We start from the raw sequence: 72,089 nt of genomic DNA, 5'->3' as shown, positions 1-72,089 counted from the left end.
GATTATTTAATTTGCATACTCTTGTGTGAATTGATAAACTAGAATCAATTCCAATTGACTATCGAAAGAGGCTTTTGGATGAATTAGAGATTTGCTAATAGACAAAAGAGGTTTAAGTTAAATTAGCTGGATGAGAAAAGTATAGTGAAGAATTATGGTGAAATCGATTTCCTAGAAGTTTTCTTCCCTATTGAATTTGATCTTCAAACATCAGTTTTACTTTCTTTGCTTATTTCTCTTGAGTTGATCTAGTTTTATTTGCTACTACAAAAACCTTAGCGATTCCTCTAGATAGAATTGAGATTAGCATAATTTTGGTATTTGGCAAGAGTAAGGTACCAATCCCTGAGGACGATACTCTTCTTATTACTTTACTATAAAACTACGATACTGTGCACTTGCAGTTTTGCACCGGTCACATCCCCTAGCCCCGCTCCCGTCATCGCTCTCGACAACTCAGGGGACATCACTCAGTTTATTCCGCTCCCGAGTGACCAGAGGAGCTCCACCGAGATAATAACCCATCCCGGCTTGGGCTCTTGATACACACGCACCCGCAATACACTTACGCCAATACACAGGCTTTTCACATAAATCCACAAACATACGTGCATGCACCATGTAATGCCATAACAATGCATAATAAAATAATCCAACAATCATAAATCAAATAAACAGGCAACTCCGTCCTCCATCCATCCGACCCCCGAAACTCCTCGGACTCAGTCCGGAATCAACAACCAACAACAATAAATAATTGAATGAGCAATATATATTAAAATCTGAAAATAGGGTTTGGAAAAATACTTACAGCGCTATATGGCAATTTTAGAAAACAAGCGGCGTTGCAAACGGCGGAAAAACAGCAACGTCACAGTGAAAATTCACTGTGGCCGTGGGTTTGAAAAACCCACTTTTGAACGGGGACAAACTAGGACATGAGATTGATAGGGTATGGTCTAGGGATGGTTGTGAAGCTATTGAAAGTGATGAACGGCCGTGGGTGGCGGCGGAATCGCCGGAAAATGGCCGAAAAACCCAAATCGGAAACTAAGCTCGTAGGAGCTGTTCCGGTGGTGGTTGGAGGCTGGAAATGGGTGGGTTAGGACGGCAAGGGACCGGTGATGAAGTGGTGAAGAAATGGTGGCCGGAGGTGGAGCGACGGCGGCGGATCGGAGCCAAAACCGTGCGCCCTTTTTGGAGCTTTTCCGGCCAAACGGCCGGCCGGTTGGGGGTGGCCTTCAGAGGGGTGGTGCGCCGGAGGGAGGGGAAGAAAATGGGACCGGTGGGGGGCCGAGTGGTGGCCGGACGGCGGTGGGCCGGTAGAGAGAAGGTGTTCGGCCGTGAGGGAGAGGGAGGAGAGAGAGAGAGAGAGAGCTCGGGGGGGGGGAATCGATCGGGGAGAGAGAAGAGAGAAAAAAGAAAAAGAAGAAAAAAAGAAAAAGAAAGGAAAAAGAAAAGAAGAAGGAAAAAGAAAGAGGAAAAAGAAAAAGAAAGGAAAAAAAAAGAAAAGAGATGTAGGGAAAAGAGGAGATCTAATTCTCATCCGGAAAACAAAACTAAACCGCCAAAAAGAGATTAAAAACCACAAAACAACTAAAAGAAATAAAACACAACATCAAATAAATTAAAACTAAATTTAAAACGCAAATAAATTAAAAACCAATTTAAAACACATTAATTTAAAATAAATAAACTAATATATTAATTAAAATAAAAACAACACTTCAGTGAAAATACACTCAAAAGCGGGTCATCACAAGAATATTCTAGGTAATGATACTTTCTTTCTTAACCATTAAGACATGATCGCTTAGTATTCTTGTTTTGAGAGATTGATTTTTTTTTTCTGTTTCTCAGGCAGATCTTCTATTGTCATATGGATATGAAGATGACATAAAAGCTTTTACAGCTCACATCCCTAGGCGTTGTCAATGCCTTCTTATGTCTGCCACATCAAGGTCTGTTTCTACTGTGTACTTGTGCCACTTCACTTATTTTAGCTAATTTAGGTGTTTTATGAAAATTAGACCACATTGTTCTTGCTAATAACTCCCTCCCAGACCACGATGGTGTTCCAATAAGGTCACTTTAGGATTTTGCTTATATGTTCTTTTACCTCTTTCTCATACTTGGGCTGATGCTTATGACCTGATAAAGATACAACAATAGGCCTCAAAATTCCCTTCTACTAGCTGTTGACATTGCAGGAAATCTTTGTGGCGTTGATGTTCAGTACGTTTGTTGTTAATGTCATCTCTTTTGGTATTCATTTATTTGCAGTGGTGATGTTGAGAAACTGAAGAAGCTGGATTTACACAACCCCTTCATCTTGACTTTGCCAGAAGTGGGAAATATTAAGGATGAGATTATCCCCAAGAATGTTCAGCAATTTTGGGTAAGATTGATATGCTCATTTTGGTAATTAGGAAAAATATCTTGCCTTTCGACTAATTTTTCTTTGGCCATGTACCTAAGTTCTTCTGCATGGGAATCATATTATTTTGTATGAGTAATGGACACTCCTAAGATAATCATAAGGGCCTGGTAAGGGCCAAACCCCTAGGGGTCAGCTCAAGTGGTAGGAATCCCGGGATTAGTTGGGAGTTTGTTCCTGGACACCATGGTGCCAATAAAAAAAATTGTAACTTTTTATTGCACTGTTGGTAATATTGGCATAGATGCATGTTGAAATCATCTCCACTTGTTTCTCGCCATTTTCAACATATTTCATGATTTCTCTCCTCTTTCTTGCAAAGACGGGATGTTTTAATATCTCTAGATATACAGTTTTTTCAAGCAAAATAAAACTGACTGCAGGCAACTTTAGTCAGCCACGTCCTGCTATTTCTGCATTTCTATCTCCATCTTTAGTTCGATGATGAAAACAAGTTCATATGTTTTTATATAATGTGTTTGGGTTACTTTTGTTATTGCACCTCATTTTGTGAAAGTTAAGGTGAATTGTCTGTCTAATTTTTTTTTTTGATAAGTAAGAAGAAATATATTAGAAAAAGAAGGGGCAAGGCCCAAGTACACAGGGGGTATACAAAGAGCCTTGCTATAGGCTAAGAGCTGCGAAGAGCAGCGTAAAGTTTAGCAAAAGAAGTGCCATTCAATACAATAGAGGATGCCCATAAGACTAAAGTATGATAAAAGAAATCCCTAAAGCCTTCCGGAGATCGCTCCTTATCCTCGAAACAGCGATTGTTCCTCTCAGTCCATGTGCACTACATTAGGCAAAGTGGCACCATTTTCCAAATATCCGCAATCTGCCCCTTGCCCCGGATTCCCCTCCAACAAGCCAAAAGATCAACCACCTTTCTAGGCATTACCCATGCCAAGCCTAGTCTTGTAAAGATGTCATCCCACAATGCCTTGACAGCTTCACAATGAAGAAGTAGATGATCCGCTGTCTCACTATTGTGTTTGCACATAAAGCACCAATCCGTTAGGTAGATGCCACGTCTTCTCAGTTTATCGATAGTCAGTATACTCTCATGGGATGCTAGCCATACGAAGAAGGCCACTTTTGAAGGCGCCTTAGTCCTCCAAATGCTCTTCCAAGGGAATGCAGTGGAGGGGTATGCCAAGAGTACCTTGTAAAAGGAACGTACTGAGAAACGCTTGTTTCCTGTGGGTGACCAAATGAGATGATCTTCTCCATCAGCATGTAGATTCGACGCTTGTAACATGCTGTAAAAATCAGCAATGTCTCCCAATTCCCAATCTTGTGCCGCTCGGGTGAATCTTATTGACCAATGCGTGAAGGTAGAGGAGCTATCGGAATTATCAGCAACTGTGGCCTCCTTATCAGATGCAATCCTGTATAGGGAAGGAAAAGCGATCTTCAAAGCAATCTCGCCACACCAATTGTCGTGCCAAAAGCTAACGTGATTGCCCCTTCCCACCACCAATCTGCAATTAGCAAAAAAGACTTCCCAACCGTTGCGTATGAATTTCCACACACCTATGCCATAAGCCCCTCTTACTGCATTGGAACACCAACCTCCACTCAAGCTCCCATATTTGCTGTCAATGATTTCTCTCCAAAGGGCGTCTCGTTCCCTATGGTATCTCCATAGCCATTTACCAAGTAGTGCCTTGTTGAGGATTCTCAAGCTGCGGAGCCCCAATCCGCCATTTGCCATTGGTGTGCATACTTTTTCCCACTTGATCAAGTGGAATTTTTTCACGTCCTCCAAACTACCCCATAGGAAATCACGAAAGATCTTCTCCAGTCTATGCGCCACACCTGCAGGCAAGGGGAAAAGGGAGAGAAAGTATGTGGGGAGATTAGATAGAGTGCTCTTAATAAGAGTGACTCTGCCACCTTTGGATAGGTAAAGTCGCTTCCAACCCGCAAGTTTACGTTCAATTTTCTCGACCACCCCATCCCACATGGACTTGGATTTGTGAGAGGCCCCCAAAGGGAGACCCAGATATTTCATAGGCAAGGTTGACACCTTGCAGCCCAGAAAATCAGCCAATTCACTTAGATTATCAACCACCCCGACCTGAACCATCTCGGATTTTGCAAGATTAACCTTGAATCCGGATACGGCTTCGAAACAGAGCAATAGGGCCCTTAGGGAGCGGATCTGATCAGGGTCTGGCTTGCAAAAGATCAACGTGTCATCTGCAAAGAGAAGATGGGAAACTGAGAGATTACCATGGGTGGAGCCGCCCACTGAGAAACCTAAGATGTGACCGCCCTCCACCATTCTGTGCAACATTCTGCTTAGGACATCCATTACTAGGATGAAAAGAAGAGGTGATAAAGGATCTCTTTGCCGCAGGCCCCGAGAGCTATTGAAGAAGCCTTCAGGAGTGCCATTCACCAAAACAGAAAATCTAACAGTTGTTATACAATGTTTCATCCATTGGCACCACCTTTCCCCGAACCCGTACCTGCCTATAATGTGTATCAAAAAGTCCCAGTTTACATGATCAAAAGCTTTCTCCATATCCAGCTTGCATAAGATACCCGGAATGTCAGTTTTGACCTGACTTTCCAGACATTCGTTGGCAATAAGAACGGAGTCAAGAATTTGCCTCCCTTTCACAAAGGCATTCTGGGACTTCGATATGATCTTTTCCATAACGGTGCTCATCCGCTGGACTAACACCTTGGAAATAATTTTGTAAACCCCACTCACCAAGCTAATAGGGCGAAAATCCTGTACCTCCACCGAGCTTGCCCTTTTCGGAATAAGGGCGATAAAGGAGGCGTTGAGACTTTTTTCGAATTTCAAGAAAGAGTGAAATTCGAAAAATACCTTCATAATGTCCTCTTTGACGATATCCCAGCTAGCTTGAAAGAAAGCCATAGTGAAACCATCAGGGCCTGGGGCCTTGTCTTTCTCCATGCCTTTTAGAACTTTAAGTACTTCCTCCTCTTCAAATTGCCTTTCTAGCCACGCTGCACTTGTTGCATCAATAGAGTCAAAAATCAACCCATCTACCTTAGGCCGCCAGGAATGTTGCTCTTTAAGTAGCTGATCGTAGAAGTGCACAATGTGTTCCTTGATAGCTGCCCTGTTGGTGATAATCCTCCCATCGGAGTGCAGAACCTCAATGGCGTTGGTTCGTCTATGAGAGTTGGCGACACGGTGGAAGAATTTAGTGCACCTGTCCCCTTCTTTCAACCAAATGGCTCGTGATTTTTGTCTCCAGGATATCTCCTCCAAAAGTGTGATTTTTTCCAGTTCGGCTATCACCGCTGTTTTCCTTTCCTTCTCCTCAGCAGTGAGGGCCAAAATCGCTTCTTTGTCCTCGAAGCGCTGCAGTTCCTGAAAAAAAGTGTGTCTTTGGTTATTTAGATTCCCAAAGGTTTCCAAATTCCATGTTCTCAAATCATTTTTCAGGTTTTTAAGTTTTCCAGCTAAAACAAAACTGGGGGTGCCCGAAATCTGATAAGAGGACCACCAAGATCTGATTTTGTCTATAAATCCCTCCACCTTCAGCCACATATTTTCGAATTTGAAGTATCTTCGCCCCTCTTGAATACCACCACAGTCCAACATAAGTGGAAAATGATCTGAGCAAAGCCTAGGGAGGCGCTTCTGACAAAGAGTGGGGAAGTGTGTCTCCCAGGAAGGAGAGACAATAAATCTGTCCAGACGAGACCATGCCCTCCCGTTCGACCAAGTGTAGTCACCCCCCCTAGGGGAAGATCAATCAAGTCCAGTTCAAAAATTAAGGTTGAGAAATCAGCCATGGCTGATCCCGAGTTGGAGTCCCCCGACCTTTCACTCGAGAACCGAGTGGTGTTGAAATCACCTCCAATGCACCAAGGACCCTCCCACCAACTACACAATCCGGCAATCTCATCCCAGAGAAGCTTCCTGCTATTATCATTATTCGGGCCATAAACGCCTGCAAAGCCCCACACGAACCCGTCTTCCAAAGACTTAAAAGAACATGCAACCACGAACTCACCAACGGATTCTTCCACTAAAACAACAACTCTCTTATCCCACATCACAATAATGCCCCCTGATGCGCCCTTGGAAGGCAAGCTAGTCCATCCCGCGTAGGTGCAATTCCATAGACTTCTAATAATATTCCTGTCTACGTACTTCAATTTGGTCTCCTGTAAACAAAGGATGTCCGCCTTCCAATCCCGGATTAGGTTCTTCACTCTAAGGCGTTTGTTCGGGTTGTTTAAACCCCGAACATTCCATGATATGATCTTGGGCTTCATGGATCACCTAAGATCACCTTATCAGTAACTCTTTCCCTGTTAGCGCTACCTTCTCGGTCATAATTTACAGAGCATGAGAGTCTCTTTAATTCCCTCTCCCTTTTGCTGGCGGAACGAAGATGGTGAGACTGCTCCGCTGCAATGGCTGTGAACAGTGCCCTTAGCTGCAATGGCTGTGAACAGTGCCGTTAGTCTGTCTAATTTTCTCAAGTAATTTTGGGTTCATTGACCTGTATGGATTTGTTTTATGTTCATTAATCCCCCATGCATTCACACTTGTCTTTTAATCTGTTTGGACAATGAGGATCATTTTAGTAATGAGTTTAATGTCACGTTTCTTTTGTTTTCAGATTTCATGCGGTGGTCGTGATAAATTACTCCACATCCTTGCCCTCTTGAAGTTGGAGTTGGTTCAAAAGAAAGTTCTGATTTTTACTAATACCATAGACATGGGATATAGATCAAAACTGTTTCTGGAAAAGGTATGCAAACTCATTTAGGCATACGTGTTCTCCCTTTCTTTAATAGTCTACGAAATACTTGCTTATACTAAATATGGTCTTTCTGAAACTAAATATGGTCTTTAAGAGTGGAACATCTGACTTGTAATGCATAAAATAAAGTCTTGGACCCTTGGTCAATGATGGTTTTAGACTATTTCGAATGTGATACCCATATTGAGTGATGAATATAGGTGACGTTTGGGATCCCACATTCCTTGGGAGGGAGAAGTTCTTGATCTTGATAATGATTCCAATGGGGCTCCAATTGTATGACTGGTCCTTTTGGAGTATAGGCCCAAAAGTGGCTTAAGCCTTCCATTGGGGCGTTATGTCTTGTCTGTCTAGAAGGATTCTGTTCTCTTCATCTTTTCTGCATGAAAAAAGTAAATATGTATGTATATTAGAAGAAACTTATATTTCTTGTCCTTCAAGTAGTACTACTAATTATACAAGATTTGTGTTGGCTAACATTGTATCAAACATCATAGTTTTATATATTTTTGTGTTTCGCGTCCTTCCTTGTGTGACTGACTGCAATAATTCTTTTTGCTGCAGTTTGGAATTAAGTCTGCTGTTTTAAATTCTGAGTTGCCACAGAATTCTCGTCTTCATATTCTTGAGGTCTGCTTTAATACCGATTTATTCTGAAACCTTGTAATGATTTTCTTTTCTAAATTTGATTTTGGTAGATTTGCTGCTAGCATTTCATTTTGAGAATGATAGTTCATATTGTTATCACTGATCAGTGATGGGTTTTACAACTTTATAACTACTAACAAGTACTCTTTAATGTCACTGGCTTGTCATCAGGAATTCAATGCTGGGCTTTTTGATTATTTGATTGCAACTGATGACAGTGAAACAAAAGAGAAGGAAGAAGTCAATGGGGAAAGTAATGCTGAAACAAGAAAGTCTAGAAAGCATGCCAAGCAAAAACTAGACTCTGAATTTGGAGTAGTGAGGGGTATTGACTTTAAAAATGTACACACGGTAGGTGATTGCTAGTTTGCTTGTGGCATGTTGTGCCTGGAAGTTTTGTTGCTGTTGTTTATGGTTATACTTTGTTATTTGAATTAGAACTAGTAGTTTTTGGGATTTCAAACATGTGAACTTAAGGTTCTATTGCCACTCAAAAGCCAATTTTTTTTTTTTTTTTTTGAAAAGAGATGTATGATATAACATTAAACACTAGAACAAAGTTTGTCATCAGATATGAGAGAAGAAACCACAGCCGGTCCTTCCTCAATCCAAACAGTTTCTGTTACAACAGAATAAGCTAATCTAGCTAGTTCATGAGCCACTTTGTTGTTCCCTCTGCTTGTAAAGGACAGCTTCCAACTCGGGTGTATTGCCAGCTCATTCTTGAGATCCTCAACAAGCTGTCCATGCCATGCTAAATCTGGACTGGAATTTTTCACAGCTTCTATAACCAGCCTTGCGTCCCCTTCAAAAACAACACTCCCCACTCCCATTTCATCACAAAGGGTAAAGGCTCTCCATAAAGCATACGCTTCAGCCATGAAAGCTGAGGATACGAAGTGTTTTTGTGCAGTCAACATAAAATGTGGCTCACCATTTGAGTCTCGGGCTATTACCCATCACCGAATCTGACATATTAAAACTTGCATCAAAGTTAACTTTTAGCCAAGAAGATGGGGGAGGGTGCCAAAAAGAAGCAGCAGTTTGATGTGTCAAAGGACTTTGTCTCACCAAGCTTTCACTTTGTGCCAAAGAACAGGTCTCCAAGTCAGAAACCGCAGAAGATAAAACAGCTTTTGGACCAATGAAAATATTTCTAAAAACAAGGTCATTTCTTCTAAGCCAAATTCTATAACAGACTACAGCTACCAAAAACAGGTTCTTAGCTTCGAGTCTGTCACAGAATTCAGTCCACAAAGATGCAAAACAATCAAAAGAGCTGACCCACTTAGCCACTGGTGATTCCTGATCCCCCCAAACATCTCTAGCTGCCGGGCATTCCCATAAACCATGCAGAGTAGTTTCTATCCCCCTATCACACACCGGGCAAAGAGGGCTATCCAAAATCTTCTTCTTGAACAGATTTTCCTTAGTGGGAAGGAGATTTGAGACTGATTTCCAGAGGAAATGCTTGACTTTCCCTGTAACTTCCAAGTTCCAAATGTCATTCCATCGGTGCACAAACTGATTACATCCTGAAGGTTCCCCATACTTCTGATGTTTTGTATCCAGATCAACAAAATACGCACTTCTAACCGTGAAAATACCTTTCTTTGTATAGCCCCAAATAGATGAATCCGCAGCACCTCTGAGACTAACTGGTAGACTGCAAATAAGCTGCGCTTCTTCTGGTTTAAAAATAGATTTGACCAACTCAGTGTTCCACTTCATAAGAGCCGAGTCAATGAGGCAGGAGACTTTAGAATCTGCTGGAATCGTATTGGGGCAGGTCTGTACTTCAAAAGTTTTTTCTTTTGGGAGCCATTTGTCCTTCCATATTCTTATTGAGTTACCATTGCCGACTCGCCAAACTGAACCCTTCCTGACTAGATCCAGTACTGAACATAGACCTTGCCAAATATAAGAGGAGCCAGCCTTTGTTTTTGTTTCCAAGACTTGGGAATTCTTAAAATATTTTTCTTTGTAGAGCTGAGACACTAGAGAGGCAGGATGCTTGTGAATTCTCCAAACTTGTTTTGCCAATAGCGCACTGTTGAAACACTGCATATCGCGAAATCCCAAGCCTCCATCTTGTTTTGACTTTCCCATCTTCTCCCATTTACGCCAATGTACTCCTCTTCCTTCCTTCTTGTGGTTCCACCAAAAATTTGAGAACATCATTTCTATTTCTCTAACCAACCTTACCGGAAGTTTGAAAATGCTCATAGTGTACGTCGGAATGGCTTGTAGAACACTTTTGATTAAGATTTCTTTCCCAGCTGTTGAGAGAAACGAATTTTTCCAGCTATTCATCCGCTTCCAGATTTTTTCTTTTAGACCACGAAAAGTGTTGTATTTTGTTCTCCCAACAAGAGTAGGAAGCCCCAAGTATTTATTATAGTCATCACAAGAAATCCCTGCAGCTCCTTGAAGGATAAAGGTTTTTGTTTCTTCTTTGGTATTAGAGCTGAAGAAGATGGAAGTTTTCTGCTTATTGAGAACTTGGCCTGATGCTCTTTCATAGATTACTAGAAGATGCATAATTCTAGTCCATTCCTCCATTTTTGCTCTACTAAATATAACACAATCGTCGGCGAAAAGGAGATGATTGATCTTGAGGCCCCTTTTGGAAGCAGAAACTCCCTGTATGCTACCATTACGTTCTGCTGTTTGGAGAAGCGAAGTTAGACCTTCAGCACACATAATAAAAAGGTATGGGGATAGAGGATCTCCTTGCCGTAGCCCTCTTGTGGGAGTAAAGGTCTCACCGGGGGTCCCATTGACTAATACTGAGTAACTCACTGATCTAACACACCCCATTAGTAAGCTGGTCCAGTTCTCTGAGAATCCTAGCCTTAGAAGAACTGCTTCCAAGAAATCCCACTCGACCCTATCATAAGCTTTGGACATGTCAAGTTTAATGGCCATGCTCCCCATTTTACCTTTATGTCTTGAATTCATAGAATGTAGTAACTCATAAGCCACCATAACATTGTCGGAAATCAGTCTATCAGGGATAAAAGCGCTTTGGTTCCATGATATTATATTTGACAGCACCCCTTTGATTCTGTTTGCTAGGACTTTGGAAATTAATTTGTAAAGAACGTTGCACAGGCTGATCGGTCTAAAATGTAGCATGGCAGAAGGGGTATTTATTTTCGGAATCAAGGCTATAAGGGTATGGTTGAGCCCCTGAACCATATTTCCTGTGTTAAGGTAGTCCAAAACAGCTGCAGTTATGTCGTTTCCCACAATATCCCAATGGTCCTTATAAAAACCAGCACTGAACCCATCTGGCCCGGGGGATTTAAAAGGCGACATTTGTTTTAGAGCCCTTTCTATTTCGTTTCTCTGAAAAGGTAGATCTAATTTTGATTGCATTTCTGATGAAATTCTCGGTTGAATCCCCCTTAGACACCTTTCAATGCAGCTGTGATTAGGATTAGAACTTGTAAAGACCTGCAGAAAATAATTACCGAATCCCCTTGCTAAATCTTCTCTTCCCGTAATCACTCTGCCACTTTCATCCTCTATCGACTTTATCCTATTCTTTTTTCTCCTTTGGTTTACACACGCATGATAGAACTTGGAATTTCTATTACCTTGTGTTAACCAATGAATTTTTGCACGCTGCTTCCATCGAAGGTCCTCCTGTTCCAGTAGAGAGTTTAGACGAGCTTGGAGTGTCTTGAGCTGTCTCATATTATTAGGATTCTCATTCTGTTGGATTCTTTTGACTTCTTCCATTTTAGCACGTATTTCCTGATTTCTGTGGTAGATTAGGCTCTTACTCCACTGTTTCAACTTCAGGCTGCAGTCCTCTAATTTATGTTGTGCATTCTGGATTTTACCCCTTTCCCCTGTCACTTTCTGCCATTGAGTTGCTATTAGGTCCTTACAGCCCTCCTCCTTGCTCCAATTTATCTCATACTTGAACTGAAAGGGAAACCGACCCTCCCTTGCCCTGCTATGGTTAAAGGAGAGTAATAACGGGCAGTGGTCAGAACATATAGCTGGGAGGACATCCACACTTGATTCAGGATAAACTGATTTCCATGTGCTATTAGCAAACGCTCTATCAATTCTTTCTTTGGTAAAAGTAGAGTCTTCGTGACGATTACTCCACGTGTACTTTAAGCCCCTCCACCCAATATCAAAAAGCTGTCCCTCTTCAATAACTTCCCTAAACAGACTCATCTGGGTCTCCCCTCTATCTCTACCGCTCACCTTATCTCCTGAAGTCAGAATTTCATTAAAGTCTCCGATGACGCACCATCCCAGAGAAAAAGGTTTGAAGGACTTCAACAATTGCCATGATACTCTCCTATTACTAGTCACGGGATCCCCGTAGAAACAGGTCAGCAACCACTTTGAATTTGTTTCTTCACTATGCACAAACCCATTTATATGCCGATTGGAGTAATTGAACAATTCGTATTCCACACCATTCTTCCACAAAAGCATTAAACCCCCACTCCTCCCAATCGCATCCACCACAACACAACAATCATATTTAAATCTTCTAGCAATATTTTTTGCTCTAGAACCAACTAGCTTTGTTTCAATTAGGAAAATAAAATCGGGTCCTTTTTCCTTGATTAAGAAACCAAGGGTTTGAACTGTTCGGGGGTTCCCAAGCCCCCGACAGTTCCAGCTTAGAAGCTTCATGGTAACCGGCGGGGCTGACAAGTAGCCACCGCCAGATCTTTGAGTAAAACATCAGAGAGAGGAGAAGACCTCTTCGGTCTTTTCGTCCCCCCTCCCTGGGACTGGTTCTCAACCAGAGGAGATAACTTCCTCTTAGAAACCGAAGGTACCAAAGAGGGTAGAAGAGGGGTACCTTTTACCCGTGCACGGCGCTTCCATAGCCCAGCATTCTTGGTCCTCCCACCTGACTGTTGCGGCTCTACAGCATCCCCCTTTGCCCCTTTCCTCATCTGGGTCTCGGTCGCCCTTTGAAGAGAGCCCTCGGAACTGGTTTTTTCCTCAACAGGTGAACAAGCTTTTTGTTTTGGATTAGAGGAAGGCTGAATCACGCTTTGGGTTTTAGGGGCCGCCTGAGTGCAGCGTTCTGTTTCGTCCATGGGCTTGGGCCCAGTAGAAGCCCAATCGCAAACTGGCTGGTCCATATTTCTCGGGTCCGATTGACCTGGGTTGGCGGGAAGAGCTTCAGCTCCCTGTTTCGCCTCACGTTCTCCGTGTGCCAGGTTCCCCTTTTCACCTGCCTCGGTAGCCCTTAGCCAGTTTGATACTGACGTCGGTCTAGCCTCACACTGTCCAATGGAGTTTCTGGAACCACTGAAGGCATCATTCCGTTGTACAGTATTCTTGCAGAAGTTGCTGTGGTCGGAGTTGCTTTCGGTACCCTCCCCTGCTTCCTCTCTCCCCTGTTTGGCCGGGAGCACTGGTTTTCGTCTAGGAGGTTCGTCTGCCCGAAGCCAAGAGCCGAACTGTGCCGATACTGAATTTTTTAACAAAGTATTACTCGGTTCCTTGGTGCACCCCTGTTTTCCATGTGTTAACCATTCGCACGAGACACAGAAATGGGGAAGTTTTTCGTATGTAAAAGGGATCCAGACTTTGGTTCCATCTGCATCAATGAACCTCCCCCTTGCAAGAGCTTTTTGCAGTTTAATTTCCACTCGGACCCTCAAGAAGTTTCCCCATCCGACTCCATCTTCCTCCGTGTCTACATAGAGAACCCTCCCAATCGATGCCCCGATCTGTGTACCCCAAGCTTTCGTCATAGCACCGAATGGCATGTTGTGCATGCGGACCCAAAACATCTCTGACTGAAACAACAAATAACCCGGTTGCATCGTTCCTTCATAGGGCTGTACAACAAATAGCATGTTGTCAAACAGCCACGGTTTTCCTTCTAAGATACGATTCCTGTCCGCATGGTTTGCGAAGGTTATAATGAATACATTTCGTTCCACTGATTGGAAAATCGCTCGTTTACTAATGCGCCAGATTTTTTCCATGGTTCTGGAAACAATTTCCTTCCCTATTGTCCGGTCACAGCATATTCTGCCTATGAGGCTTAAGCCCCCTTTCCTAATCACTTCCTCATCGCACCCCGTGGGATTGACTATTACCTCTTCCTCCTCCTCTGTTAGATTGAGGTGTCCCCATCGGTCTTCAAGTTCTTCCATACTCTCGCCTAAATCAAGACTGAAAAACACTTCTCCTCTTTGTTCTCTAAGGAGCCCTAGAGAGCATAGAGAGAAGACTATGCCACTCAAAAGCCAATTGAAACTATGTTTTGGCCTCTGAATGTATCACGTATTAATTCTTGTGGCAAGATGTACTTCTTAAGAAAAGAATTGTTCTGGTGATTCAAGTTTTCAGTCTGACGGGCAGGTGAGATGTATGTATGTTTGCTATTGTGTGGCGAATTTTGAGGATTCTCTTCATTATTAATTTTGAAGAATTGCTTAATTTGTTTGAGCACATTCTTTCATCGTCAATTCATTGTAAGTTTCAATATGTAGTGAGCCAAGGAAAGTCCAAACCACATCTGAGCTTATACTCCAAAAGAACTAGTCAAGGTCACAACTGGAGTTTTTGGAATCATTATAAACAGCAAGAAACTGATATGTAATGACACACAGAATGCGCTAGTCACACTACAAATTGACTAGCTCCTTTGGGTTTATAGCCTAGATGTGGCTAGCACTTTCTCTGGATCGTTGCTCAATATTTCACGAGTTATCTGTATTACATCTTGTATACTTGGGCTTTGCCTATTCTTATTAATACTAATGTTTACTTATAAAAAAAAAAAATATTTCACGAGTTATCTTTTCCTTTGGAGTGATGAAACTGTATATTTCTTCAGTTGGAGTTCCAATATTTTGAAATATTAGCATCCTATTAAACATCAAGAAACGCCCATTGCTTTTCAATACTAACTTTGGTTGTTAATCACTACAAATTGAAAAGTGAATATTCACAAAATACACAATCAAACAGAAGGACGGACGGAGACTTACCTGTGTGACGAAGGCTGCTACCAGCGACGGCGAGGGACTGCAGCGATACAAGGGGAGAGAGAGAGAGAGAGACGCCCAGGGGCGGGGCAAAGGGGGCTTTAAACTCTAGGGATTACGCTTTTCGCTAGTTGCCGTTGCTGATTGTGATCTTTTTGCCGCGATTTAGTGTTGCCGCAAATACTTAAATCCTTGTTGCAAACAACTAATTTTACTGTCCAAATTAATTGCAGCAGTTGTTTCTCGCCGTGAAACAATAATAAACGGAAAATGATATATTGTTTGCAGCGGTTTTATTTATTACTTTCCGACCATTCAGGAGGTCCTGTTAAGGCGACTTTTTGCCGCCGTAAAAACACATAATTACGCCATTTTCTCCTCGTTGCTACAAAGAAACCCCATCTACAGTAAAATTCACTTTTTGTGATGAAATTTCCATAGCTGAAAATGAATTTAGCCAAAAATACACTACAAACGTCACAAAAGATCAAAATATCACCGCAAAAAATTTGAAAACTGTTCACAACAAAATAAAAATCAAATTTGCTATGGCGACTTTGCTTGGCTCCAATAAAGTACTATTAGCAACTATTTTTTTTACGGCAAATATAATAGATCACTGGAAAAAGCCATTTTTTCTTATAGTTAAAGTTTACTTTTTTGGTGTATTGAAAGATCTGTAAGAATAGGAAAGGAAAACAATGGAGGTTGCGAAAATTGCTCCTTTCTAGAATTTTTTTCCCACTATATTTGGAGTTGTGTTGCTGTTTTTTAACTACATTTTTTTACAGGAATATTGAACTACATTAGATGCTATTAAATTCATTAAAAAGTAATGGCTAAGTTAGGCAGTATCAAATTGTTGTATTGAACTACATTAGATAACTTTCTTGGTGCTTTCTTTTTATATGAAGTACCTAAGTATGAGGAAAGAAAATCAAAAGGAATGAAGTGAAAAGAAAGGGCTACTGTGATATTGCCGAAGATTATTTTATTATGGGTGACGGCTAGATCAAAGTTAATTTATTTTCTCCATTTTGGAAGAAGTTGACCTAAGTAAATATATATAAAGACAGTGTGTGCAAAAGCAGACTATGGAGGTGAAGGAGGGCATGCCATGATCTAATATGAGGTATATTTATCATCTTAGTTGGCTTAATCGATAGATGGGTCAAGATGTACAAATGTTGCTTGCTTTCAAATCGAAATTGACTGAGCAAACATAAATCCTTTTCGTTTTAGAGTTATAGTCGATGGTAGAGTTTCCTATGCATTACTTAGATTCTCACTTGTCTTGTTTGGTGTCTTTCTTTTGTACTTCATGTCTTTCTAGATCTTGAATTCTTGGATAGCTTTTCACAAAAAAAGCCTCCCACTCTATGTTTCCACTTCTAGTACTTTCTTTAAATATGTTGAATAGATTTTTAGGATTAGATTATACGTGCAACAAAAAGGCACCCTTGTCAATTCTTCCAAATTATCAATGAACAATTTGTCGTTGCATTCTTCCTGCATCAAAAATAAATTTACCAATGAAGTAGGTTTCAAGCAAATTTTCCATCTTTTCAAATATTCCATTTGTTATTGAAACTGGAAATAAGCCCATATTCCAACTAAACTTTTTTTTAGTAAGTAAAAATACTAGAGAGCCCCTAATGACCGAAAAAGCCAGTGAAAAACTATCCAAAATACACCATTCCCGAATTGAAATGGGACACAGCTCCCCAACCCCAACCCTAACCCCTTGTTTCCCGTAAACACTAATACTCTACCCAGAACTCCCTCTACAAGAGTGTCTTCACAATGCCCTCCTATTAGTCTTCCCTCGACTTGAGCTATTACCCTTAGCGTCGTAGTTGATTGTCCAAGAAAAACGCTTTAACTCCTTACTTTTCTTGAAACTTGATTTGGTTTCAAGCACGTGGCTAGCCTCAATCAAAGTGATTAGTGCTTTAAATTGGTCTTCATATCTCCTTGTGAAATCCCCAAGATGTGTTGAATCTCTTTAACTTTAGGCAGAACTTAATCCAATGGTAAACCTACAATATTGTTTATCGGTGGAAGAGAAACCAGGAAACAACATTGTCCCCAGACACAATACCTAACTGCACTCCCGACTCTAGACATTCCTCCACACAAGGCACTAAAGAAAAACCCATATTCAAATCCCATACCTCCTTAGCAACTCTATTGGTTCTCTCCAATGGTAAGGTCATGGACACCATTGGATATTCTGGGTTGGCAGCAAGCCCCTTCACCTCTGGCGACCCTTTATGTGCGACTTCTACGGATCCTACACCATTTTCCTTCAGCTGCGATGTGGGAGCCACAGTTTCTTCGGGGAGAACACTGACCATGGGTGTAACATTGACTTTCGTTCTTTCATGTGTTACCTGTGGTGAAGGGCATTCCATTACGGATGTCTCAATGCCGATACTTGATGTAGAACCCACTTCAAATAACCCAGATTTCCTTTTAATCCGCCACTCTTTCCTGGATCTAGTTATAGTGACAAGGCTGAATCCGATTTTCCATTTTCCTTTATCTGATTTTAAAGGATTTAGGCCTATTTTAAACTTGCTTCTTATGACTCTATCCCGCCCAAATCACTAGATCTGTGCCTACAAAAAAACAGAACAAAAAACCCGATCGCCGAAGGAGGATTGACGTCGGAGCCCCTTAATCGAGTCGTCGGAGTTCGTCGGTCTAGTCTGTGGTGGTGGCGGAGGCAGAGAGACAGGTTTGATAGTCGCAATACCCTAAACTGCACTGGAGGGAAAAAAAAAAAAAAAAAAGAACAAACTCCCAATCTTCGAAGGAGGACCGACGTCGAAGGCCCCTCGATGGAGTCACCAGAGTATGTTGGTCAAGCCTATGGTGATGAAGGAGGCACATGCACAGGTGACGGTTGATGACGCCTCCAAGAAAGAAAAATAGCAAAAAAACCAATTTTTCAAAAGAAGGACCGACGCCAGATGTCCCTCAACGAGGACGCCGAGGCCCATCGGCCTTGTTTGTGATGGTGGTGGGGTGTCACTCGCCGGTCGAGGGTGGGTGAGGGGTGGTGGCAAGATGGATGCCTTAGGGTTACATCAACCACATCATGACCACCAGACCATCGTCATGTGTTTCCAACTAGACTTTGTAATTGCTTTCTGACTCCTATGGAACTCTGGTCCATGAAGTCTTTGATCCCTTCGAAATTAGAATTCCCTTACTTCACCTCTTTCACTATGTGGCAATTCCCGATTGTGGGAGGAGAAAATGAAGATGACAACTAACAATTATGTTTTAGATAACAATTGTTGTGGATGGACATAGTTTGATTTACCCTTTTCTTGATATAATAATTTGCAGAACCCAAGCCTTCACAGATGAGAGGAAGCTAGTATGTAAAGATGGTAACTTACTTTTTTTTATTTTATTGTGTTGACCTTATTTTGATTGACGTGGCTAATAATTTATCGAGCTTGCACATAAATTGATGCTTCTGGGGATCTCTCTCTCTCTCTCTCTCTCTCTCTCTCTCTCTCTCTCTCTGATTTCTTTTCACTAACAATTTTGCCATACACTAATACATAATGCATTCTTGTTTTTTCAAGTTTTTAAACTTTTACTTTTAGCAATTTAATTTAAACACTTGTGAATTTCTTATTCTCATTTTCTTCTCGTTTTTGTTTCATCCTATCCTAATTGTTTAATCTAGTTTGCTTAAAGTTAACTGAAAACAAAGACAAAGCTTTTTATTGGCAACGTGCTTGCTGGGAAACATCTTGATCAGGCAGACTCTTGGTTAATGGAATATGGAATAGGAAAAAAATGAGGAAGCAAAGACTCCTGCAGAGGCACCTACTGAACCAGAGTCTAACATGAAGGAAAAAGAAGATAACAAAAACGAATCAAACTCTCTTGTTGAGGCACCTATGAAACCAGATTATAAAAAGAAGGAAAAGAGGCATCTACTGGACCAGAGTCATCAAAAAGGAAAACCCGAAATCATTAAAGGCTGAATCAAAAATTGCAAAGAAGCCTCTTGGAAGTAAATCCTTGAACTCCAAAGAAGATAAAAGTGGTCCACAGGCTCAGTGGAAACAAATAAAGAATAATAAGCATGTATTGAAGGGTAACATAGAAATCAGCAATGGTGGAGGAGAGGTTAAACGGCTGAATTCTAGAGTAGAAGGCAATGAGAAGAACATCAATGATGAAGAGCATAAGGAGAAGAGCCATCAGCCTGAAAATAACCAAGAGAAGATCATTGAGTTGGAAAAGCACAAACAAAAAGAGAGCAAAGAAGGAAGGCATTTGGTTGTTTCACCTCTTGCTAGTGGTTGTTTCCCTAGATGCTTTCACCAAGGCCCTCTTTGCCTCATCTCTTAAATCTAACTTTCTTAGTGCTTCTGTCATGACCAACAGCAATAACTCTAACCTTTGGCATTGTCGCCTTGGTCATATTTCAAATGCTAGAATGGTTTTAATTGATGATCCAAATGTAAGAGACGGCTTCAATGTTAGTAAAATTTCCCCTTGTTTAGTTTGTCCTATTGGTAAACAACACAAAACTCCCTTTCCTATTAGCCATCACAAGTCAAATTCCATTTTTGATTTGGTGCATGTAGACATTTGGGGGACCATGTTCCATACCTACTTATGATGGAATTAGGTATTTTTTGACCATTGTAGATGACTTGTCACGGGCTACTTGGGTTTATTTATTGCATGCAAAATTAGAAACTAGAGCTTGTATTGAATCCTTTTATAACATGGGAGCAACTCAGTTTAACACTAAGATCAAAGTCATTAGAAGTGATAATGGGGTTGAGTTTCAAATGATTGAATTTTTTAATCAAAGAGGAATTATACACCAACGTTCTTGTGTTGAAACACCTCAACAAAATGACATTGTTGAGAGAAAAATCAACACATTCTTAATATTGCAAAAGCACTGCGTTTTCAATCAAGTCTCCCTTTACATTTCTGGAATGATTGCATTTTAACAGCTGTCTATCTTATAAATAGAACACCTACCCCTATCCTTGGCAATAAAACTCCATATGAGCTCTTATTTTCAACTAAACCTACATCCCATCATCTAAAAGTTTTTGGATGCTTGTGTTTTGCAACTACCTTATCCCATGGTCGTAAGAAGTTTGATCCAAGGGACAGAAAATGCATTTTCCTAGGCTATCCTTTCGGCGTTAAGGGGTATAAGTTGCTTGACCTTGAGTCACACACCACCTTTGTTTCTAGAAATGTTATTTTTTATGAGGAATCCTTTCCTTGTCTTTATGCTTCTCACCCTGATGAACCTCCCTCTATTTCTCAACCTTCATCTATTCTTCCTTTTTCTCTTTTAGAACCCACTTCAAAACCTATCCATAGTTCTTCCTCTTTCCCTACTACACATTCCCCATCCATTGATTCTCCCTCACCTTCAATCAACATACATGTTGAGTCACCCATCACCAACACTTCTCCCTCACCTTCAGCCAACATACTTGTTGAGTCATCCATCACTAACACTTCTCCCTCACCTCCATCCAATCCTACCTACATTCCTCCTGCACCTGTTTTAGGCTTAGCTTCTCCCACTACATCACCTTGTCTTCAAAGGTCAGTAAGAATTAGGATTGCACCTACTTATCTGAGGGACTTCCACTGTCAACAGGCTGCCTTGTCTTCAAGATCACAATCAATGGCTCAGGTAAACTCTTCTTCTTCTTATTGTTTATTTCCCTTACATAACTATCTCACTTATGAACATTTCACCCCTTCTTTCCAAGCCTTTTTCTTCATCCCTTTATGTTATGTGTGAGCCAACCTCATATTCCCAAGTAGTTAGGGATCCAGATTGGTGCAAAGCCATGGATGATGAATTAGATGCTTTGGAGCAAAACAATACTTGGGTTCTTTCAGACCTTCCTCTCAGTAAACAGCCCATAGACTGCAGATATGTGCACAAAGTTAAACTTAACTCAGATGGTGGTGTTGAAAGATTAAAGGCACAATTGGTAGCAAAAGGCTACATTCAACAGGAGGAAATTGACTATACTGAAACATTCTCACCAGTTTCCGAAATGGTAACTATTCGTTGTCTTCTCTCCATAGCTGCAACTCGAGGATGGCATTTACATCAATTTGATGTAAACAATGCCTTCCTCCGTAGGGAAATCTTCATGAACAAACCACCAGTCTATACTAAAGGAGGACCTAAAAGGTTTGCAAACTTCAGAAAATCATTTATGGCCTAAAACAAGCTTCAAGGCATTGGTATGCAAAACTCACTGCTTGCTCGTTGAATTTTGGTTTTTCCCAATCAAGAGCTGATTATAGTTTGTTCATTCAAGCTACTGACTACTCCTTTACAGGTCTTTTAGTATACGTCAATGATATTTTGGTGGCCACTGATTCACTCAATTCCATAGCTGCTCTCAAAGTTTTCTTCAATGACAATTTCAAGATTAAGGACCCTGGATCTCTCAGATTTTTTCTTGGAATTGAGGTGGCAAGATCTTCAAAGGGAATTCATATTTCTCAACGTAAATATGCATTGAAAATCCTTGTAGATTCTGGAACTTTGGCATCCAAACCAGTCAAAATTCCAATGGATCAAAACCTCAAGCTTAGCAAGGACTCTGGTATTGAGTTACAGGATCCCTCTATCTATTGTAGAATAGTTGGAAGGCTTCTATACTTGACAATTACTTGCCCTGACCTCAGTTTTGCTGTCCACACACTTAGTCAATTCATGTCCAAGCCAACATGTCAGCTGCTCACAAAGTTTTAAGGTACCTTAAAGCAGCTCCTGGTCAAGGCCTTCTTTTAGCTACATGGAAATCTAAAAAGTAAGGAGTAGTTTCAAGGTCCTCAGCAAAGGCCAAGTACAAGTCTATGGCTAGAACCTGTGCTGAGATTACCTGGCTCAAATTCCTCCTTGCTGACCTCCAAGTTCCCCATCCACAAGCTGCACACCTTTTATGTGATAATCAAGTAGCCATACACATTGCTGCAAATCAGTTTTTCATAAGTGAACCAAGCATATCGAATTAGATTGTTATCTAATTCGAGATAAGATTATTGATGGAACCATTACTACTTCTCATGTTCCTACTCACCTCCAACTTGCAGACCTTCTCACCAAGGCTCTTCCTTCTACTCTTCTTAACTCTCATTTACTCAAGATGAGAATAGCAAATTTGTATTGTCCCTCTTGTGGGGGGTATTGCAGCACTCTGCTCATACTGCTACTACAAGTCATGAAGCTAGAACAGAAGCTACAGGCTGTCTACCTCCAACTACCTGTCGTGAACATCATGAAGATCTAGAAGATATATTTGTTCCTACATGTTTTTTGTCTACTCTGGATGTTGTGCATGGAGACGCACTAGATTAATCCTTCCTTTCTCTTCCACTTTTTTTTTTTTTGTCTTATTTGTTGAGCTGTTCAAATACTATTTGTTTTGCCATTTTATTGTTAGCAGTGGAACAGGTGATATGTTTTGTTGTTGTCTATAGGCAGCTGGTCATGTAGTTGTATATATGGTTGTCTTTTGTACAAAACATTTTCATTCATTCATTCTGAATTGAATAGAACACATAGGACTTTTCTCTTCCATTGTTTTCCCTCTCCTTTTCTTACAATGCTAGATGTGTAACGCCATCCACTGTACCTTTTGCAATTGCAACATATGCTACTACTTCAAGCCCCTATACAAAGGATCTATACCATTGTTATCATTATAGTGCTTCATCAGGTTCTTATCGTATTGGTGGAATGCACCTAATTGAGAGTGCCAATTTACGCAGAACAGAAATTGATCGAGTGGGTAGTTTATACTCCACATATGTTGCTGATGCTTTACTGCATAGAGACAAGACACATCATTATCAAGCTACCTAGCCTAAAGCGGTGCCTGTGCCAGTTTCATCTCGGTACTCGTTTACTTGTCTATCATTCCTACACCGCTAACTAAATTTGCATCTTGAACATATGTATCCATCAAAATTCTTTGGGTACCTTCTATCTTGTCAGGGACTCAGAAGTATTCTTTATTGATTTATTATTATTATTTTATTTTCTTTCTTTTTTATGATCACATTGATACTCCTTTTTTTTTTTTCATCTTGAACTCTATTTGTCAATTGCGATTACTTTTTAAACAGATAAAAAATGTGGGACTCTCAAACTTGGTTGATTAGTTGGTCAATGTTCTTGGGCTACCAACTGCACATTGTATGACATCTACTCCTGAATTACAAGGTAGAGACCTTGAATTTATTTGCAAATTGGTTTGCAAGTGCTCTTTAGTCTTACTTTCGTCCTATACATTTGCTTGGAAGTAAACCCCTCTTGGGCAACCAATTCAATATTCTATGAAAGGAGGCAACAAAGAAAGAATTCAAATTCAAAATAAGAAGATTCAACCCTTCAAATATAAATTCTATTCATTTGTCGCATCGAATTAAATTAAAAGGACCATTACATTAATGACTTGGAAGGTACATAGATATTAGCGAGGATCAGAGTCTTGTTGATTTTTATTACTTTTTGTTAATGTATGAGTTTGCAAGAGGGAAAGAAACACGCGCATCCGTTGGTTGATTCTCAAAGAAAAAGTTGCACACAATCGTTCAACATGCAATCTGATTCAATTACATCGTACCCATATTCTAAACTGAAAGTGTTATACGATTTTGAAAAATACTCAACAAACTCGATATGAATAGTATATGAATAGTAACGCAGCAATGTAATAATTATTAATTTGACTTTTGATTAATGACATATAAGCAAGAAAACCTATGAATAGGCATTTAATAAGTTAATTTTATCCTTCCCTAAACAAATGGCAGTATTACTTCTTGTTGCGCAATGTCTTTGTGCCAACTTGCCAAACAAACGATAAATACGTAGCAGAGAGCTGCTACAGGGAAGCCCCTTGTATAGCACAAAATAGCACGAATTGTGCCAAATGGATAAGTACAGGGAAAATAAGGTAAAAAATAAAAAAAAAATCAATAAAAGGTCAAATCTCTTTCACACTAAAGATGTTGGAAAGACACTTGTATCTCCTATGAAAAGCCCCTCTACCTCCCATGTCTCCCCCATCTGGTTCACTACTGACTTCTTTGGGTCAGCCCCCACCCTGCAGCTCCCCATTTGATGCGCCGAACATAGCGGAGTTGAAAGCCCTTTCAACTGCTTTGAACTTTCGTCTTTCACGAACTTCTCAAAATCATGTGAACTAGCTTTCTTCACATTTAAGGTCTTTCCTTTGCAGTTATGGGTTCCTATTTCTTCAGCTCCGGTAGCTACCAATATCCTCAGTACCTTCTCTAGCCCTTTCTTTAGGTTCTCTTCATCACTTTTTTCCATTTGGTAACTGATTGAATTTGGAGAAATCACTCTTTGCATTTTATCTTGATTTGTATGTTTACTTAGTGATTTTTAACTAAATTGATAGCATCCACTTTATCTTCATTTGTATAAGTATACTTTAGCCTTCTACAATTTAAAAAAATTTGGCTGCAGACATGGTCAAGATTTGCAGTTTTTTTTTTTTTTTTTTTTTTTACCTTAAATAAATCATTTTTATATACAACCTCAAATTTTTCTTAAAGATTTACACCATTGAATAAAAGTCACGCATGCGCACAGGAAGACAAAACAAGAAAATGATATGCGTTATTATCAACGACATGTAATTGGAGACAAAAGCTTCACACCAACTTTCCTAGCTTTTAATTAGTGTGCAAAGGAATTCTTTTATGAAGGGTAAAATGGAGTTTTCAGACTTTTGTGCTTTTCGTGTCTCTACCCTTCGTGCATTCTAGCATCCTGGTATAGCCACCGCTAGGTTGAATTTTTTTTTTAATATTTTAAAAAAATATAAAAATTTATAATAATATTAAACAATTTTTTCTTAATCACTAAAAAAAAGATAAAATAAAAATGTCCAGCGGTGGTCAAATCATTTCCCTTTTTCATAGGTAGGACCCCCTTCCGGTCTTCAAAACTTTGAATTCAACCCCTTGAAATTCGGAAAGTTCAATAGAACGTTGAATTCAACCTACCATAGTCAGTCAAGTTTCTTTTAAAAGTTCTATCATTATTTATTTATTTCCTGCCCTTCATTATTTTGAGTTCTATCATTAAACTATGTCCAGTGTTCATCGATTCAAAAACTCTGAACGTTGCTTCCAAGTCGGCAAAAAAGACGCAAATGAATAATGAGTTTATGAATAAACAATGATAAAAACTTTGAACCGATCCATCTATTTTTCTTTAAAAAACAGCCCTTCAATGAAAAAACGACACGTATGAGTCCCATTTTATCAACATTGTAACCGCACCACAGACTAATTTTATCCCATCAGAAATCTTCTTCCCTTCTCCAGGCAAAATGCTCCTCCACCTCCGCCCCCTCTCGCAACCACCCAGCACTGGCCTCGGGCCCTTCCTCCATCACCTCGCGCCGGCGTCGAGCCCTACCCCCACTCTCTCTTGGAACCCCTCACCCACGGAACCTCCCTGAGGCGAACCCATCCCACTAGCCCCTCTTCCAGCATAATCTGCTCCTCAAACCTCTCCCCTTTCGCAGCCCCGGCGTCGACTGAAAAATTGAGGTAGGTGATGCATGTGGAGCTAAGCCCATCGATGGCACTCCAGTCGATCGCACCCTGCGAAGTAGATCTCTTTCAGAAACTCAACCCAGTCGAACGACCCCTCACAAATTTCAGATACGTTGCCGCCAGTTCCTTCAGCCACCATCTCCAGTTATACATATCCCACCACACCACAAAAAAGATTCTACAATTACACGAAGAGCAGCCTTTTGATTCTGAAGATGTCGGTTTTCAATCTCATTTTTCTCACTGAGTTTTGTTATGATATCTTCTAATGATTTTCACCTATTATTGATCATATTTGTATCAAATTTTCATACACAATTTGTATTGAATTGACTCTTAGTTTGCTTTAAAAAATTGGAGGGTTTCGTGCAAAGTGGTGAACCGCGGCTTGCCACCGGTGGTGCCTAGCAATGGGAAGTAGTGTCGTGTTCAAAAAAGCCTAGACAGAATCGATTCGAGGTGTGTGTGTGTGTGTGTGTGTGTGTGTGTGTGTGAGAGAGAGAGAGAGAGAGAGAGAGAGAGAGAGAGAGAGAGAGAGAGAGAGAGAGAGAGAGAGAGAGAGAGAGAGAGAGAGAGAGAGTAGTGATGCTGTGGTTGTTCTTGAATGGCTTCAGACTCCAGTGAGAATGCATCACTATTTTGATGATCTGGTTTTTTGTTCAAAACAAATGGTGATTTTAATTGGTTTTGTGATTATTTGATGCATGTTTGGGTCTGTGATTTGAGTTGCTTTGTGTGAAAATCCAATTTCTTTTAGTTGATTTGATGAATGGGCGATGGAGGATGAACAAAGATAGTGAAATAAGGAATTATCGAGTGCTTTGATTTTATCTTCTTTAGTGTAAAATTACTGACGTGTTGCCCTTTGATTGAGGGCTGTTAAACGCTCAAAACTAGCCGGACCGTTCCAAAGCGGAACTCATGAACAATTTAATTTCTTATGGGTTCGTCCCTTTTTGTTTTCTCTGTTTTGGTTTTTAACGCAAAATTGCTAGAAGGGGGGAAAAAAGTTGTCAAGGGAATCCGCGTTTCGTTGAGTCCTAAGAAAGAAACAACTGTTGTGGTTGTGAAGAAAACACCTCCTACTTCGTAAAAGATGCTACAATTTCGTAGGTTCCTACAAGGAAAGAAGGAAGGAAACACTCCATCGTATACGTAGGAAACTGCTTGTTCTCCCCTAATAAATACAGCAGAGCAGAGATAGGCAATCCTCCACAATCACAATCCAGGGTTTTAAATAGAGAAGAGAAAACGAAAACAATAAAGGAATCTCATTTGGGCTTGAGAGAGAGAGACAGATGGGGAACTGCTATTCGGACGTGGAAGGAGGAAAGTAAGCCGTGGGTGGGGTCCAACAGAGCCCCACAGCTACCAACAACAACAATGCCGGCCACAACGACGCCGTTGAATTCTTCTATAGGTCTCGGGGGCTCCAGCAACGCTTCACCCGAGTCGAGGTAGTGACTGTTCATTCCCTGTAATACTATTCTTATACAAATGCAAGGTACAAAACTTGATTAAAAAAAGGTTATATAGAAAGAGTAAATAATAAAATAATAAATATTTTGTATTCGTGTTTAGTGTTGTTGTTTTGTTTTCAATACATATATGTTTAAAATTATCAAAGAAGTAGTTTTCGTTGCATGGTAGAGGATCGGTTTGTGTGTATTTCAAAGGTTCTGAAATGTTACATCCTTAACGCTCTTAAAGCTATGAGTTTCGCTTGATAAATGAAGCATGTGGGGCATGCAGGGCAATGTTGCCTCTGATATTCTGTCATTTAAATGATTGGCCTATTACTAGTTTCTCAGAATCAGGAATGGATGGCATGGTCGGGGTGCCATGTGTTTTGGCGTATAGATAAACGATGATGTTTTGATTCACTAAATTGATACCCCACATAGTAACCAACTTCTTAAATTTAAGACTGCAGTAAACGTTTTAGTCAAGCTAGATATTTTAACGGAATATTAGTAAATTGGAGACTAATGAGGTTGTATGAAGCGACATGTTGCCTTTTAGTATTGTGTAGGAGTTGAATATTTCTCATTTTTAAGTGCCAAAGGTTGAAGTGCCACCTATATTCTTGAAAAGGGTTACCTGCCATTTCTTTCATCTCCAACAGATGCAGTTCTGTTGCCCCTTACTAGAAAGAAATGGATGGAATAACGGCAAGCTCCAAAAGTAGGGCTGTATTCAGTACAGACCATCTGACTTGGGAATCCGCTTTCTTCTGTGTGAAGGCCAAGCTTTTGAGTAGCATGTCCAACTGTTCCATCATTGACGATCAAGTTCAATTAATAATATGTATAATTTGCTTACTATGTCAAATAAGTAAGAACTAGTACAAACCTTGTTAATGTCAGCAAGGCCTCCCTCAGCAATTCCATATAAAAGATACTCGGCCGCCACACCCGCCAGTGCTATACGTGAGAATCTGTTCAGTGTCTGAAAAACAAAAGGATTTGTTTCCAGGGAGATAAAACTCATTATTTTCAATTAAAAAGACTAAATATTTTTTAAGAGTAACATTAAATGAAATATGTTACAGGCATGTCTATATATATATGCTGTAAGAATGCATGACATGGAAGGGGAGGTAACATTCAGTAACAAGATGGCAACACTGTTTATATTGGTAATAAAGATTTCTTTTTTATTCTAGAAAAAATGCCACAATCTCTGTATCTAAAGTTCTATTATTTATTGTTTGATCAATGATACCATGACAGTATCCAACATACTAGTTACTATTAGGTATACCGCCAATTGTGTAAGGGACACAACTCCATTACCTCGATGGCTACAAGATCTTATCAACGCCCATGAAGGATAAATTATATATCAAATTGCCGAAATGGAAAGACTGGATGTTATCATATAACTTTGTGTCGACAAAGTTAACGAGTTGAGTAGCAGGCTCGACCTGCTGACAATAACTCCCTCAAGTCAACTTGTGACAAGACCCAAAAGAGCTTTGAGCTCTGCTACAAAATCAGATCCGATTCATAGCAATTGGTTCTGGAAAAAAGCAGCAGAGCCTTGGCATCATCAGGTGCCTTTAGTTGTGAAGGAACATGAAATGAAACCTGACCTTCCATAAAATAAGAATGTAACTTAATAGAACCAAAAACAGCAGCGAGACAGAAAATAGAATAGGAACATAAGAAATTGTGTAATTAAAATCAGATTAAAGAAAACAAACTCACTTCTTCAACAAATTCAAAATCCACAAAAGCGGTCCCAGCTTGAACATTTAGAGATCCTTCCTTCTTCAAAGCTTCCAAACTAGTTAGTGTGTATCCTTTGGGAAGAATGCCCATTAAGTAAGCGATTAAGAAATGCCCAGCTTCATGCTGCACATGAGGTTCATATTGACATAGCCAACAGTTCTAAAACTTATCAGAAGATAGGTAATACCGTAATGAACATACAACACGATAATCTTACAGAACAAAGCAGTCTTGAACATGTTATGGCCTTTGAAACAAGAACATAGCATGAATGTCATCACCAAATAAATGTAGAATGGTCTCAGCATAGTGTTATTGGACAGTTATTCCTATAAAAACATAATGAACAAATGCAATGCACTGCCACACAATGAGAGAGAGGTATCTTACTTGAACAACCCTATTGTGGTACTTCTGACTAAATTTGTGCCCAATTGTATCAAGAACCAAGCTACCAACACCTCAATCAAAAGAGACCTAGAAACAACCAATATTGTAAGATTCTAGTATTAGTATGGTAAAGACAATTCGACCTTGCCTCCACTGTTAGTGATTTAAGCAACACGTGAGTGGGTGAGTCGGCCAATGAAATAATTTTAAGTGCCTCCAAGAATAACACAACATATTGGTACTCAACCAAAAACACACAATTTCATAATAAAACAAGTCCTTGGCACATAGTTTCAGAAAAGGGTCTTGGGTAGAGAGAGAGAGAGAGAGAGAGAGAGAGAGAGAGAGAACGGAATTACTGAATCCAGTGTCCATAGAAACAGCAGCCCCAGAGAAAAATATAGAACTTGTTGTGGGCTAAAGCCAAGCACATTCCAGGCAGCAAGTTGCAGGTTTCTTTCTATTGAACCAAGTGTTGCATCCACTGGTGACAAAAGAGACGATGCATCGATTCCATTCAGCCTCAATTCATCCAAGGAATAAAGTCTTAGAGGCACCTGGATCATTTACTCCCTTGTATGGTGAAGAACCAATCTTTATCAACTTTGGACAAGTACACAGGGAGAACAATTATCTACTAGCGATATGCAGATACATAAAACTCTATAACAATGAATTATTACAATTCTATTTCCGAATCATAAATCAGACTACATCTTCGCCAATTTGCAGCTAGACTCGTCCAAGATTGCAAAGACAATTTTCCTCTATTTTGCATCAAGACAATTCGATATTTTTCATTTGAATGTTTTATTTTTACGTTCGAACGTGAATGCCTGTGAGTTGACGTTTGAATGTTTCATTCGCACATTATTGGGTAATTGTTCGAACATAAAACATTAACCTTTTGGATGGTTAATATATATGTCAATGCAGAATTGGTAGATCCAATGGTTTGAAGTCAGTGGGGGCAGAGGACCCTTCATTCCCATTAATGTTAGTGAAATAAAACATAGTTTAATTATGGTTGCTTGTTGTATTATGCCTTCTTTACATTCAAATCTCTCTTCTATGTACGAGAAAATGCCAAAAAAGAAAAAAGAAAAAAGGATTGACATTGTATTGATTTGAATTATAATCTTCTGATTATAATTCGACCATTTGATCTCGGCCTTTTAATTATGAGTTTTATAATAGTACTGTGTTTTTCACCATTTTGGTTTCTACAGGATTGTTACCCAGATGACTAACACAAGAAGAGAGGTGAATTGAGTTGTATTAAAAAAATAACAATTATAAATCAAATATATAATATAAAATATAAACAAAATATTAAATAGCAATAAATATAAAGAGTAAGGGTAAGAGAGAAGCAAACTCAGTATGTTAACGAGGTTCGGCCCCACTGCCTACGTCCTCGCCTCAAGCTACCCCTTGAGGATTTTCGAATTCACTATTCAATCTCTTTCAGGTGGAGATAGAAACCTATTACACCTTTGAACAACACCGCTACAAAGGATCCGTGTAGAACACCCTCTACACTTGCAATCACCTTACACGTGGTGATTTAACTATTCCCCGTGTAGAATACTTTCTACACGCACAAGGGTTATACACACCATTTTTCTGATACAAGAGCTGATAGTGGGTAGGTTATCAGAAAACACTCCTCAATGAGTGAAATAAGAACAATACAACGTAAATTATATCTCTCAAAATGAACAAGAATTAAGGCTCAATGTTTAGAGAAGAGAGAATGAAAGCTTTGAATGAATGTTGTATGCTCTGGATGTTGTGAATGTGAATCTCTCAAATGATCTATTTATAGGCATATGAGACTTCATATTCAAATTTAAAAAAATTCACATGTCAAAGACAACATCATTCACTTTTTCAAAAAATTCAAATAAAATGTTCTTCCTTTTCAATTGTCAAAGACAACATCATTCATTTTTCAAAAACTTCAAACCTAATCTTTTACTTTTGGCATATGACAAAAGAAGCACACTTTCCTTTTTCAAAAATTCAAACCTAATCTTTTACTTTTTGCATATGACAAAAGGAGCCCACTTTAATTTTCAAATTTTTCAAACAAAATCATCTACCCTTTTGTATAAGTCTAAAAAAGCATCAATCACTTTTGAAAATATTCAAATAAAACATGCACATGTGAAAGATGACAATCAATCATCTTTAATATTTTCAAAATTCAACCCTTTAATCAAGGTATGCACATGTGAAAGATGACAATCAATCATCTTTCAAAATTTTCAAATTTAATTTTCAAAATATTCATGCACATGTGGAAAATGTATTTTAATGCTTTATGATAAAATATTAATTTTGAGCCTTAATCCTAATTTTGAATTTAAGAGATTTACAACATTACTCTATGACTTTAATGTGAACTTGTTCCCTTCTTGCTCATGCTTATTTCCTTGATGTGCTTGACTCCATTGTGTAGACAACTTGAGCTTGAGACTCCTTTATTCTTTGAATTCATTTGTTATCATCAAAATCCATGTGTAGATATATAATTATACAAAACTTGAAACCTTGGGTTCAACAATCTCCCCCTTTTTGATGATGACAAATACTTGATAGAACCTGAAGCCTGTATTAATAATTAAGCTCCCCCTGAGAATGTGCGTTAGTTTTTCAAGCAAAAGTATGAATATAATTCCAAGCATATATAACAAGTTTAGCAATTCAAACAATATTAATGTTCTAGTCTAACACTTCTCCCCCTTTTGGCATCATTAAAAAGGATCTGTAACAAGTAAATGGACTAAAGAAAACAATGCGTTAGTAGAAACTGTAGATAGTTAAAAAAAAAAAAAGGAGCCGTCCGTGACCCGACAAGTGCTGCAAAGGCTTAAGGCCTAACTCAATGAATTTAGTGCGGCTGGAGATTTAAACAATCGCCTGATGTTGTTGACAAAAGGCTCTGAGTTTCTATATATAAAAAATGATCATTTTTACCCATCGGATACCAAAAAGAAATACATCGCTTCTTGACCTGAGTTCTGTTTTTTCATAACGATAGAATTGCCGAACAATTCTCTTCCACTAATGTTCCAGACTTGAATCAGGAATCCTTGACGCATCAACCATCAATCTTCTCTCCTGAGGTTGTCAATACCATGATAGGAGCAGAGAACCGTTATTCTAGTAGGGCTGATTATGAGATTATTGCAGAATCAAGAATGCTCAGTAGTCAATATGCTGCCTCTGTTACGATCATGTCTCAGAAGTTAATGGCGAGGGTGAGTGAGATTGATCATCTTAACATCCAAATATCTGAGTTACGACAGAAGCTTGCTAATAAGGATATAGAGAATAAAAGGCTAAAGCAAGAAAACAAAGAGTTGAAAAAATTTGCAGATTGGTATGCTCATGATCTGCAACCACGAATAGAGGAGCTGGAACGAGAAAGGGTTCAGATACAAGGTCAACATCGGCAGATAACAGCAGAGGTTCATCGTTTACTAGAAAAATAGGGACAATCTACTGTTAATCTTGCTGGCTTAGTAAGAAAACTTTTGACAATGTGTGTCCAGCATATCTTGTATTTCTTTTGACTAAATAAGATTTGAAGAGATAATAGTTTGTCTTGTTCTTTATGCTATCTCTATAAAATCAGTCTTAAAGTTCATCCGATTTGCATCAAATCTTATTCTCATCTCTATAACTCATCTGCATTCTTTCAACATTCTCACTTTAAGTTTTCAATTCTTTTCTCAATGGCTCATTCTTCTAACATTCCTCTAGATCCATCCATGATGTATTCTACACCTCAATCTCCTGTCCTTTCTACAGATACCATTGGTGCCATGTTGCAGCAAGAGAATAATAGTTTGGCTAATAAGTCAGACTCCGATGCTATCTACGACTTAGTGAGTCTTGGGACTCACTACTCATCCTCTATTGTTGCTTTTTCCCAGCGGGTACAAGCCAAAAACCATGAGGTTGAAAGGCTTAAAGAACAAATTGTTGTACTTCAACGAATTGTTCAAGAGTCTCACACAAGGGAAGGAATCATTCGGCAGAAGAATAAACAGTTGAAATCTCTATTAGATTCTTCATTCCACTTGCCAGTTCCCATGGATAGGGATGACATGATATTGTATGAAGAGAATGAGCGTCTCAAACATGAGGCTAAGAACCTCAAGTTTATGTAAAAGTATTTAAAAAATCTATCTCTATTTTTATTGACTCTGGTCTATCTTTTAAGAGATATTCATAGCATGCATCATACATATTTCTCTTCTGATCATACACAATCTATCTTCCGGTAAAGGTTTTGTGAATATATCTACTAACTGATTGTGTGTGTTTGTGAACTCTAGTACTATATCACCTTTCTGCACATGATCTCGAAGAAAATGATATCTTATTTCAATATGCTTAGTTCTAGAATGTTGTATTGGGTTCTTTGAAAGATTTATAGCACTTGTATTATCACATTTGATTGGAATGTGATTATACATGAGTTTAAAATCTTCAAGTTGTTGCTTCATGTAAAGGACTTGAGCACAACAACTACCCGCATCAACATACTCTGCCTCAGCAGTAGATAGTGCAACAGAATTTTGTTTTTTACTAAACCAGGAAACTAGTGCATGACCTAAGAAAAGACATGCTCCACTAGTGTTTTTTCGATCTATTTTACAGCCAGCATAATCTGCATCTGTGTAGCTGATTAGATCGAAAGATGTGTGCTTAGGGTACCATAACCCTAAGTTAATTGTACCACTAAGATATCTAAGAATGCGCTTAACTGCAATTAAATGTGATTCTTTTAGAGATGATTGAAAGCGTGCACATAAGTACACTAAACATAATATCTGGTCTACTAGCTGTTAAATATAATAAGCTACCAATCATACCTCGATATATTTTCGAGTCAACTGGCTTACCGGATTCATCTTTATCAAGTTTAGTTGATGGGCTCATTGGTGTTCCAATTTTCTTAGCACTTTCCATCCCAAACTTCTTCAGTAATTCCTTAATATATTTAGATTGATTGATGAATGTCCCACTTTTTGCTTGCTTAATTTGCAATCCGAGAAAGAATGTAAGTTCTCCCATCATGCTCATCTCAAATTCTTCCTGCATAGTCTTAGCAAAAACTTGACACATATTTTCATTAGTAGAACCGAATATTATATCATCAACATAAATCTGAATTAAAAGAATATCATTATTTTCATATTTAATGAAAAAAGTTGGGTCGATTTTTCCTCTTGAAAAACCTTTTTCAATCAAGAAACCGCTGAGTCTCTCGTACCAAGCTCTAGGAGCTTGTTTGAGTCCATACAGTGCTTTTGTGAGTTTGAAAACATGATTTGGAGAAATATGATTTTCAAAACCTGGAGGTTGCTCAACATATACCTCTTCATTTATAAAACTATTTAAGAAAGCACTTTTGACATCCATTTGAAAAAGTTTGAAATCTTTATAACAAGCATATGCAAGTAGCATTCGAATAGTTTCTAATCTTGCGACTGGTACATATGTCTCATCATAATCGATTCCTTCTTCTTGATTAAAACCTTGGGCTACAAGTCGAGCCTTATTTCTAGTACTGATTCCGGACTCATCTTTCTTGTTTCTAAAAACCCATTTTTTTCCAATAATAGTATGATTTTTGGGTCTAGGAATAAGTGTCCAAACATCATTTCTTTCAAATTGATTCAACTCTTCTTGCATAGCTAGAATCCAAGATTCATCAAGAAGTGCTTCATCAATATTTTTGGATTCAATCTGAGATAAAAAAACAGTATGATTGCAAATATTTCTAAGAGATGATCGAGTACTTACATCTCGTGAAGGTTCTCCCAAAATTTGTTCCACTGGATGATCTTTCACAAATTTCCACTGTTTGGTTGCATCTTGTATTAAATTTTGATGATCTTTCCTGATGGCTCCATGTTGAACTTCCTCTATTGTGTTCTCTTTGTTGAGATTGAGACTTTCCGTGTTATTTATACCTCCTGTTTCTTCATCAATAGATTTCTTGGAGAGTGGAGAATTAGATTCATCAAATACTACATGCATAGATTCTTGTACAGTCAAAGTCTTTTTATTGAACACTCTATAAGCTTTACTATTAGTAGAATACCCGAGAAAGATACCTTCATCAGATTTTGCATCAAACTTGCCTAAATTATCTCTGTCATTCAAAATAAAACATTTGCATCCAAATACATGAAAATAACCAATGTTGGGTTTTTTCTCATTCCAAAGCTCATATGGGGTTTTATCTAACTTAGACCTTAGCATAACTCTATTTATAACATAACATGCAGTACTTACCGCTTCGGCCCAAAAATAACTAGGCAAGTTGTTCTCATTAAGCATTGTTCTTGCCATCTCTTGAAGAGATCTATATTTGCTCTCTACTACCCCATTTTGTTGAGGAGTTCGAGGAGCAGAAAAATTATGCACAAAACTATTTTCATCACAAAATGTTTCAATATTTTTATTAACAAACTCTTTTCCCCTATCACTTCGGATACTTGAAATAGTATAGCCCTTTTCATTTTGAATTCTCTTGCATAACTTGGTAAATGCATTATGTGCCTCATCTTTATGAGCAAGAAAGATGACCCAAATATATCTAGAGAAATCATCAACAATAACAAATGCATAATATTTTCCTCCTAGACTTGCAACTCTATTTGGTCCAAAAAGATCCATGTGTATCAGTTGCAATGATCTAGTAGTGAAAATATGTTTCTTGATTTTAAAAGAAGTTTTTGTTTGTTTACCAAATTGGCATGCATCACAAATTTTGTCTTTAAGAAAAATTGTTTTTGGTAAACCTCTCACAAGATCATTTTTTGAAAGTTTGGAAATAAGTTCCATGTTGGCATGACCTAATCTTCTATGCCATAGCCAACTAGTTTCATTTTGAGCTGAAAAGCAAATAGTATCTTGTGAGGTAATTTCTTCAAAATCGATTGTATAAACATTATTGTTTCTAAAAGCAATAAAACAAATATTACAATCATGATCATTGAAAATAATGCACTTATCCATTTTGAAAGTAACTGTAAATTCTTTATCACATAATTGACTTATGCTCAAAAGATTATGTTTTAGACTTTCAACAAGTAGAACATCTTCAATTATGAGAGAAGATTCATTACCAATTTTACCTATTCCCACGATCTTCCCTTTCGAGTTGTCTCCAAATGTCACGTGTCCTTCTTCTTTAGATCTAAAATCAAAGAACTTAGTCTTGTCTCCCGTCATGTGTCTTGAACATCCACTATCTAAAAACCACTTGTTTTTGCTTGTGGATGACTTCATGCATACCTATAAAAACAATTAAAATGATTTTTCTTGGTACCTAAGTTCTTTGGGTCCTTTATTTATTAGTATTAGAAAAAACAAGATTTTTAGGTACCCATATGGCCCTAATAGTCATTGTATGATTTCTTCTAATAGGACAAGTATGATAATTATGACCATTTCTATTACAGAAATTGCAAATAGCATGTGACATATATGAAGAACTTGAATGATTATAATAATATCTTTTTTTGACAAAATTATTTTTATGAAAAGAATTGTGAATATTGGTCTTTGATGTAGAAGGATTATCAAAGAAATTTTTATAAGGTTTGTATTTTTGTTTTGGCATATATCTCAAACCTGCCTTGTCAAAAACACATCTTTGACTACCAAGAAGTTTTTCAAAATTTCTTTTTCCATTCGTAAAGTTTTCAACAATATTTTCTAAATCGGTTTTCTTCTTATTCAATTCAAGATTTTCATCTTTCAAAATGATACTTTCTTTTCTTAAAATATCAATTTCGTTTGTTAAAGAAGAATTTTTCTTTTTCAAAGCAGTATATTTGATACCCAATTTTTCAAATTCCTCATAAACCTCTTCTAAAATATTTTGTAATTCTTCATATGAAGGATCTTCAATATTATCAAGATTTGTTACCTCAAGGTCATCTTTAGCCATAAGACAAAGATTTGCTGATTCTCCATTGCTTGCTTCACTATCTGAGCTACTTGAATCATCATCCCATGTAGCTTTCATTGCTTTCTTGCCCTTGTTTCGATCTTTCTTTAACAGAGGACAATCTAGCTTGATATGTCCAGGCTTATTGCATTTATAACAAATTAAAGTGTCATTTTTACCTGAATCTTTCTTAGAAAACTTTTTGAAGGATTTCCTCGGAGGAGTTTTATTTTTCTTTAAGAACCTCTGAATTCTTTTTGTTATCATTGCAACTTCTTCATCTTTGTCTTCATTTTCCTCATCGTCATCGCTTTCACTTTCATGAGGAACAGCTTTAAGTGCCAAGCTCTTCTTTGGCTTTCCTTCTTCTTCTCCTGTTTTCAATGTGTACTCATGGGTGATAAGTGACCCGATGAGTTCATTCACTTCGAGCTTCTTGAGGTCTCTAGCTTCAAGAATCGCTGTCACTTTTGATTCCCAGCGTTTTGGTAGAGAGTTGAGAATTTTTCTTACTATCTCCACCTTGGAATAAACTTTGCCAAGAGTTGTCAAGCTGTTTATGATATTAGTAAAACGAGTGTGCATACTAGAAATAGATTCATCATCATTCATCTTAAACATTTCATATTCATGAGTAAGAATATAAATTTTTGATTCTTTGACTTGCGAAGTTCTTTCATAAGTAACTTCCAAGTTATCCTAAATTTCTTTTGCCGTAACACAAGTCATTATTCTATTAAACTCATTTCCATTGAGAGCCTTAAATAATAAATTCATAGCAGTTAAATTCAAAGTATAAAGTTTATCGTCTTTACGATCAAACTCTTCTTCTTCCTTTTTGACCTTTACTCCATCAACCACTTTTGTTGGAATATAAGATCCATTTACAATACATTTCCAGATTTATCGACCTTGAGCCTGAAGGAATATTCTCATTCTAACATTCCAGAATGAGTAATTATCTCCACAAAAGAGTGGAGGCCGGCTGCTAGATTGACCTTCACCAAATGAAGCTGAAATATTAGCCATAAGATCTTAACTCAAAAGATAGTTAATCTTATAATAGAGCTCTTAGCTCTGATACCAATTGTTGCCCAGATGACTAACACAAGAGGGGGGTGAATTGAGTTGTATTAAAAAAATAACAATTATAAATCAAATATATAATATAAAATATAAACAAAATATTAAATAGCAATAAATATAAAGAGTAAGGGTAAGAGAGAAGCAAACTCAGTATGTTAACGAGGTTTGGCCCCACTGCATACGTCCTCGCCTCAAGCTACCCCTTGAGCATTCCCGAATTCACTATTCAATCTCCTTCAGGTGGAGATAGAAACCTATTACATCTTTGAACAACACCGCTACAAAGGATCCGTGTAGAACACCCTTTACACTTGCAATCACCTTACACGTGGTGATTCAACTATTCCCCGTGTAGAATACTTTATACACGCACAAGGGTTATACACACCCTTTTTCTGATACAAGAGCTGATAGTGGGTAGGTTATCAGAAAACACTCCTCAATGAGTGAAATAAAAACAATACAGCGCAAACTATATCTCTCAAAATGAACAAGAATTAAGATTCAATGTTTAGAGAAGAGAGAATGAAAGCTTTGAATGAATGTTGTATGCTCTGGATGTTGTCAATGTGAAGCTCTCAAATGATCTATTTATAGGCATATAAGACTTCATATTCAAATTTAAAAAGATTCACATGTCAAAGACAACATCATTCACTTTTTCAAAAAATTCAAATAAAAGGTTCTTCATTTTCAATTGTCAAAGACAACATCATTCATTTTTCAAAAACTTCAAACCTAATCTTTTACTTTTGGTATATGACAAAAGAAGCACACTTTCCTTTTTCAAAAATTCAAAACTAATCTTTTACTTTTTGCATATGACAAAAGGAGCACACTTTACTTTTCAAATTTTTCAAACAAAATCATCTACCTTTTGTATAAGTCTAAAAAAACATCAATTACTTTTGAAAATATTCAAATAAAACATGCACATGTGAAAGATGACAATTAATCATCTTTAATATTTTCAAAGTTCAACCCTTTAATCAAGGTATGCACATGTGAAAGATGACAATCAATCATTTTTCAAAATTTTCAAATTTAATTTTCAAAATATTCATGCACATGTGGAAAATGTATTTTAATGCTTTATGATAAAATATTAATTTTGAGCCTTAATCCTAATTTCGAATTTAAGAGATTTACAACATTACTCTATAACTTTAATGTGAACTTGTTCCCTTCTTGCTCATGCTTATTTCCTTGATGTGCTTGACTCCATTGTGTAGACAACTTGAGTTTGAGACTCCTTTATTCTTTGAATTCATTTGTTATCATCAAAATCCATGTGTAGATATATAATTACACAAAACTTGAAACCTTGGGTTCAACAAGGATATAATATAGTTTGTTGTTAAGTCTATTTCTTTTACAAACGACTTGAGGTCATGTTTGGGAAGTGAGGAGGAATTCTCCTGCCTTCACTCTTGTGTGGAAGGTGTAGTTTTCTTGCCATTGGCCAAGCTGTTTTTGTGCAAAAACTGTTGTCTGCTATTGCTTAGAAGGAATATTTTTCTGCATGAAGGCTGTTTCAATCCCCTACATCGGAGTTGAAGTGGTGCTAAGGGATTGTTTAGGTTCTATTTTAGCGAGTTTGATGAAGCCTATATGTTATTGTGTAGATCCTACAATTGCAGAAGCTTGGGGCATAGTCACTGTTGTTTTATTCTGTCAAGATCTTGGCTTAGACTAGTTAATATTTGAAGGTGATTCTATTCAAGTGGTCCAAGGCAGCTTCATCGATGGAGGGGGCAGGGAAGGGAAGCTAAACTGCTTGAGCTCAGACATAAATACTCTTCATGTTAGATTTCATTGGATAATTGAGCATGTGAAGACATAAATACTCTCCCCCTTTTAAACAAAACACAAAACACAATATAATTTGTTCAAATTTTTAAAATAAAAATAATATTAAAAAATTACTTTATAATATTTTTATTCAAGTTTTCCTCTTTCCTTTTTCAAAATCCAATAAAACATCTTAATTCAAATCATTTCACTACTATTTACAAACTATTTCATTATTATTCACAAAATTTTCATCTTAACCGATTACCTAAACATGCAAGTCTTTTGAAGTGTGACTTTTGGTCATCCTCCTGCTACATGTACAATAAATAAATTTGTTTAGAAGGTTTGTGTAAAACCAAGTGCTATTCTTACTTTAAAAGATGTATTTTGGGACCTTTAGAAGTTGAAAATTAAGTGAAAATGAGTCAATGACACATTGTATTTTCCTTTGGGACATGGCTACCGATTTTATTTTATTTTATTCTTCAACTATCTTGACAGTTAAAATTGAATGAGATTTTATCAAACAAACAGAGTAAATGGTACAATGTATCAAGAATTATTATTATTATTTTGAGATCAAAGTATCAAGAATTATTATTATTATTATCCCAATCAATTCATGTGATACACTTTTTTAAACTTTTAAGCATCTTCAAATTCATTGTCCTAATTGAACTTATAATTTTCAAAACTTCTATTTGAAAAATATTGTAAGTTGATTTTTCGGTTAGATTAAACGACAATTGAAAGCTAAGTAACAAGGTCTGTTCTATTTTTTATAAATATTAATTATTTATGCAGTTTTAAAATTTATAAATCTTATGCACTCTTTTTTAAAAAAGTTTAAGAAATATATGATCCATATAAAAATTCAACTTTTTTTAATGTTGAATTTCACTTTTTTTTTAAAAAAATATGCGTGAGACTTATATATCTTATAACTATATCTAGCATTGTTAAAAAAATATATAAAAAAAAGTGTGTTACTAATTAAAAGATATAAAAAAATAATTTACTTGAGTTTTAAGTTTTACCTAACTCCTTTCGACGATAAAAAAAATTTGTAAGTATATTATTATCATTATTCTATTAACAAAAAAAAAATATTTTAATCATTTAATTTTTTTTTAAAAAGAAAAGACACCATGGATATAGAGGATGGCAATATATTCATTTCATAAATAAAATAATATTGCATAAATATATATATATATATATATATAATATAATATTAATTAACACTTCTTTACTAGATCTACTGTACCATTACCAAAAAAGAGAGAGAGAGAGAGAGAGAGAAAGAAAGATCTACGGTAGGGCTCTCTTTATCATTCCTCTCGTTCTTTATTGTCGCCCTCTCTCTTTCACTCTACTTCGCCAGGTACTCTCTTCCTATCCTCTCCGTCTCAAGGTTTTAATCGGAACTTCCTTTTTCTCTGTTTTTTGTCTTTTAATCTCATGGAAATTATTAACTGGGTTTGTTTAAAAGAAAAGAAAAGCCATTTTATTTTCTAATACAATAACACATAATGCATTCTTGTTTTTTCAAGTTTTTGAACTTTTTTTTTAACCAATTTAATTGAATCCGAATGTCTGAAGAGTTAAATACAAGTCCATGAAGCCTTGATAAAAATGACCAGTTAACTAAAAGCATTTGACTTTCTTATTCCCATTTTCTTCTCTTTTTGTTTCCTCCTATCCTAATTGTTTAATCCGGTTTGCTTCTGGTTAGCAGATAACGAAGAAAAATCTTTTCATTGGCAACGTGCTTGCTGGGAAACATCTTGATCAGGTAGCATCTTGGATTGTGGAATATTTTTTTTGATAAGTAAGATCGTGTAATATGGAAAATGAAAGAAACAAGGAAGCAGAGACTCCTACAGAAGCACCCACTGAATCAAAATCTAACACGAAGAAATAAGAAGATAACGAAAATAGATCAGACTCGCCTGTCGAGGCATCTATGAAACCAGATTATAAAAGGAAGGAAAAAGAGGCATCTACTGGGCCTGAGTCACCAAAAAAGAAAACTTTGAAATCATTAAAGGCCGAATCAAAAATTGCAAAGAAGCCTCTTAAACTCCAGAAAAGATAAAGGTTGTCCACAGACTCAATGGAAATGAAAAGAGAATAATAAGCGTGTATTGAAGGGCAACATAGAAAGCTGTAATAGTGGAGAGAGAAGAGGTTAAAGAACTGAATTCTTGAGAAAGCAATGAGAAGAACGTCGTTAATGAAGAGCATATGGAGAAGAGCCATTAGCCTGATAATAACCAAGAGAATATGATTGAGTTGGAAAACCACAATCAAAAAGAGAGAAACAAGGAGGCTTTGAATGTCAGACGGTAGTACTTAGAGTCAAAAAGAACAAACAAAAACATGATGGCACTGATTTACAAAATTTTCATCTTATTTTATTTCCAAACATCCTCTCAGATGATGAGAAGAACAAAGAAAAACTCAGCGGTTTGATGTTAAAAAAAAATGTCTCTATCTCGGCATAGAATGATTTTGAGAATTACCGGATTTACTGAAAGATGATTTCCGTTTAATTATTTGGGTGTTCTCATTGTTTTGGGAAGACTTCTGGTGGCACATTTTGAAGGCTTGATTAAGAAAGTTAGAGATCGCATAGATGGTTGGAAGACCCAATTGCTTTCAAATGGCTCTCGGTTGTTGCTTTTAAAGCATGTTTTGCAAAGCATTCCTATCCATAGCCTTTCTATTTTACACTCTCCGAAAGTAGTTTAGGTCATTGTTTCTTTTGAAATATTAGCATTCAGAATTTTTGTAATTTTTCCCTTCAGGCTAGGAATCTTAAAAAACTCTTTTGATTGGCTAAAGTTCATTCAACTCATGTGTTGCCTATCTACTCTCCTTAAGTCACTAGAGTTGGTGACATGAAAGTTCATGAAAGAGTAAGAGAAGTGTGGCCCCGTTATCAGAAGGAAACACTTGCTAGGGATCCTTATACATCGGACAGAAATTGATCAAGTGGGTGGTTTATACTCTACATATGCTGCCGATGCTTTACTGCACAAAGACAAGACACGTCATAATCAGGCTACCCGCCTAGCTGAAGCGGTGCCTGTGCCAATTTCGTCTCGATACTCTTTTGCTGGTCTATCATTCCTACACCTCTGACTAAGTTGCATCTTGAACATATGCATCCATTTGTATTTGGACTCCTGTTTATTGGCTCTTGATGTGCATATGAGGCAATCTTCAGTTGCATAATATATGGATGAGGGAACATGGGCTCCAAATTTGTACGAAGCTGAGTGTAAGCGGCATTTTGGTACCCATCAAAATTCTTTGGATACCTTTTATCTTGTCAAAGACTCGGAAGTGCTCTTTATTGATATATTATTATTTTCTTTTCTTTCCTTTTTATGATCATAATGATACACTTTTTTTTTTAATCTTCTTGAACTCTATTTGTCAATTGCGATTACTTTTGAAACAGATAAACAATGTAGGACAATCAAACTTGGTCGATTAGTTGGTCAATGTTCTTGGGCTACCAACTGCACATTGTATGACATCTATTCTTGAATTTCAAGGTAGCTAGAAACCTTGAATTTATTTGTAAATTGGTTTGTGAGTGCTCTTAACTTCATCCTATACATTTGCTCAGAAGTAAAGCCCTCTTGGACAACCAATTGGATATTCAATGGAAGGAAGGAAGAAAGAAAGAATTCAAATTTAAAATAAGAAGATTCAACCCTTCAAATATCTATTCTATTCATTTGTCACGTTGAATTAAAATGAAAAGGACCATTACATTAATGACTTGGAAGGTACATAGAGATTAAAGAGGATCACGCGCATCCATTGGTGGATTCTCCAAGAAAAAGTTGCACACAATCATTCAACACATAATTTGATTAAATTACATCATAACAATATTCTAAAGTGAAAGTGCTATACGATTTTGAGATATAGGAAATGGTAAATGTATTACAAATTTTACTTAAGAAAAATACTCAACAAACTTGGTGTGAATGATGACGCAGGAATGTGATAAATATTAATTTAACTTTTTTAAGCAAGAAAACCTATGAATAGGTATTTAATAAGTAAATTTTATCCTTCCCTCAACAATTTGGTGGGTAAACAGATTTTATTTTATTTTCATATCAATAACCTTTAGGTTACTCCCATATAAAATTTAACATGTATTAACAGAGAAGCCGCTCTAAATCTAATTATGCTCCTTTATCTTTTTACTCCAAACTAAAAAGAAAAAAAAAATTCTATTATAAGAATTAAATTTATAAATTTTTTTAAATAAATTTAAATCTTATAAATTAACATACTATCAATAATATAGATAGTGTATTTTATCAATAATGTAAACAATGCAGAGTCTTTGTGCCAACTTGCCAAGCAAACGATAAATAGGTAGCATTCCCTATTCGGCTTTTCAAAACTTTGATGCACAAATTCCTTGGAATTCGGAAAATTCGATAGAAGGTTAAATTCAACCTACCATAGTCAGCCAAGGTACCTTGAGAAATGTGTAGAATCGTGATAATGTTTGGAATTTTGATAATGGTTAAATAAATATTTTATTTTAATATTTTTATGATTAAATAAATATTTTTTATTAATATTATAATTTTTTGTTTTTAACACTTGTCGAATCCAAATTTAAATCCGAATCGGTAGCTGTGGTAGAGCCACTCAGTTCTTTTACAAGTGCTATCATTATTTATTTATTTACTGTAATTAAACTATGCCCAGTCTTCATCGATTCGAAAAATCTGAACGTTTACAAGCTATTAACACTTCACCTTCACCAATTGTCAGCGTCATCTATGCTATTTCTCCCTTCTATGACAGGCCATTTTCAACACGACTTATGCTCGATAATATATTACCTTGAAGATCCTGTCGTGAGTGGTGGACGACAGTGGCAGCTGGGTTTCCACTTCTTCTTCTGTCTTATGATTGGATTTTCTGTAATGGTAAGACCGTAGGTGTTCTGTATAATTTGGTCTCCCAACAAATCAGTGATTTGGAATCATCTCTTCCCTTCCGTTTCCTTTTGTTTATGGAGATTTATGCTTTCTTTCTCATTTATAGTCAACGCTCATCTTTTTTCCCTTTATGATGGCACCCATGCATTTCAGATGTTTTTAGTTAGTGAATTCCCAACCTATTTCATGGGCTGGAATCATTCCATGTGCTTATATTGGCCATCAAACTGAGTGGCGAGTGTTGTACTTGAAAAGAATGACAACATTGACAAGTGACAATGGAGGAGGGAGATGCGAAGGTTAGGGTTCAGAAACCCATATCGGGTCTCGGGAAGCTTCGGAGATGGAGGGAATCCGAATGTAGAATGCGAAACGCACCGTGTAGCAAACCCAATGAAACGCACCGTATCATTTTCCACATGGATTCCGTCAGTTTTTCGTGCGCAAGTCCCCTGCATCCATCATTTTCCTTTTTCGGTTTTCCTCTGTTTTGGTTTGACGGCATAATTGCTCAAAGGGGAAAAAAAAAGTTGTCAAGGGAATCCGCGTTTCGTCGAGTCCTAAGAAAGAAAACTGTTGTGGTTGTGAAGAAAACACCTCTTACTTCGTAAAAGATGCTACAATTTCGTAGGTTCCTGCAAGGAAAGAAGGAAGGAAACACTCCATCGTATACGTAGGAAACTGCTTGTTCTCCCCTAATAAATACAGCAGAGCAGAGATAGGCAATCCTCCACAATCACAATCCAGGGTTTTAAATAGAGAAGAGAAAACGAAAACCAAAAAGGAATCTCATTTGGGCTTGAGAGAGAGAGACAGATGGGGAACTACTATTCGGACGTGGAAGGAGGAAAGCAAGCCGTGGGTGGGGTCCAACAGAGCCCCACAGCTACCAACAACAACAATGCTGGCCACAATGACGCCGTTGAGTTCTTCTACAGGTCTCGGGGTCTCCATCAACGCTTCGCCCGAGTCGAGGTAGTGACTGCCATTCTAACGCCTATCTATATATATATATATATATATTACACGCACACAGAACTGTATTATGCATTTGTATTAGCTGTGGTGCTCTCTATTATCTACCCCACATTGGCTCAGACTCTTGATATTCTTTACTCTGTTTATCCCCACGTTGGCTGAAATTCGTATCATTATTTATTTTCTATCCCAGATTGGCTTAGGTTCTTACTATTCTCATTTTACTTGATTATTATGTTGGCCATTGCCCATAAAATACAATGAGAACAAGAATAATATGAATACGATTATTATTTTTTTAAAATTGTGGTTACTTTTTTTCTTCTCCAGTAAAGTTTCTCCCCTGTAATACTATTCTTATACAAATGCAAGGTACAAAACTTGATTGAAAAAAGGTTATCTAGAAAGAGTAAATAATAAATATTTTGTATTCGTGTTAGTGTTATGGTTTTGTTTACAATACATATATGTTTAAAATTATCAAAGAAGTTGTTTTCGTTGCATGGTAGAGGATCGGTTTGTGTGTATTTCAAAGGTGCTGAAATGTTACATCCGTAACACTCTTCAAGCTATGAGTTTCGCTTGATAAATGAAGCATGCGGGGCATGCAGTGCAATGTTGCCTCTGATATTCTGTCATTTAAATGTTTGGCCTATTACTAGTTTCTCAGAATCAGGAATGGATAGCATGATCGGGGTGCCACGTGTTTTGGCGCTTAGATAAAGGATGATGTTTTGATTGACTAAATTGATATCCCACATAGTAACCAACTTCTTAAATTTAAGACTGCAGTAAAATGAGCTTGATATTTTAACGGAATATTAGTAAATTGGAGACTAATGAGGTTGTATGAAGCAACATGTTGCCTTTTAGTATTGTGCAAGAGTTGAATATTTCTCTTTTTTAAGTGCCAAAGGTTGAAGTGCCACCTATATTCTTGAAAAGGGTTACCTGCCATTCTTTCATCTCCAACAGATGGAAATTGTGCAGTTCTGTTGCCCCTTACTAGAAAGAAATGGGTGGAATAACGGCAAGCTCCAAAGCAGTATATTGCCTGACAAAAATTTTACAGGGGATGGGATCGGTTATCAGTATTATAAGAGATTTTGACATCTGGAATTGTTATTTTATCTGCATGCGTGGCTCTTTTGTTTTTAGTTTCTTTTTATTTATGTCTGTACTGTTAACTCATTTGTTCTGCCTTTTCAAAATGTATTCATGTATTTTAATCTGTGCTGCAGTTATCCCTATCAGCAATTAACTTGCGAGATCGTGACATCATTTCAAAGGTATTCCTCTAAACATAACCATATGTTTGATAGTGATGTGTACTGAGGGTTTATACTAGCGTCTTTCCTTTGCCGAATCATTTCTTTAACTGCTCTAATGTCCACCTTCATCACCTATATATTTTGTATGCCTAGCACGGACTGGAAATTATGATCCAAACCACACTTCGAATTTGTATGAATTCAAGACTCTGGTATAATATTTCTGGAGTTAACATAGTTTTATGAATTAATCAGTTCTAAATTTTGAGATAACTACCACAATTTTGGTTCATTATGTTGAAGTACATTTTACTCTTCAAGATACAACCAAAACAGAGGGGATATGGGCATGTGAGCTAATCATTACTTTATGTTAAGCTACTATTTTTATACATTCTGTGTACTTGGGCTATGTCTATTTACCTATAAAAAAAAGTTTGTTACTATTTTGACAGTATTTTGTTTACATAAGATATTTGTAGCTGTTAGAATATATTGTCTATAATGTGTTTGTATAGGGGTATATGTGTCTCTTGGTTTTAGGGTATATATATATGCTTGTGTGTACACTGTGGAAATAAGAAAGTGAGTAATATTTTCTCCCCACTTTTCTCTCCATTTTCGTCTACATGGTATCAGAGCCGATTCTCACGAATCCGAGCTCTGTGTGGGTTGAGAATATTTTTCAAGTGTAGCTCGTGTGGTGTTTGTGCTCGCCGGAGTGTTTCCGTGTGCTTTCCGTGTGGTTTTTGTGGTTGCCGGCGCCGTGTGGTGGTTGAAGTGTTTTCCAGCCAGTTTCCGGCATCATCTCGGGTACTGGACACTAGGGGTGAGCTCGCCGGCCGATTCTGTTGTCTCCAAGCTTGGTTGCCGTCGTCTCCAGCCGCCGGAAGAGGTTGCCGTCCGTCGATCCAGCTTCGTTTGGTTGCAGGTAAACTCATATTCTAGTTCTGGAGTAGGAATACTCCTGAACCTGTATAGGGTTTTATTCCAGGTTGGAATAAAACGTGTTTGGTAACACGGATAGATTAAACCTATCCTCGGTTAGGATAGGCTTATCCGGCGCAGCCCAAACAAGCCAGACCCGACCCGATCCGAGTCCGAACCGGACCCGATCCGAGTCCGATCCAGACCCGATCCGGGACAGTGCATACCGGCCTCGAACCGGATCCGATCCGAAACAGGCCGATACCGGCCGAAACAGAGCCGAAACAGGCCGATACCGGCCGAAACAGAGCCGATTTCGGCCGATACAGTCCGATTCCGGCAACTTTCAGGCCGATACAGTCCGGTTCCGAACCGGTACAACGCCTTTTTGACCGGTTCAGACTTATTTCACTCAATACAGGCTCGGGATTTGGGTTTTTAATCTGGATTTCTACGTTTTCAGATTGTTTTTTCCAGTTTTGGTCCACGTTTCATGATTTTTATGTGAAATCTTTGTTTCTAAGTGGACTGTTGTGATATATTGGTATATTTCCCATGGCAAATAAATTTGAGTCGATGTCACTTGCACCAAATATCAGTATGCCTATGACTTCAGTGAAGTTAAATGGAAAGAATTACATGTTGTGGTCAAGATTCGTTGAAATGTTTTTGAAAGGCAAGGGTATTCGCCGTACTCATCTGATTGATCCTATTCCTGCTTCGACTAGTCCTACATTTGCTCAATGGGAGCAGGAAGATGCTCAAATATTATCTCTAATGTTGACTAGTATTGAACCTAGTATCTGCTCGAGTTTAATACATTTTGACACTGCTCAAGAGGTGTGGGGGCATCTTAAACAGATGTATTCAGGTGCTGGAAACATAACTCGTATTTATGAGTTGTGTAAACAATTCTTCGTGTTGGAACAGAATGCTTTGGGCCTGGAAGAATATTATTCTCAAGTGATGGGCATATGTGAAGAACTCAAAATGTATCAACCCGTCACTTCTGATGTTCCAAGTATGCTGAAACAACGAGAAGATTTTAATATTGTTCGCTTCCTGGTTGGCTTAAAACCGGAATATGAGTCAGTGCGTTCTCAAATTTTGGCAAGTCCACAGCTTCCGTCATTTCCTGATGTATTCTCTCGACTTCAACGAGCTACATTATCTTCTGATCAGAGTAACGAGAGATCTGCTTTAACTGCTTCCTATGTTGCTCCTGCTGGACGTGGAGGTCAGAGTGGAAGAGGTGCACGTGGGGGTGCACGTGGGGGAAGAGATAATCGCACTCGAGGTCGTGAATTTCGTAAGTGCACCCATTGTGGTCGCACTAACCACTCAGTGGATTATTGTTGGGATCTACATGGTAGACCATCTGGGTCTGCTAATCGGAATCTGCATGGTAGACCATCTGGGTCTGCTAATCAAGCCACTGTTCAAGATGATTCACAGCCAACGAGCTCCAACAGATCTTCAGATATGATCAGTATATCAAAGGAGGAGTATGAGCGGTTTTTGGGTCACACAGGGGCTTCATCTTCCACAGCTACTCTTACCCACTCAGGTATAGCATCTGCATGTCTTGTTTCACCCACTCAGGGTCCATGGATCATTGATTCAGGAGCTAACGAACATTTGACCGGTTTGTCTTCTGTCCTGTCTAAATTGAATACTGTACCATCTGTAAAAAGTGTCACTCTTGCTAATGGTTCTCTTGCTAAAGTTACAGGCATTGGATCCACTAAACTCACTGATTCCATATCCTTGTCATCTGTCCTACATGCTCCGAGTTTTCCTTTTAGTTTGTTGTCTATTAGTAGGATTACTCAAAGTTTACAATGTTCAGTGACTTTTTATCCCTCTTCATGTGTTTTTCAGGATCTCAAGACGGGGAACAAGATTGGTACGGGGCATGAAGCTGGTGGTCTGTATTATCTTGATGTTCAACAGTCACCCACTCGAGCTCTTACAACCCTCTCATCATCTGCTTTTGAATGGCACTGTCGCCTGGGTCATCCCTCACTTTCTCTTTTGAAGTGTCAAATTAAGAACTTGGGGAGTGTGTCCCCCTTTTCTTGTGAAGCGTGTCAACTTAGTAAACACCATCGTGTGTCTTTTGTTCCTCGTATTGATAAACGTGCATCGAGTCCTTTTGAATTGGTTCACTCTGATATATGGGGACCAATCAACATTGAATCAAACAAGTTTCAATATTTTGTTACATTTGTTGATGACTACTCTCGTGTGACATGGTTGTTTTTGATAAAGGCCAGATCTGAACTTCTTTCCATATTTCAAATGTTCTGGAAACAAATTAAAACTCAGTTTAATAAAAAAGTTCAGATTTTGCGTTCTGATAATGGTAGGGAATATCTATCGGGTGCCTTTGCTACTTACCTAAGTGACAAAGGAATTGTTCATCAAACATCATGTTCATATACACCCCAACAGAATGGGGTGGCAGAACGCAAAAATCGGCATTTGTTAAATGTAACCCGAGCACTATTGCTACATATGCATGTTCCTAAACGGTTTTGGAGTGATGGTGTTCTTACTGCTTGTCATCTTATTAATCGTATGCCTTCATCTGTTCTTAATGGTTCATCTCTCTTCTCCGTCTTGTTTCCGTCATCTTCACCTTTTTCTCTTCCACCAAAAATCTTTGGATGTGTTTGCTTTGTTCATAACCTTGGTCCAGGCTTTGATAAACTTGACCCCCGTTCTACCAAGTGTCTCTTTGTTGGTTATTCTCGGACTCAAAAAGGATATCGCTGCTATAGTCCTACTCTTAGACGCTATTTCACAAGTGCTGATGTTACCTTCTTTGAGTCCATACCTTTTTTTTCAAATACATCTTCAAGTGTTGAGTGTGACCCTCTACCATTACCTACCCTTACATTATCTCCCTCACAATCTCCCTCCCAACCGCAGGTTTACTCACGTCGCTCGCGGCCGCCGGCTCCCATGCCTCAACCAGTCGTGCCTCCATCTTCAGATCTTGAGTTGCCTCAACCAATCGTGCCTCCATCTTCAGATCTTGAGTTGCCCCAACCAGTCGTGCCTCCATCTTCAGATCTTGAGTTACCCAGTACTTCAGACTCTCTACCTATTGCTCTTCGTAAAGGTAGTCGTTCTTGTGTTACTCAACATCCTATTAGTCAATTTGTCTCATATCATGCCTTATCTCCTTCATTCTCATGTTTTACATCTCAAGTTTCAAAACTCTCTATTCCTAAGACACTTCAGGATGCATTATCTGATCCGGGATGGAGGACAGCTATGGAAAGTGAAATGGATGCTCTTCATCATAATGGCACATGGGATCTTGTTCCACTACCACCTAGTAAACAACCTGTTGGCTGTAAATGGGTATACACTATCAAATTTCATCCTAATGGTTCTGTGGAACGTCTGAAAGCCCGCCTGGTTGCAAAGGGCTATACTCAAACCTATGGTATTGACTACGAAGAGACATTCTCTCCAGTTGCCAAAATCTCTTCTGTCCGAGTGCTAATCTCTCTTGCTGCTAATTTAGACTGGCCCTTATTTCAGCTGGATGTAAAAAAATGCATTCCTCCATGGCGACTTGCATGAGGAAGTTTATATGGAGCAACCACCTGGGTTTGTTGCTCAGGGGGAGTATCGAGGTACTGTATGCAGGTTGAAAAGGGCATTATACGGCTTGAAACAATCTCCTCGAGCATGGTTTGGAAGGTTCTCTGATGCTGTATTGAACTTTGGTCTTCACAGATGCCAAACAGACCACTCGGTATTTCACTTGCATGGTGATGCAGGTCACATTTTGTTGGTTGTATACGTGGATGATATTGTAATCACTGGGAGTGACTCTGCTGGAATTATTAGACTAAAGCAATTTTTACATGATCAGTTTCAGACAAAAGACTTGGGCAAGCTTAGGTATTTCCTTGGAATTGAAGTCAGTAGATCTAAAGAGGGCATCAACCTATCTCAGAGGAAATATGTACTCGATCTGTTAGAAGAAACCGGCATGTTGGGTGCACGACCTATTGACACCCCTATGGATCCCAATCGTAAATTCTTGAAAGAAGAAGGGGAGCTGTTTAGAGATCCAGGTATGTATCAAAGACTTGTTGGGAAATTGAACTATCTTACCATCACTAGACCAGACATCTCTTATGCAGTGAGTGTACTGAGTCAGTTTTTACAAACGCCTAGGATCTCACATTGGGATGCTGTGGTTCATATTCTTCGTTATCTCAAGCGAGCACCTGGTCTTGGAATACTATATCGACCAAATGGACATCTTAGAGTTGAAGCATTTTCAGATGCTGATTGGGCAGGATCTCCTTCAGATAGAAGATCTACTACTGGATATTGTACCTTTGTAGGAGGTAACTTGGTTACATGGAAGAGTAAGAAACAAACAGTAGTAGCTCGTTCTAGTGCGGAAGCGGAATACAGGGCAATGGCACATACTACTAGTGAGCTGACATGGTTACAACACTTTCTTCAAGAGATTGGGTTTCCAGCTCCTATCCCTCTCCAGCTATTTTGTGATAATCAAGCTGCACTGCATATTGCCTCTAACCCGGTATTTCATGAGAGGACTAAACATATAGAGATTGATTGTCACTTCATTCGAGATAAGATACTAAGTGGTGACATTGCTACGCCTTTTGTGAAGTTCGCAGATCAACTCGCAGATGTGTTTACTAAATCCTTGTGTTGGAGTCGTTTAAAACCTATTTGTTTCAAACTGGGTTTATATGATGTATATGCCCCAGTTTGAGGGGGAGTGTTAGAATATATTGTCTATAATGTGTTTGTATAGGGGTATATGTGTCTCTTGGTTTTAGGGTATATATATATGCTTGTGTGTACACTGTGGAAATAAGAAAGTGAGTAATATTTTCTCCCCACTTTTCTCTCCATTTTCGTCTACAGTAGCCATACTCTTGTAATGAGCTGGATTACTATGTATGTGGATCGATAACTGTCTTGGTTAGTATGGCTAGTTACTATATACTGATGAAAAACCTGGGTAAGAAAACTACAGTGCTCAGTGATATAATTTAGTTTGTTCTGTTTTGGTGTTCTTAATGATATATTAGTTTGTACTTGTGTCTTGTGTTTACTGATAAGGAGGATATATGTCTTCCATTAGGACTTTCTCAAACAAGAAATGGATTTCAAATTTGAAGAGTTTCTTGCTTCTTCTGTATCTCTTCAGCTTAACCTTTGGATGACTAAATCTTGGACACTATCTTTGTTTGCTCAAAATGGCTAGAAAATGAGTTAACACCCCAAGTTTCTGGTGTTTTTCTTTCTTCTCAAGTTTATGAATAGTTTTCATGGTATTCCCATCCTGGTAGTGTTTGGTTTACATTTATCGTAAGTAGTATTTACATGGGTAGCAAGCTGAACTAATACTTCATGTTGACCGTTTTTGGAAAAAAATGTGTTTATTTAGCTTTCAAGGTTTGAGTTTTTCAATACACAGTAGTTTGTTTATATGTGTATTTTGGTCAGGATTGTCTTACTGTTGTTTGAGCTAAAAAAGATATTGTTCTATTCAGAGTGATCCCATGGCAGTGGTATATGCGAAGAATATAGATGGAAAACTAGAGGAGTTAGGCCGCACTGAGGTTATACTGAATAGCTTGAATCCCACGTGGATAGAAAAAGTTACAGTTGCATTCCAGTTCGAGATTGTACAGCCATTGGTGTAAGATTTACAAATTCATTTTAAGTGCTTATCTTTTTTGTAGATATACTTCTTTTTTATTACGGAAACTCCTGTTTTGATTTGACTGCTCTTGACTCACTCGCATTTCCCTTCTTCATTTTTGCTCCAGATTTCATGTATATGATGTTGATACCAAATTTCACAATATACCTTTGAAGGTACATTATAGTTTCTGCTCTCGAGTATCTAATGTTTTAAATCTTTGTACGTTATGTTTTTCCAATTATAATTTGTACCAACAATATACAAGAAAAAGTGTACATGCTAAGTGTTTCTGTATCTCTTACAATACTTTTTAAGTGCTGAATACTGCAATTTGCAACTTAGAACTCTTTTACACTGGGGACTAAGAGCTGGGTACTGGTTTGTCTGAGAAAATATGTGTTAGTTAGATGACATTATACTTTCACTAGCCTGTTCAGTTGTATTTTTGTTGATACATGGTTAAACACATTGAATTAACAAAAAACATTAATTCAAGAACAATAATAAACGACTTTTGGATGCCAATTGTATGTTCATGTCAGCCTAAGTTATTTGGACAATATATACAGATGCAGCCATGCATCGTATAACTGTATAACTTGTAAGACCGACATGGGAAAGTACTCACTGAATGGTGTGCAGCAGTTTTCTTGCTTAATTCGGTCACATATTTTGTACATCTATGTGTGTGGAGGGGGTCAACTACCTCAATTGTGATTAATGCATGAGTACTTTCAAAAGATTGTCACTGTTTTTAATCATAGATTCATAGTCATGTGAGAAAAGAAACCAACTTATGGGAGAAGTGCAGATAAAATCTGAGTTGGATCAGAGACAAAACGCCAGAGGAAAACATAATGTTAAACTATTACCATATGATCTGTAATTTTTAGAAAATTTGTATGAGCCATTTTTCTGTTGCACTTAATAAATATATCTATTCTGTTGTGTTTCAGACACTGAAATTGAAGGATCAAGATTTTCTTGGAGAGGCCACGTGTGTTCTATCAGAGGTATGCTGTCTTGGGATCAATCAGGCTCATTGAGAATGCATATGCATTTTCACTAAGCTGGTGCAAATTGAGTATAAAATTATATCAATTTTCAGAATTTTTGTATTAAAAACTTCAATAGCAGAAAGACTATTGTGAGAGCTTCTTCCCCAATTAAGTGATATTAAGATATTAGGTTACCATCGATGCAGTTGGAGAGCATGTTGCAATTGCTGCCATTTTTAACCTTGCTGAACATCAAATCCTTACCCCTCTTCCATGGCAGGTACTTACCAAACAAAATCGGAGTTTAACCCTTAATCTTCGTAGTAAAATTGGGCATGTGGGTTTGAGGAACTTAGGGGTGCTCACCATCCATGCAGAGGAAACAGTTGCTTTAAGGAGGGTTGTTGAGATGATGCTCCATTGTTCTTACTTGGATAACAAGGACATATTTTCTAAAAGTGTATGTATTTGCAAAGCTTTATGTTACGTATGCATGTATATTTGTTGTTTGTTTCATCCTTAAAATTCATCACTTTATTCTAGGACCCTTTTCTAAGAATATCTAGAATTATGGAGAGTGGAGGCTCCATTCCAATATGCAAGACTGAAGTAGTGAACAACAATTTAAATCCAAAATGGAAACCCCTATGCCTGAGTGTGCAGCAGTTTGGAAGTAAGGTAAACTTGTCACCTTATGATTTGGTCACACTATATTATAGGATATTGTGCTATTTGGACGATTAAGAAGATGCATGTGTTGCATGAAATTTGACTTGTTGCAGGATAACCCACTGATTATCGAGTGCTTTGATTTCAATAGCAGTGGCAAACATTCGCTTATTGGGTAAGTGGAATTTAGTTAATCTGATTCATTTTTGCTTGGTTTCCCTTGTTATCTGAGTTTAGTCTCTGGTTCTAAAGAAGATACTGTTCTTAAATTTACCATATCAGTAAACTTCAGAAGTCAGTGGCCGACCTAGAAAAACTTCAAGAAGGTAGAAGTGGTGAAAATCTTACTATAACATCTCATCATGGTCACAAGAAGGTACTTATTCATAATTGCAGTAAAATTTATTAAAATATTTCAGTTTATTCGTTTTATTTGAATTTACATTTGTTCAATGATTCATCAATATAGGTTTTGAAGGGAGAGCTCTTTGTGGATCAATTTTGTGAGAAGGAACAATACAGCTTTCTTGATTACGTTTCTTGTGGATTTGAGCTGAACTTTCTTGATTACGTTTCTTGTGGATTTGAGCTGAACTTTATGGTTGCAGTTGACTTTACAGGTAAGTAATTTCTAGAGGACTATTTATGTTTCGCCCGAATGTCTTATTCATAATTTGAATAGTCAATTTTAATTTGTCCAGCCTCAAATGGAAATCCTCAGAACCCAGATTCTTTACACTACATTGATCCTTCCGGCCAGTTGAATTCTTATCAGAAGGTGAGTCTGTGCATCCTGATCTGGTGCTTTCAACAGCATATTATTTTGACTTCAAAACTAGTATAGGCAAATTCTTTGGATCGATTGGCATGTCCTTCCTCTCCTCCATATCAAGTTCTCCTATACGAGCTCATGAGTTGTATTTTCATTATGATATTGACGCTCAAATTTACCTCCCCACATATAACACTGACCTGAGAAATTTGTTGTCATCTTGATTTGGCTCATATATATATATATATATATATATTTTTCTATGAAGTTTGGTTCATAAACATGTTTCTAAATTGCATTCTTTTATTTATGTTATAACTCAATTTGATCAAGTGGCTCGTTTTCAATATCCAATTTGCTTGCTTGAGCTTTTGAGAAAAACAAGTTTATTTGTTCTGGTTTGTTAAGTGGGCCTTCTGTTAGCCTGTATTTAAAGAAATTATTGTTGATGGGTGAAGTTATTATCTGCTTGATAACTGAATTTGTTTCAGGCTATAATGGAGGTTGGGGAGGTTATTCAATTTTATGATTCTGATAGGCGCTATCCTGCTTGGGGCTTTGGTGGGAAAACATTTGATGGAACCATCTCACATTGCTTCAACCTGAATGGAAGCGCAGGTAGCTTTGAGGTGAGAGAAGCCCATTTTATAATTATTGTTTCTTCGTCTCTAATGCAACATTTTGGTTTGCATGTACTGGCATTTCCACAGAACTATGGCCATCTTGTTTGCCCTCCTACAATACTGTAGTTAATCCCTGATTTTTGTTTGTTTCAACCTGTTTATCTCATCATTGTTTGTTCTTAAAAAAATTTAATATTTATCTTTTTTTCTTTGTTTGCTTTTTTTCTTCCTCTACCACTTCTAGTTATGAATAGTATCATAGTCAGCTTCAACCAAATAAGTAAGAACTTGGTAAAAGCATTAGTTGAAAAAACACCGAGTACAGATTAACCATAACACATGAAAAACTGTTATATACAATAATTTTAGATATGCAATTAACAGGCTTAGAAAGTCTTTATGGTCCTTCAAAATATTTTGTAAGTAAATGAAAACGATGAAAATCAAATGGATCGAGTTATCACCCAATACTCTTCATAATATTATGTGTTACACTCTACGGTGCTTTTTTTCTTCCTTGTACAATTGTTAACATAATGAAAATGATATGTACCGTATAAGACTCATTGAAATCAAGTGATTTTTCATTTTTGCATAGCATACGTATCATCCTTATGAAAACTACATGTTCATACTCCTCAAGTAACGCATTTAGCTTCTAATTTTCAATAGGTCGAAGGAGTTGAAGGCAACATGTCTGCTTATGCAAGTGCTCTACATAATGTTACTCTGGCAGGACCAACGTTGTTTGGCCAAGTGATTAAAACAGCTGCTCAAATTGCAAGCCAATATGTTTCATACAACAGCAAAAAGTACTTCATCTTGCTAATTATTACGGTAAATAGAATAGTTAACTTCATAATTTGATACCTCTTTCCACCTTCAATCCTTTGTTTGGTAATCAAATAAGTTGTCACCTTTTCTAGGATGGAGTCCTTACAGACCTTCAAGAAACGAAAGACGCTTTGGTGAAGGCATCTGATCTTCCACTATCAATTCTTATAGTGGGAGTGAGAGGTGCAGATTTTGGACAAATGGAGGTATGGCATTGTTTTTCTAGAACTCATGTGTTAATCTGTCATCTAACTTAGTTTTTGTGACAGGTCCTTGATGCTGATAAAGGACAACGATTAGAGAGCTCTACAGATCGTGTTGCTACACGTGACATCGTACAGTTTGTTCCAATGTGAGATGTTCATGGTAAGTATATAATGGTACGTGCACATATGGAGCTAAAACTTGGGTCCAGATGCATGTGTCTTTACCAAAAATCGAAAGAACTGTCATAAAATGTCGTTCTTGGTGCAATTCAACTAAGAGATTGTGGTCTTGTGACTTGGAGCCACGGTGGTAATGATGCACCATAATTAACTATTTTGGAGTGTTGGGAGAGTCCCATGCTCACATCTTCCTTATTCTCAGAATAATAAGCAAGAACAAATGTTTGCTTCTAGCAAAAAAGAAGATAGTCTGTTTCCCCAAAAAGGATGGAAACTGTTGAGGAATGTGACGCATGGGCCTCATGCACCAATCAAAATATTGATCTTGTGGTGGTGGATCGTAGATCAGCAAGCAGCCAAATCAAAGATAAGGCACGTGGTGATCATAAGTGGATTGACAAAAACAAATTGAGAGTTTACACTTCCAGCAAAATGGTGTTAGGGTAAGGAAAATGGAGGTGAAAACAAAATGAAATGACTGGAAAACACTTTAGGGACTTGAGGTGCAAGTAAAGGAGAGTTAACTGCCAAAAAGAGAGCAGGCGGGAGATGGCGAGTGCCACCGATGCCTGTCGTTGTTGGCGAGTGGCAATATGTGTGGTTGTTTGGTACCTGAGTGTGGTGGCTGTGGGTGATCAAATGGTGGGGATTCTATATATGGTGGGCTAGTGGTGGTTGGAACCAGTCAGAGAGCAGTAGAACTAACCTCTAAGACTTAACAAAATAGAGACAAAAGAAGGAAGAAGATGAGGGGAAATTTTTTTAAAAAACTGGAGAAATGGAATGAGAAGATCTAGAATGAGGAGAAGATTGAGGAAGGAAGGAGAGAAAGGGGAGGGAGAAGTTGGGAGGTACTTCGTTCCTCTCAGCGTGAGGTTGGGAGGGAGAGTTTTTTAGAGACAATTAGAGCTTTTTTGTGGGGAGAGAGAGAGCAACAAAACCACATTTTTTATTGCAATGCCTAGCTAGATAATTATTCAATGATGGAGGGAAGAAAGGATTAAAGGGTGGGTTTGAACACTGAAATTGTGTCTGACAGAGATGTTGCATGAATTGCTGTTTCCATGCACCACTGTCCTGGTCCTTTATTTTCCGTGTATTTTTTTAACTCTTTATGGATTAAACATTGACCAACCAAGGTTGATCAACACCAAACAGCTTGGCTCCTTCATTAACAACCCAAAAGTCAATTCTACTTCATTTTTCAGTTGACATTTGTATCATCTATTTGGGCCTATTGACTTTTGTATCAAATGACATGAACAGTTTCCTTTTACTTTTATCTTGTTGCAGCTGTTCTGTTTTTGCTTCAACCCCATCTTTTAACTTCAACTATAACCTACTCGTTGTGTGGTATGTGCAGGTGGGCAGATTTATGTGGTCCAGGCTCTTTTGGAAGAGCTACCAGGACAGTTCTTGATGTACATGCGGTGCAGAGATATCAAGCCATGCCCTCTCCATGAAGCCCAAGTGTCTGGTACTTAAGTATAAGTACCAACTCCACAAAAGGTCGATATATATTTCGACGACACGCATAGGTTGGATAAGGGTCTAATAAGGTATGATATATACCGCTGATCAACAACAACTGCCAAGGTTTTCTCAAGGTTGTCCCACCGATAGATTGACCTGCCTGAAAGTAGGTATTGTTTCCTTTTTCCTTCATGGGTGTGGGCAAGGAGTTACAGTTTAAATGCCAAGAGCGAAATAGGAGGGTATATGAGATTGTTCAATGTCCCTCTCTCCCCCCTCAAAAGAAACCCCCACCGAGAGCCTCTTCTTTTGCTCCAAATTTTTTTTTAATCCACTCAATCCATTAAAGGCCAGATACATTGTATTTCATCCATTCCACAATCTCACTTGCACACCACCAATGGAAGCGTTAGTTCTTCATCAACCTCTTTCACCATCCAAAAGAAGTCTTCCGCATGTGCGTGGTTGTCAAAAGCCATTTGCTGCACATGTAACAATTACCACATGCATGTCGCCCATATGGTATTGATTTTGGCCTTTTTTTTAAAGCCACTCTCTTCTAGTTGGCCTCTGGTTGGCTTACTAGCATTTTTTTCCTTATTTTCTTGATTTTTTGTCTTTTATTTCAAGAACTTTGAACTTCAAATCTAGGCTTTAATTGCAGCCATGCATGCACCACCCAAATGTCTCCTCATTCAGTTTACGACTCACTCTTCTACTGTTTTGATCAATGCGTGCATGAGCCATATGTGTTGTTGTCTGTACATGCATGGTCCTCATGTATTGCCACACCACCACAGCGTACTCTCCCCTTCACGGCCCTGCCTAATCTATACCTACACTTCTTTAACTTTTATCTCATTGTTTTTCGTCAACTATGGGACAGACTAATTATTTGATACCAATTTTTGAGTCGTGTTTATTTTCTTGTTTTATCAGTTTTTTTAGGGTGATCGATGGGATATCCCATCCCCTCAAGTTGTATTCATATTTTCTTTACTAATGTAATAATTTCGTCCCGAAAAAGGGAGCATATATTCAAAGAAAGTGGTAAGTGTATCAATATTATTCGACTGTGAGCTTTTACACCAAGTTTTTCTCTTATAACATATAATTGTACACATGGCTATTTTCTTTTGGCTGTAAGAATCCCAATCTAGAGTTCAAAGAGCTAAGCTCAAATAGAAGATTTATGATTTCGTTTTTCTTATTTTAGACGTAAGACTTAGTTAATCATCAATCTACCCTAAAGTGTTTGGGAGAAAGCAAATTTGGATGTTATAAATTAAAGGTCCTAGCCAGTTTGTTAAAGTGCCTAGTTGAAATTTGAATACCTATTTTCCTTTAATATATGATGATTTTGGGACTTTATTTTTGAAAAACTATAAATCTATGAAACAGCATAATCTAAATAATTAAACTATTTATCCAAAACAAAATATTAAAACACATATCCATGTTGGAGTACATCTACAACTACAACTACAACAACAAGTCATCTTTAATTAGCACCAGATAATTTAATTGATATAAATATTAAATCTTGTTGTATTCTTTTCACATTATTTCACGGCACAAATGAGAGGGATTGATAGAATTACAAAGGTGGAGTCTTTTTTTGGAAATAAAAAGGTCATTTGCATTGTTGTTTTTGAACATGGCATCTCCTTCTCTTCAAAACAATATGGGGATGAAAGAGAAATGATAAGAAAAAATTTCAGTAACAACAATAATAATAACTAGAAGGAGAGAGGAGGCCAAAAATAAAATAAATAAGGGAAAAGAGGGAAGGAGCTCAAAAAAATCTCTTTACAATTAATACATGAGTGCATGAAAAGCAAGAGAATAGAAAGTTAAATAAATTAATGCTCCATGGTCATCTTCCTTGGCAAAATCAAGACCTTATAAGAGATGCAGTTTTTTCTAATCTAATGGTGGGCTAGGCAGTCGGGGTTGGAGGCCGTAAATAATAAAAAAGGAAAATTATTCGTGCCTCACTAGGGCAGTATATTCGTTTCCGGTCTAGTCCTGAACTCGAAAATCTGAGTGAATTTGGACGGTTATTTACCTGAAATCCGGTTACGGATATCAGTTATTGACTCGGGTATCTGTAATTAGCTTTAACTGAAATGAATTTAAGAAGGCAGATGCGGCCGTAGCTTTAACTGAAATGAATTTAAGTAGGCAGATGAGGTCGTAGCATTAATTCCCCCTTCCCAAATGCTAGAGAAAACAAAATCACTTCTCTCTCTCTCTCTCTCTCACAGTTTGTATAACAATTTCCTCTCTCGTTGCCCACTTTGGCTAGATCCGAGTTTCTGTGTTTGTATATCACTTTCCTCTCTCGTTGGTCATTGCCCACTTTGTCTAAATCTGAGTTTATGTGTTTGTAGATGTTTTTGTATTTGTGGGTTTCTTTATTTTTAAAATGTTCCAGCAAAACCTTAGTATTTTTTCAAGCATTTGGTGATTTCTTATATCATGCACGTCCAAGCACTAAACATCCTTAAATAAAAGATATGTCAGAATGAAGTGAGGATGGAGTGGACTATAAAAGGAGTGAAGGAAGTACAAATGGTTCGCTTTTGCTTGGACAGCAATAAATTTAGTTTTCGCTTTTGTTCTCAATAGAAGGCAAATTTTCTTTCAGAAGATTTTCAGTGTTTATTTTACAAATAAAGGCTGATCCTTTCAAAATATAGATGGTGACTTGGCTGCCAACAAGCTATTTATCATAACTGAACCTTGGATGACCCCATTAATTGACATGATTATGGGGTATGATGCAGATGCAATCCAAGTGTTTTCATTTTTCTTTTTAATTTCCATTTTCAAAATTTCTCTTCCTGTAAGGTGTATCTAGTCTTTTCTTATTTATTTTCCCTAATGAATTCTTACATATTTTTCAATATCCTTGCTTGTACAAGTGCTCCCAATGTATGTGTTGGGACTCTATAAACAAAGAGTGAGGTTTTATTGGATATTAGGGAAGGCAAAATGACAGCTCTTGAACTTTGAAAAGTTTTAAGAACGATCTGTCATATATACCGTAGGACTATAAAGAATTATTTAAAAAGACTTATAAATTGACACGATTTGATAAAATAATTTATACGTATTATTTTTTTAACATCTAATTAAACTAATGTTGCTATAATGGGATCCGATATTTCTTAATGTAATGAATCAAGATGTAACATCTTTTTGTAGATCCAGTTAAACTAGTTAGTGTTGTTATCACGGGATGGGGTATTTCTTAACCACTGTTCCGATGAATTTTACAGCTGACATTTCGGAGCTTAGAGATATTGCATATTGTGAAAATGGACAAGTTGGAAACTATATGGCACGATCAAGTCGCTGCAAGTTCCTTTTCCAATCTTTCAATCTAATTACATCATTCCAATGTCTAACTTCCTTACATATACTCGTCTAGTATGATACTTGTTAGTTTGCCAAAACTCAAGTGGTTTTTGGAAGGGGGTGCATGATTTGGAATTTCCGTTGTTGAAACAATTGAAAGTTTTGGGACGCAACAAATTTATAAACATTTTTGCTTCAAAATGTTTGAGCGGTCAAGAAACAAGTCAATGGATCGGCCAACTTGAGAGTAACATGCAACAACCAATTTTCACTGAGGAGGTAACAATCCAATCAACTACTCTTGTAAGAATCCCTGAATGATTGAATTTTTCTACCCAATCATTAATTCTGCAATGACTACAACATGTTGGAGTGAGTTGTAATATATGGAAAGAAATTCTTTCCTTTCTACGAGAGCATAATTATAGGAACCTGATCTGTATAGCCTAGAATAGAAGATTTATTCTGGTCATATATAATTGTAATAAACGATTGTGTAAAATGATGATGATTGAACATACAGAGTAAATATTTTTTGACATGGTATCATAGCCTAATCTTGGGCCTTCTCGTTCCAGCAATCCCTAATACTTGCCCTCCCTTACCTTGCCAACCATGTCGTCGGATTCTGATACAGAGCACCACACTCATGCATCTCAGTCTGATTCCATGTTTACCAAATTCACAACAAAAATCACTGAAGCTCTTACCAACATCCAAACACCGACCCTGTCCATCGAACCCTCTGCTTCTCCGATTGGCATCAAGTTGGATGGCACCAACAATGCCCTCTGGTCCCAACTTGTCGAGATGTATATCTCGGGCAAAGACAAGTTGGGATATATCAATGGCGATATTCCACAGCCACCTTCGACGGATTCCTCCTTTCGCAAATGGCTCATAGATAGTGCCATTATCAAAGGCTAGCTAATTAAATCCATGGATCCCTCATTAATAGGGAATTTCATTTGGTTTCCAACTGCAAAAATGGTGTGGGACTCCATTGCTACCACGTATTTCAATGGTAGTGACGTCGTGTGATGCAGCTTAAACAAGCTGGAGGTTCTCTAGAGCAATACTACAATGCTCTTCAAGGGTTCTGGCGTGAGATTGACTTCCGGCGTCCTAATCCGATGGAGTGTGCAGTTGATATTCACAAGTATAATACCATCCTTCAAGAAGAACATGTGTATGTTTTCTTGGATGGTCTTGATGACCGCCTGGACAAGATTCAAGGTGACGTGCTGCAGCTTCGCCCATTCCCTACCATGGAGCAAGCATATGCTCACGTCTGCCGCGAAGCCATTCATTAGACTGTTATGCTCACTGGCAGCGCAAATTTGTTCTTGGTGCTATTCTCGCCATCAAAGGACTTCGACTTGGGCCTGCCAACCACACGTCTACTGTGCACAATGGGAAACAAAATATTGTGCGTCGTCTGAAGGCTTGAAATGCACTCATTGTGGCAATCAGAAACATACACGTGAAACTTGCTTTAAGTTGCACGGGTATCCTAATTGGTGGAATGATCTCCAGGCTAAGAAACGTCATGACACGGCCAGCAAAGACGAGGGTTTTGGTACCGCAACTGTGGCTAATGCAAAGCCTCACTTATCTTTTACACCATAGGTTGCCCATGGTTCAGACATTTCCTCCTCTCCTGACTTTGGTTGTGTTTGTTATAGTTCGTATTGTGATGCTGACTGTGGTGCATGGTTGTTGGACTCCAACGCCATTGACTACATGACATTTGACGCTAAGGATTTCACACAAACTTCCTTGTCGAGATGTACCAATATTGCCAATGCTAATGGCGTTATTACCCTTGACACTGGCACGGGCACCATGACATTAACCCCTACTCTGCAGCTGCCTAATACATTACTTGTTCCATCACTATCTCATAAGCTCCTGTCCATAAACCCAATGACATTTGATCTTAATTGTATTGTGCTTATGTATCCTACCTTTTGTCTTCTCCAGGACATTCTCACCAAGGAGAGCATTGGGCGTGGTACTAAGAGAGGAGGGCTCTATTATATGGAAGACTTTAGTGTGGGCAGTGCAAATCATATGCAGCATTCTGTTGGTGTAAAAAAGAAGGAGATCTGGGTTTGGCACTGTCCTTTACGTACATGAAACATTTGTTTCTAGATTTGTTTTCTCAATTGAAGCATTTTGATTTTCAATGTGAAACTTGCATTTTAGCAAAGCGTCATAGGGTTTCTTATCCTTTGAGTCCGAATAAAAGAGATACTCCTTTCGCCTTGATCCACTACGATGTGTGGGGGTCCTTCCCCAATTACTACTGTGTCCGGGTTCTGATGGTTTTTGCTATTTGTTGATGATTGTACCAGCATGACTTGGCTTTATTTGCTAAAACATAAAGATGAAGTTTTGAGTGTGTTTAAGTCATTTCATGTTATGTTAAACACACAATTTTCTGCAAGTTCAAGTGTTTCGATCGGACAATGGTTGTGAATATCTTAATCACCAGTTTCATGATTATTTCCAACACCATGGCATTCTTCATGAAACTTCATGTCCCCAGACCCCTAAGCAAAACTGTATTGCTGAGCGAAAAAACCGACATGTTCTTGAGACTTCCCGAGCTCTCTTACTAGGTGCCCATGCTCCTCATGTATTGGGTTTTCTGCGGTTACCACATCTGTGCACCTCCTAAACCGAATGCCCTCTAAAGTGTTGGGTTTCCACACACCATTATAAGCTCTTGCGGCTCATACCCCCTTGCCCACAGTATTCATGCTTATGCCTCGTGTGTTTGGGTGCGTTACTTACATCCATCTCCATAAGAGCCAAAGGACTAAGCTAGACCCTTGTGCTCGTCGATGCTTATTTTTGGGGTATGCATTCATCAAAAAGGCTATAGATGCTACGACCCCACTTCTAATCGCACCTATGTATCCATGGATGTCACCTTCATGGAAACAGAAACCTTTTTCCCACCCAATTATCCTTTTTAGGGGGAGACTGGACAGGAAGAGCCGAAATGGATGGAACTAGACTGGTCGGGCTTGTCCAAAACACGTGTGGAGCCGATGCAATCATTATGTATTCCTCAAGCTCCTGAACATCAAGAAGTTAATCACAAAGCTGCAGTTTCTTCCCCCTCTATAGTACCCGACGACCCAACTCCTGAGAATATTCTTGAGGTAAGCTCTTTTAACGCCGACATCACGGAATCTCTTGCTGGTTATGTATTACCTCACTGGCACAATCGTGGCAAACCACCAAGCCACTACTCACCAGACATTGAGGAAAGAAGATCATGATATCCCATTGCCAATTTTGTGTCCACAAAGGGGCTAACCGAACCTTTCAAGACCTTCGTGCATGACATTTCTGCTTATCATGTTTCAACAAGGGTGGAAGAAGCCATGGAAGACCCGAAGTGGACTCAAGCAATCAAAGAAGAAATAGAAGCATTAATGAAGAATTAGACATGGAACCTAGTGCCATTACCGAGAGGAAAGAAAACAGTAGGGTGGAAGTGGGTGTTCTCTAGCAAACACAAAGCTGACAGATCTATAGAGAGGTACAAGGCAAGACTCGTGGCAAAAGCGTATACACAAACATATGGTGTAGACTACCAAGGAACTTTCTCACCGGTAGCCAAACTAAATACTGTTAGGGTGTTGTTATCTCTTGCAATGAACTTAGATTGGCCACTACATCAGTTTGACTAGAAGAATGCATTTCTTCTTGGTGATATTGAAGAGGTTTATATGGACATTCTTCCAGGTTACTCAGTGACCACGAGAACTAATGAGGTGTGCAAGTTGCAGTGAGCGTTGTATGGGTTAAAGCAATCGCCGTAGGCATGGTTTTGGAGATTTAGCTTGGCAATGAAGAAGTATGGTTTCAAACAAAGCAACTCAGATCATACTTTATTTCTCAAGAGACAACAGGGCAAGGTAACGGCTCTAATTGTCTATGTCGATGATATGATTATCATAGGAGATGATAGAGAAGAAATATCACGCCTCCAAGGGAAATTGGCTAATGAGTTCGAAATGAAAAATCTAGGTGGGCTCAAGTGTTTTCTGGGAATAAAGGTTGCTAGGTCAAACAAGGCATCTTTCTATCCCAAAGAAAATATGTCCTAGATTTATTATCTGAGGTTGGATTGTTGGAGTGCAAACCAATAGATACCCCAATTGTCCAGAATCACAAGCTTGGGTTATATCCGGACTAGAAACCAGCTGATAAGGAAAGATACCAACGGTTAGTTGGCAAACTAATTTATTTATCACATACTCGTCCAAACATTACATATGACGTGAGTGTGGTGAGTCAATTTATGCATTGTCCAAGTGAGGAACACATGGAGGCTGTAACTTGGATACTGAAATACTTGAAGTCTTCTTCAAGGAAAGGGCTCATGTTTTCTAAGAATGATCATTTGGAAGTCGAGGGCTAAACAAATGCAGATTGACTGGGAACATCATAAATAGGAAGTCAACCTCCAGGTATTTCACATTTGTTGGTGGAAACCTTGTGACATGGAGAAGTAAGAAACAAAAGGTGCTGGCACTCTCTAGTGCAGAAGCAGAATTATGAGGGATGGCCAAGGGTTTGTGGGAACTTCTTTGGCTAAAAAGGTTGCTAACCGAGGTTGGGTTTGCTCCCACATCCAAAATGAGTCTTTTTTGTGACAATAAAGCTGTCATAGATATTTCTCATAATTTGTTTCAGCACAATAGAACTAAACATGTGGAGGTGGATCGGCATTTCATCAAACATAACATAGAGACTTAAGACAATTCGATTCCCATTTGTCAAGTCTAAAGACCAACTAGCAGATATGCTTACCAAAGCCATGTCCAGCAAAGATTTCTACAACTCACTAGTCAAGTTGTACATAAGGGATCCGTATGCATCAACTTGAGGGGGAGTGTTGGCGTGAGTTGTAATATATGGAAAGAAATTATTTCCTTTACACGAGAGCGTGATTATAGGAACCTGATTTGTATAGCCTAGAATAGAATATTTATTCTGGTCATATATAATTGTAATAAACGATTGTGTAAAATGATGATGATTGAATATACAGAAGAAATATTTTTTGACACAATATATTCGTGTTTTACCTGGGAGAGACTGTGATCAGAAAAGGTGAAACATTAGTGACAAAAGCTTTTTTCTGACCAATTTCTCCCGTGGGAGGCTCATGGAATATTATTGGTGAGGTAAGCCACTTTTTCCACTAACAGTATAATTCATGGGAAAAAATGACTATCCTAGGACGTGGTTTGTGGTGAAAACTTGTATTTCTCGCTGGAAATTTCCCATGAAACAATGTGGTGGCTTGGTTTAATGTTTTTCCCATGAAAAATTTTAGTGCAAATTGTGTTTTACAGCATGAACCATTTTCGTCCCAAAACTGTTTCACCCATGAAACATTTTTGTGCGAAATGTGGTTTGTAGCATGAAACATTTTCCTGCCAAATATGTTTTAACCCATGAACTCTATTCATCGCAAAATTGTATTTGCCATGAAGAGGTTCAATGGAGATAAATAGTTATCAACTAAAAAAAATTGGTTTTTAATAGGAAAAATGTTGTTTGCATGAACTATATTCGTCGGGAAAAACTAGCTAGCCTTTCATGGGAAATATTGAAACTGGTAAGTGGAAACAACCTTTTCCCCAGCACACCAGCTCTTCTCAAAAAACCTGTTCGCACAAAATTGATGATAGAAAAGAGTGTTCCCTACAATTTTTTCCCACGAAGTATTACAATCAAGGCACTCAAATTCTCTGGAAAAAAAAATGACAAAAATATCACAAGATACTCGAATTGAAGAATTACAACTATACAACAAAAGGCCATTCACTTAAAAGAAAACCAGCACCTGAATAATTCACCAACAACATAATTTTCTTCAACATCCATATATAACAGAATTTAAATGATTGTTTTACACTTCTTTCCACTGGCTTAAGTACCAGTAAATCAAGGCCATGACTATATACATCAATGTTTGCAAATAGGGGGAGTGGTGCCCAAGGGAAGCCTACATGGTCAGTAATTAATATAACAAATCCTGTACAGGAGCCATTGAACCAGATTACATAACAAATAGGGGGAGTAGTGCACATGTGCCTAACTACATGTATACATATTTTGCATTCTAGACACATTACTCTTGTTCTGTACACATCATCGCTTCTCTTGTTTGCTCTTATTCATCTCCATTCATATGTACAGCTAAGCCTCTTAATCCAGAAATATCACAAGAGCATAGTGTCCTAAAATTAAAAACCATGTACTTAACTGTATTAGCCAATAGAAAACATTGCTTACCGCTACTAGGACATTACTTTAGCAAATCAATCAAAGGCTGATACAAACTATGAATCTGGGACATTATAATGGCTAATTAAATCTTAACCATAGAACAACCACTTTGATCCAAGTGCATTACTCAGATTTAATGAGTAACATGATCCCACCAGTGACTTATGTGGAATTAAAGACACATTTAAATATTGTTTTCAGTGAACATATTTGAAACTTAGCCCCAGCTATGTGGTTTACTTGGACTCACCTTAGGAGCCATTGAACAAGATTACATACATACCTCAAACTAAAATTCTAGCATCAATTTTCACATAAAACAAACTACACCACAATATATGAGAATCAATCAAAAAATATTTTAACAAAGTATAGATAATCACCCCTTCATAATAACCACAAGTCTTTATGAAAATTCAAGGAAATACATACATTGTCGTGAAATTACTTCCCCATATCCAAAAGTCAGATCATACACACTTCCTAAAACCAGACCCATTCATGAGCTAAAACCACCATTTCCCTTCTACTTCCAAAAATTTGATTCCCTATAGAAAACTTCCCACACTACACATCAAGATATTTGCCCCTCTACAAACTGCCATGGCCATTGGATTGATACAATCCACAAAAAAACCCACAAAAAATCAGCCTACTTCTAGCAACAAAGATGCCCAAGCATCTCCCTAAGTCTCTCTATGAGCCTAACTATTTCCCTCCAACTCAGACATTCAGAAGTTCATTCCTTTCTCATACTCAGAAAAAGTTCTCCTCATGTCAGCCATATCACCCATAATTTGGTCTATTTTACTCTTATACATTTTTGCACAAGTCTTGTTTCATTCATTCTCCTCGGCTACATGCATAAATGTCTTGTTCTTCATCATTGAAGAAGAGGGGTCGGTAATGACCATGTGCCCCATCCCTTGTGCGTACCCAAATCTAAACCCTAAAACGTCTTTGAAAACAGCCAAGACCTCTTCATCAACGTCCTCTTCGGGGTCTTTCTCAGCCAATTTCTCCACCATTAGATTCTGAATATCATATGAAAGAAAATCAGTGTAGATATTTTGATGCAGTATATGTCCAACAAAAATTAAATCAAACATGGGAAAGTTCACATAATTGTGTTCAGTTGTGGCATTGATAAATTTGTCCTTTTGTCTTGACTAGTGTGTTTTTTTATAGAAAGCAACCATATTTGGTGCTGTCTCCTACTGCCACACATCATTAACAATTATAGCTCATTAGATACAGTTCCATAACTTGAATTATAAATCAGAAATTGCTCTTACCTTCTCTTCCAAAATCCTAACAAATGATTTCCTTCCACTTGTATATTTCACCTTAAGTTTTTTCCTATTTGTAGTGTTTCTTCGAGACTTCTCCTGTTACACATTTTATTGTTATATCAAGTCCCAAAATATTATCTTACTGCTCGAAATTAAAAAGGCAGCAAAATAAATCCCACCCGAATGTACATATAAACAAAAACAATTACAACTTAAATTGCCACTAGTTTTTATTAAAATACTAATACTCATATACCTTGAATGTTCCACTGGCCCACCTTTCACATAGCCACTACCAAACAAGTTGCTCCACCATAGATGTCCCACCACTACCACATAGGGCCTCCTCATGCGATGCATATTTTAATTAGACTTTGTGTAGTTCATAGTGATATGCATTGTACTTATCGGACATATACATTACCACAATTTCATTATAATTGTCTTTTGTCCAATCCAACACAAAATCCACTTGCAAGTTGAAAATCTAGGTTAAAACATCTACCAATCAAACTCACATTAAAAGCAATATGTTATAAACTACATGTATATGTAATAAAGCCTTACCCTAACATGATCAATTAACTCTTGCTTCTCCTCCTTAGGTATAGAACTCTAACTTGCATGCCTCATTTTGGCATATAATTTGACGATCCATGTCACTCGACCAATGAAGATGAAAGCATTCTCGCACGATGGGCCTCTACAGCCCTCCTTTATAAGCAAAGGAATCTTGCCCACCTTCTGGAGGTGTTCGAATTGTGTGCCCCACGCAGGCCCTCGGCCCCGTTTCTTATTAGATGGAACTATATCTTGAAAAAAAAAAAGGATGCAATTTGAATGAGTCTACCAACTAATAACACGAATAAATGTACCAACTCTTGAAGAAAATATTAATTTTCATCAATTTTCTGTATTGGAGTAAGAAATGGCATGCATACCCATAGTATTATTCCCCTCTCCACCCTGTTCAACACCCATGGACTCTTGTACTTCCACACCTACTACTACTTGAGTCGATTCATTTGAAAGTGGGTCCACCTCATCCCTTAAATTCCTTTTCGGACGCAATCCTTGTGCATCCAGGCTGCTACATGCAGATGATTGTGCTCTTGAGTGTCCATCTCACCCTTTCCTTCCCCCCTTTACAGATTGCCACATGCTTACCTTTACTGGAATTCAAAGGACTTTTGAACATGCAACCACCAAATCAGTATAGCTAGAATATTGTAACATTTAAATTTAGACACTACGCTAACTGGCAACTTATAGCAAATCAGTGTAGCTAGAATATTGTAAACTAAGTTATCAACTACCTAACATCTAGCCTTTTTCATAACACAAGTTAAACTCACAATAATTTCTAATCCTAAGTTATAAACTAGCCAACATCTCGGTTTTTTTCATAACACAAGTTAAACTCACAAAAGAAATTAATAGATGGTTATAAACTAGCTAACATATTGTTATACTCATAACACAAGTTAAACTCACAAAAGAAAATAATACTAAGTTATATACTACC

At 37.9% G+C, this 72,089-nt stretch overlaps 3 protein-coding genes across 3 annotated transcripts in view; 2 read left to right on the top strand and 1 right to left on the bottom strand.

Moving 5' to 3' along the window:
- Nucleotides 1-8,362, top strand: part of LOC122318106 (DEAD-box ATP-dependent RNA helicase 16-like) — a 23,744-nt gene extending 15,382 nt beyond the window's left edge. The window contains exons 5-9 of the mRNA XM_043135245.1: nucleotides 1,861-1,961; nucleotides 2,284-2,398; nucleotides 7,057-7,188; nucleotides 7,765-7,830; nucleotides 8,020-8,362. Coding sequence (XP_042991179.1) covers nucleotides 1,861-1,961; nucleotides 2,284-2,398; nucleotides 7,057-7,188; nucleotides 7,765-7,830; nucleotides 8,020-8,214 — 609 coding nt within the window. The 3' untranslated portion in view covers nucleotides 8,215-8,362. The remainder of the gene's footprint in view (nucleotides 1-1,860; nucleotides 1,962-2,283; nucleotides 2,399-7,056; nucleotides 7,189-7,764; nucleotides 7,831-8,019) is intronic.
- A 19,256-nt stretch (nucleotides 8,363-27,618) lies between these two features.
- On the bottom strand, nucleotides 27,619-29,661 carry LOC122274675. The gene is made up of 4 exons (XM_043083691.1): nucleotides 29,455-29,661; nucleotides 28,682-28,828; nucleotides 27,825-27,920; nucleotides 27,619-27,741 (listed from the first exon to the last, which is right to left on the bottom strand). Exons 1-4 carry the CDS (start codon nucleotides 29,659-29,661, stop codon nucleotides 27,619-27,621), a joined length of 573 nt encoding a protein of 190 aa, XP_042939625.1.
- Nucleotides 29,662-44,724: 15,063 nt separating this feature from the next.
- On the top strand, nucleotides 44,725-60,699 carry LOC122274145 (protein BONZAI 3-like). The gene is made up of 16 exons (XM_043083116.1): nucleotides 44,725-45,916; nucleotides 47,161-47,208; nucleotides 53,679-53,827; nucleotides 53,958-54,006; nucleotides 54,790-54,846; nucleotides 55,112-55,291; nucleotides 55,375-55,509; nucleotides 55,614-55,675; nucleotides 55,783-55,876; nucleotides 55,970-56,120; nucleotides 56,202-56,278; nucleotides 56,764-56,901; nucleotides 57,568-57,732; nucleotides 57,822-57,935; nucleotides 57,999-58,095; nucleotides 59,479-60,699. The coding sequence occupies exons 1-15, from the start codon at nucleotides 45,758-45,760 to the stop codon at nucleotides 58,083-58,085; spliced, it is 1,665 nt and encodes a 554-aa protein (XP_042939050.1). The 5' UTR covers nucleotides 44,725-45,757; the 3' UTR covers nucleotides 58,086-58,095; nucleotides 59,479-60,699.
- Nucleotides 60,700-72,089: the final 11,390 nt, after the last annotated feature.

This window comes from Carya illinoinensis, chromosome 8, assembly GCF_018687715.1.
Source record: "Carya illinoinensis cultivar Pawnee chromosome 8, C.illinoinensisPawnee_v1, whole genome shotgun sequence".
NCBI classification, from domain to species: Eukaryota; Viridiplantae; Streptophyta; class Magnoliopsida; order Fagales; family Juglandaceae; genus Carya; species Carya illinoinensis.
Note: the sequence above shows the minus strand (reverse complement) of the source record. Positions and strands in the feature narration are given on the sequence as shown.

Excerpts from the sequence above, each read along its gene's own strand:
- LOC122274675 (XM_043083691.1), bottom strand. The coding sequence starts at position 29,661 with ATGATCCAGGTGCCTCTAAGACTTTATTCCTTGGATGAATTGAGGCTG. Across the intron at positions 28,829-29,454 it reads TTCTATGGACACTGGATTCA|CATGAAGCTGGGCATTTCTT; the intron begins GTAATTCCGTTC and ends CCTCATGTGCAG. Across the intron at positions 27,921-28,681 it reads ATTTTGAATTTGTTGAAGAA|ACACTGAACAGATTCTCACG; the intron begins GTGAGTTTGTTT and ends TTTGTTTTTCAG.
- LOC122274145 (XM_043083116.1), top strand. The coding sequence starts at position 45,758 with ATGGGGAACTACTATTCGGACGTGGAAGGAGGAAAGCAAGCCGTGGGT. Across the intron at positions 55,292-55,374 it reads AGGACATATTTTCTAAAAGT|GACCCTTTTCTAAGAATATC; the intron begins GTATGTATTTGC and ends ACTTTATTCTAG. Across the intron at positions 55,510-55,613 it reads TGCAGCAGTTTGGAAGTAAG|GATAACCCACTGATTATCGA; the intron begins GTAAACTTGTCA and ends GACTTGTTGCAG.